Genomic DNA, 72,089 nt, shown 5'->3' with positions numbered 1-72,089 from the left:
GTCAAACAATACTTCAAAATTGGCACCATAATGACGCCACTTTTCAAGAGCATGCACAATTGCAGATAGTTCTTTTTCATAAGTTGAATAGTTATTTTGAGCTTTGTCCAAATTTTTACTTTCAAATGCAATTGGCCTTCCCTTGTAATAATATTGCTCCTATACAAAAATCACTAGCATCCATTTCCAATACAAATGGTTCATTTGGATCCACTATTTGCAAAATAGGAGCCATAGCTATTGCTACTTTCAATTTTTCAAAACTAGCTTATTGATAATGAGTCCAACTAAAGTGTTTTCCTTTTCCTTTAAAGTGATTCATCATTGGAACAACTATCTTAGAATAATTCCTTATAAAATTTTGATAGAACCCTACAAGTCCTAAAAAGGTTTGTAACTCATCTATATTAGATGGGGCTTTCCATCTCAGTATAGTTTTAACTTTATCAGGATCCATACAAATCCCTTCCTCGAACACTACTCTCTCTAAAATTGGGACATCCATGCATCTCGGGCGGGGTACTCGATCGTGATATTCCCTTCAATTAAAACACGACACGTGCCTCCCAAGCCTAAAGCGACATATCTCGAATGAGATACCAACTAATGCCACGCTAGTAGGTCCAGGTTTCCAGTCATCATCCATGTCACCAGTACAGGTCACCACCACCACACTATCTCGATCGAGATATTCATGCCACTCGGATCCACATCAATGCCACGGTGTATCCCCCTAGACACACCGCTCAAATGTACATTCAGCATATTTGACCAGCCCATCTCCACCGTCCACATATCTCGAACGAGATATTGAAATAAAATCTCGACCATTGAAATACCTCATTCGAGGTATAGAGATGCAATCTCATTCGTCCACATATCTCGTTCGAGGTATAGAGATGAAATCAAGACCGTTTAAAAACCTGGAACGAGGCTCATCTGCAAATTCCGACCCGTCCATTCACGCACATTTGAAGATGCGATCCTAGCCGTTTAAATATCTCGATCGAGGTATTAAATGAATCTCGACCGTCAAACATACCTCGATTGTGGTAATGACTTAAAATCTAAGCCGTCCATGTACCTTGAACGAGATACTGAATTCAAATCTCAACCACGTCGATCCTTCACCAATCCTAAAATTAAGTGCGTATCTTGGCCGTTTGTCTCACCAACCCTAAAATTCGGAGCGTACATCTTCAAACCCTAAAGTGCATGAGGCCACTGAACCTTGTTCGAGGTTATAAAATCGAAAAAGTTTTTTTTTTGCCTCATTTGTCAGGAGTCGTTTTCACTCTCCTTACTCTCTTGATCTGGATTAGCATTAGTGGGCCCATTAGCATTGTTTATAGCTTCATTAGTGCTACTTAGCACTAAGCATTGGACCTTTCACATTGGACCTTTCTGTTAGGCTTAGGTTTTAGCATGGAGTTACGCGAGGAGGGCCACTCGTCTATTGTGGACCTCATCACGGGAGATAGACCGCGACTTAGTGGGGCGATCCATAGGAGTGCTAGAGACACACCGTCTACATTACATATCATGTCAGACTTGGAGGCGATGCTATCGTCCCTTCATATAGCCTTCACGATATTGTTTATGTGGATAGCCCACCAATGCACTGCCCCTGTGTCACATGGCGGCCTGACATATCATCAGGTCTGTAGGGATGGAGCTTACTTATATCTATAGTCGATATGTTGCCGCATATGGGAGGATGCGGAACAACCACCAGATTCCCATATACTTCGCAAAGTAATTATATGCAGAGTTTGTCTTAGGAGAGGAGGTGGATTACACTAGCCATCGGCCTGGTGTGGTGGTGCTGGCCGAGGCCGTCTCCAGGACCAGGGTAGGCGGCCTCCACCAGCCCTTCGTGCAGCTCCTACAGATCCGTCGTTTGTGCCTATGTCGAGAGTCGAGGCTCTTGGCACCCAGGTTGGCATCGACATACGGAGTACCACACGGAGAGCATCCAGCACACGTGGTGCGCTTGTTCTCACGATCAATACTGACGAGACAGATGTCGAGGTATTTACACATTTATTACTTCTTAAGTTTTTTAGTCATTTATTTACATGTTTATATGTACTTTTCTATATTTTTACATGAGCGGCATGGTTGATTGTGTCTTGTAAGGTCCCACACCTACCACTGAGAGACTCACTCAGGAGTTGGTAGAGGCGACAGCAGAGATTGATTGCCTTAGAGTTGCATTGCAGATGGCAGAGGCAGCTACTGTAGAGGCACGGCATGCAAGAGATTCTGACATCATCCAGCAGCACAGCAGGTAGGTTTCTCTTGTACGTAAAAGAGTTATAATTAAGGTCCTAAGTTATAAATTTCTTTAAGTAATACCTAATGAGAGAGACTAATCAATTATTTTTATGCTTTACTTTTTGCATAGGCTCGGACTGAGGTAGAGAGTTCTAGAGCTGAGGCATAGTAGCACATGATTATGGAGCGGATTGCACAGCATAGGGCAGAGCAGTTGATGCTACATGTTTGGGAGTTTCGCAAATCCTCAGACGTGACAGTGCCCTACTTGCCTTTATATCCACGGCCTACTACAGAGGTTTTTCGATGACCTCTCCCTCAAGATGCACCACCATTCCTCCGTGATGCTTGTTGCGCTCTATGTATCGAGGACATTGACAGTACTGGTGGATATGCTCTGGGATGTGGACATTTTTTCCATTTGTCTTGCATCACCCAGGATCTAGTACGCTTCTCATCATGTCCCTCTTGCCGTGCACGCGTCGACCTAGCGACATACAGAGTTTTGGGCATTGACTATCTTTACCCAGGCTTCGCTCAAGTAGATACTAGGATTGGCAGGCCTCTTGATTTTACCTCAGCTCTACTGACTTGGGACTCGACGCCGCCCGGATGACAGAGATCAGGAGCCTGAGGTGCCTCCAGAGATTGAGTGGAGTGCACATGAGTTTGATGCATATACCAGAGTCCTTCACGAGAGCCAGATGCATATACCAGAGAGTCCTTCACGAGAGCCAGATCATAGCATACGAGCGTGTGGGTGGTGCTGGTCCTAGTGGCACCTCGGGTGATGGTGCTAGTAGTAGTAGTGCTGCTTCTCATGAGCAGCGTGTCCTTATAGCAGAGGAGCTTACACGTGCAGAGTGGCAGACACGTACCATTGCTGATTACAGATTTTGGGTTTACAGACAGAGACATCTTGCAGTAGCACGGTATAGAGAGAGGGAGAGGGCTATAGCAGCTTATGGGACTTGTGAGCTCTCGAGTACACTAGCACCAGCTCATGATCATGCCTTTGAGGCACACCTCCCCAAAGGGTATTCGACGATCCCCGCAGCCGGCACAGTCTCCTCGACGTGCACAGCGGCTCGACGCGCACGTCGACTAGTCAGAGATGACTATTTGGCTTGGGTTTCCGTTGATAGACTAAACTCAGTCTAGCTGGGTTAGCTCACTTACATTGTACTTAGATTTATGGGTAGTGACTAGGTAGGGTAGCTCATTTTCATTATGCCTTGATCTTTTGAGTTAGTGGCTAAACCTAGAGTAGCTAGGTTAGCTCACATTATGATGTACTTATTTGATGTTTATATCATTATGAGTTTTTTCATTATTGAGTATCATTACATTTTAGTTGATGTTCTTAATTTTTTTTATTTTTTTAACACTTTGGCTATCATATTGTTTGTTGAAAATCCCCATGCCATCGTATCCAAACATGCTTCGATGGGGACCAAACTTTGCAAGCATATGGGGGGGCCCACCCCCACATGTTTGCAAAGTTTGGTCATGATCGGAGCATGTTTGGGTTAGTAATTAGCACCCAATGCGGATTTTTCAAGTCTCTTGGTGCTTAAGAGGCCATGGAAAATCCGGGTCTTCCCCATTAGTAATTAGCGCCTAGTGCGGATTTTTCAAGTCTCTCAGTGCTTAAGAGGCCATGGAAAATCCGAGCCTTCCCCATATTATCGTACCCAAACATGCTCCGATGGGGACCAAACTTTGCAAGCTTGTGGGGGGGACCCACCCCCACATGCTTGCAAAGTTTGGTCCCCATCGGAGCATGTTTGGATTAGTAATTAGCTCCCAGTGTGGATTTTTCAAGTCTCTTGGTGCTTAAGAGGCCATGGAAAATCCAGGCTTTCCCCATACCATCGTACCAAAACATGCTCGGATGGGGACCAAACTTTGCAAGCATGTGGGGGGGACCCACCCCCACATGATTGCAAAGTTTGGTCATGATCGGAGCATTAGCGCCTAGTGCGAATTCTTCAAGTCTCTTGGTGCTTAAGAGGTCATGGAAAATCCGGGTCTTTCCCATACCATCGTACCCAAACATACTCCGATGGGGACCAAACTTTGCAAGCATGTGGAAGGGCCCACCCCCACATGCTTGCAAATTTTGGTCCCCATCGGAGCATGTTTGGGTTATTAATTAATGCCCAGTGTGGATTTTTCAAGTCTCTTGGTGCTTAAGAGGCGATGGAAAATCCGGGTCTTCCCCATACCATTGTACCCAAACATGCTCCGATGGGGACCAAACTTTGCAAGCATGTGGGGGGGGACCCACCTCCACATGCTTGCAAAGTTTGGTCATGATCGGAGCATGTTTGGGTCAGTAATTAGTGCCTAAGTCTCTTGGTGCTTAAGAGGCCATGGAAAATCCGGGCCTTCCCTATACCATCGTACCCAAACATGCTCCGATGGGACCAAACTTTGCAAGCATGTGGGGGGGGAGGCGCCCCCACATGCTTGCAAAGTTTGGTCATGATCGGAGCATGTTTAGGTTAGTAATTAGTGCCCAGTGCTTGCAAAGTTTGGTGATTTTCAACAAACAATATGGTGATGGTGATTTTCAACAAACAATATGATAGCCAAAGTGTTAAAAAATCAAAAAACCATGAACATCAACTAAAATGCAATGATTCTCAATAATGAGAAAACTCATAATGATATAAATATCAACTAAGTACATAAGAATGTGAGCTAACACAGCCACTTTGGTGAGTTTAGCCACTAACTCAAAAGATCAAGGTATAATGAAAATGAGCTACCCTAGCTATTCTAAGGTTAGTCACTCCCAAAAAATCTAAGTACAATGTAAGTGAGCTAACCTAGCTAGTCTGAGTTTAGTCACTATCAAGATAGAGATCTAGTCAGCAGCACCCTCTCTAGCTCTCAAACTGCTCTAGAATTCTCTCATGGTCATCCACTCGAAGCCAAAAACGAGGGCGAGAACTGTGTTTTCGGCTCTGTACTTGATCAAGAGTGAGCCTAGTAGCAACCACTAGATGAGAGAACTGAAATGCCTCTAACTCCCACTTCCACTACTGGAACTCAAGACTCCCCGATGATGAAGTCGAATCTGCTATGGTAGAACGAGCCTACCACAATCATGCTATGGGCGTCAAAAGAAAATCCATGATCATCCACTGTATCCTGGTCAAGGATGCACTTTGGTAGAACGAGCCTGCCACAATCATGCTATGGGCGTCAAAAGAAAATCCACGATCATCCACTGTATCCTGGTCAAGGATGCACTTTGGCCTAGTTAAACTCATCAAATAGTAGTCTACTCCCTTGCTATTGCCCTCACCGGCAATAACAGCAAATACGTCACCCTCCTGTAGCAAATCTGTCAAGTCATCATAGCTGGCCATGAACGCAGGACCTGTGTGCTCATCGGACAACACTAGATATGAAGGATGCTCGGGGGAGAGGAATGTCTGTATCCATGCATCTGCCCATCCTCTCAAGGCACAATGTGACCAATCGCCATCCATACATGCTTCATAGAAGCATGCAAACTATCGTGTGTAAATCGTGGGGGCCGCCATGCACGTGCTCTTGATGGAATGTAAGCCCAAGGTGCCAGGTACTGTGTCACAATCATGGGAGGCTATACGGTCAATCATGCCACCATCCACATGCCAAAAAAATCTCCTGACAATTGAACCACATGATGTGCAATTACTCTCCACATAAGGCATCCTATGGAACTGGGCATCCTCTGTGCGTGCACACAAAAGAGAGTGGATGAAATAACAAGGACTACGAGGCAACTCTCTATGCCCACTAAGAGAACGGAACACATCATAAAAAAGTTTGAACTCAACATGATGGTAGCGACAACAACATGTGTCACACTGACGTGAGTACCTCACAAACCAAGGCTTACACCCCTCAAATGACCTTTGCCCAATTATAAGCTCTGGATACGATGCCACAAACTAAGAATACAACTCTGTTTGGGTCATTTCAAGAAAGCAAGCACCGTGCTCAATGAACACTCCTCTTGTCACTCTCTTACGCAAAGCTTTCTTGAAAATTGGCGAGGCACGACAATTCTCCTCCCAAAAACTTTATATCAAGGCTCTAGTGGTTTCATCTAGTAGGCGATTATGCCTAGCTACACGACCACTACTCGCCCACAAAGTACCAACCTCATTGGCATCTAAACTTTGCTGTCTAATAGACCCAACTCTAAGTGCGTGTGGTGCTATGGAAAGGATGCGAGATGTGGCACTCTCCTTACCCTTCATTTGGGAGCTACTTATGGCTGCCACAATAGCCCGTAGAGTAGTCAAAGCGTTCGTAGAGTTCCTCTTCTTGTTAACTGTATAGGAACGACAAACACTTTGTAGCACCGTCGTGCCAGCTCTCCTCTCTCTTCGACCTCCAATGTCAGAAAGCGCCTTGCAGTTGGCCATGTTGGGCAGATCAATCAAAGCATCAAGCACGCATGCCTGTCATGAAGGTGTGAGGTCTTTGAAATAGGAATGGAAGATTGCATGGGCACGACGATGTGCCCTTGACTTTGATAGTTCTTTCCTATCCACACTATGAGCACCCAAAGGAGGGGGGTGGGTTCTTGTGGAAGAGAAGGGGGCTCAGGAAGGGCGGGTTCATGTGGATTATCTAAACTAAGGGGTAGTGGGGGGGAAGAGGGCAGAGGGAGAGGAAGTGGAAGAGGAGGAGCAAGGCTTGGATCATCGCCAAAACGGAAGATGTTGCTCGTTGACATGCTCTCCACTCTCTCTTTCTCTCACGAGCTACTCTTTTCCTCTCCTCCTCTTGAACTTGGTGGACAGGGGGAAGTCTAGTCCTATCACGTTTCCGACTCCTATGACATTGAGAACCCATTCTCAAGGAAGCTAAGAGAGTAAAAATTATGAAGGCTCAATGATGGGATAGTACTAGAGATAAGTATGGGATAGTACTAGAGATGTGTGATTATATATGAAAAATAGGTTATCCACTTCAAATCTCATTGGATTTCCTATCTAAGATTGATTGGATAATTAAGATAAACATAAAGATAATTAAAGATAAACTATTATCCACTTAAAAATTAATATTATTAATAATATTTATTAACAAGTCTAAATATTTATCATTACTACTAGATATATAAATATATCTTTAAATATATCTTTTATTTTTATAATTATATAACTGTATTTTCTTTTATAATGTATTTTTTTTAAAATTTTATTCAAAGGTTTATCCTACACAAAATATTTTCAAGAAATATTAAATTTAAAAAATTATTTTTTAAATTGAATAACATGAACTTTAAAAATAATATTATTGATCTAATTCCAAAATATAATCCTTTAAAATTAGTGATTTTAAATTCTTTTATATTAATAAGTTATATATATTTTATTATTTAAAATTCTATATTTTATTTCTCTAAATTACTAAATTAACTTTTTCAAAAATATGTTTTTAAAAAAAAATAGGGAGGTGGGAAGGAGGTGCCTGTTGCATGACGAATGAAGATCAATACAAGGATGCAACAAAAAAAGACACTTAGGGCTCTTGAAAAGAGTTCCAAGTTGTAGATGAATGTGGGAGAGGGCTTGACAATAATCCCACATGGGAACTTTTGGGAGTTCTAGAGTTTTTGTATAAAAGGTGGCCCATTTGAGAGCTAGAGAGGACTCTTTGGTCATTTGGTTGAGAGGCTCATAGAGAGAGCTTGCTCCATAGCTCCTTCTCATGTGCTCTCCCAAGGCTCTCCATCTCCATTCATGCTTCAATCTTGTACTCTCTATTCTCTACATTTTCAATGATATGAGGTTATGGTCTACACACTTGCTAATCTAGATTTCTTAATGATGTTTTGATGCTAAAATCTGATTTGTAGAGTGCATGTGATGAAGCTTGTGCATGAAATGATGTGTAGTTGAGGCTTGTGTGATAGCTCTTTGCATGTTAGGTTCTTTGCATAAGTTGCATTTTTGTGCTTAAGTGTAGCCTAATCTTGATGCTTTGATTATGTTAGATTGATTGCTTGAGTGTTGAAGAAGGATTGAGTAGGACTAGAAGTCATTAGTGTGTGGTTAACAAATCTTCTCCCATTCGGGATAGCCTCTATGCGCTAACCGGGTTGCATTCACGGATTGACAAAGTGTGTGGGTTGGAGTGTAGCCTCCGCTATGCTATGATGTCCCAAACAATGGCGCCGCTGCCGGGGAACGCACACCTAAGTTAGTGAAGGGTGTTAACCATTACTTCTTACTAAGTGCTCCATTGATTGCAAAATCGTGGATTAGGGTAGATTAGAGTAGAGTTTGCAAGGGCATTGAGTGTGTGATCTCAAGGGCGCCTTGCGTGTTTTCGATTTTTTGATTAGAAGCAAAAAAAAATAAATTAAAACCCCATTGCGGTAGAGAAATCCCGCCATTAATCAGATTTATGCACTTTCTGTTTTTGCATCTTTGACGGGGTTGGCGAGAGTTAGGTAGGAAGTAGTGGAAGCGGCCTTCTTTCTTTTATTGTGTTGTTTTGTTGTTTGGTGGGGAGGCGTCTACAGCAAAGATAAATATATATATATATATGAAACTGTAAGACGGCTGGAAGTGGTGTGAAGGTTGCATTGAGCGCTGCATCGAAGGTATATACTGACGTGGAAGTGGAAGCGAAGGAGTAGACGGCCTTGTGAAAGCGTTGGCTGCATCGAGCGGTGGAGGCGAAACTGTAAGGCGGCCAGTTGAAAACTCACGGGTGGCGTTGGAGTGCATCGAGCGTAGCTGTCGGCAGTGAAAGTGGGTGCAAGCGAGAAGAAGGAAGCGGCCGTAGAAGAAGTGGAAGAAGCGCTGGAGTGGAAGGAGCGTCGCTCTCGGCAGTGGAGGTGGTGAAGGCGCTGCGTGGAGTGGGGGGCCGTAGGCGAGCGGTAGCCAACGTGGCGTTGAAGTGTTGGCAGTTGGAAGCGAAGGCGTTGGAAGCGACTGTGGAAGCGAAAGAAGCAGAAGCGCACGCCTGCGCAGCAGCTGGGAAAGCGAAGAAGAAGCAGAAGCGGTGGTGAGCTGGCAGATAAGGTTGTCATCGGATCGAATCCGCAGCGCAGAATCCGGGAGGCGGCAAAGATAAGGTTGGTGCTTTGCAAATTTTTTTATTTTTTAATTAATTTTTCATGTTTTTTATATTTTTAAATAAAAATAAAAATAATAAATATTAAAAAAACAACAACAAAATTTTTTTTTAAAAAAAAAGAAGAGAAAAAAAAGAAAAATAATTTTTATTTTTGTATTTTGAATCCATTGTTCATTATTTAAATTTCTGTAAAATTTTGCATAATTAAAGTAGCTTGCATTTTTTATTTGTATTTTTTTTAGAATTTTGTAATTGCGTGCATAATTAGTAGATTTATATTTGGCATGAAATTTATTAGTTAAAAAAAAACAAACAAACAAACAAACAAACCAAAAAAAAACAACAAAAGGAGAAGAAAACAAAAGAAAATTTAAAAAAAAAAATCTATAAATTAAGTGTTTTTTAGGAGTCTACTTTTTTGCATATGTTGTAATTCTTTATTTTTTTAATTTTTTGCATAATTAGTGTAACCTGCATTTTTTTAATTTTTGTAACTTTGTGCATAATTAGTATTTTTTTAGTGTGATTCATAATTTTTGTGTAAATTTTTTTTTAAAAAAAAAGTAAAAACATAAAATCATAAAAAAATTCATTTAAAAATAATAATAATAATAAAAAAATAGGATAGATAGTTATGCAACACATACTCATTTTAGTTGCATTTAGTGATTAGGTAGGTTAAAATATATATATATATATATACATATATATATATATATATATATATATATATATATTTATAAAAAAAATAAAAAAAACAAAAACAAGAACAAAACAAAACAAAAACACATAAAAAACCAAAAAATAAAAATAAAAAATTTTGACCTTATGCACTTGCGGTCGGGACGTCTTATAGATTCTGCCATAGGGCCTAGGGCACCTTCTAGAGTACCTACGCAGGAAAGTGGGACCCAATCGGTAGGAAATTTGGCAGATATTGCTGAAACCCTTTCTGAATCCCAATCCGATACCCTTTCCTCCAGAACAACTAGTTCATTGTCCATGGACAATCTTGGGCCGTCAAATAGTCATCCCGTAGCCCCAAATAGAACACCCACAAGATCCTTTAATCCATTTGAAGCCGACACCATGGAGTTAACACTCAATGTGAGACTCCAATATGTCTACACAAATGCTCAAGGAGCTGAGATCTTTAGGGATCCACAACAACGGTATCTTGTTAAGATCGCAGACATTTTCTCAGAACTTGATAGAGCACCTCTAGTCAATGACTAGGGTAACATGTACATGGGTGGAGATGGTGTTCGCTACGAAGTCACCTACCATCCAGAAAATGTAAACAAATTAGGGGAGCTCTCTAAAACCGAGTTCTTAGACTTATCAAAACTTTCCAGAGCAAGGGAGTCTAGAGATGACTGGCTCATTGAGCCGGACATGCCTGGACCCTCCAATGCCCAGTCCTCAAAGCCATCCATAGATGATTTACTTCTTGTAGATCTAAATTTGGAAAGGGATAGGAAAGGCAAGTGTAAAATGGATCAGGGGGCTGAGAACCAATGGGAGTTTGTACGATAAATTCCAGTGACAAAGGTCTTACAGGATGACCCACTTCAAGTGGTCTATAAGGACTCGTTAGAGGGATATTATGCCACAACTAAATTGCCGGAGCTAGATCTTCCTCTAGCACTGGTGGTGGTAGTTGAGAAGCTTGCAGGACACATGAACAGAATAATTGATAAATGGGCCAATGAATACCGAACCTTAGATTGGAAAGAGATTCGGGAACTCACGTGGAAAGGACAACCATTATTCATGGAAGTGTTCTCAACAAATACAACCAAACCAGGAGAGACAGCCTTTCTTGGAGAAACTGTTGCTCCTCCCCTACGAGAGTTCACTAGAGAGGGACCCTCAACATCCAAGTGGGCCACTGCTAGTAGCCCAACTCTAGCACCAAGATATCGTCCTACACCAAATGTGCGACCACCGGTCACACCACAACAACATCTTTCTCACTATGACAATCGGAGGAGAGGGGAGCCAACTCGGCCTCCCATTAATGCACCTCCTGAAATGCGGGTGACAAGATCTTTGGAGGGGTTTGGTGAGGTTGGTAATAGGATACCCACACCAATTTTGGATACATGTGGACCATCTTACCAAAGAGAGGAACAATTATGCGAAGAAGCATACAAATTTCAATGAGTGTTGCCATGATGCTATGGATTTCACTGATAACTTCAAATTCCAAGATGGTTCTGGCCCAGAGGTGAAACCTAGAGATCAGTGGGGTGATGACCAAAGTTCAGGGTCTAGCGCGCTAGTAAATCCAGACCAGATAGCTAACCTAGTACTAAGGAGATTGGGACAGACCTATCGTCCACCCTTGCAGCCACAACAACAGCAGTAGAGAATGAGGAGTGTACTTCCTACAGGTCCTCATCTTTGTGGAGCATGTGGCGGTAACCATAAAACAGAGGATTGTATTACCTTTTCTCCTCTAGTCACAAACCAACCCACAAAAAAATGGTGCCAAGCCTGTGCTTGGAACTTTACCCATACCACACAGGAATGTACTCGCATTGCGAGAATGAGACAGGAACGTGAGCAGCCAAGGGGTGGAGTGGCTCCACAAATGTATCAACAGTATACTAATTTTGAACGTAAGCCACCGATGGCACAAGAGCAAGCACGACCTGTTCTTGGTGCTCAACCTCCTGCTCCTGGGACTGCTCCTATGAGGGTTGTTGACTACGACAATTCAAATATGTGTAGAGACTTGGTAAACCCAGGCTATGTGGAGGAGGAATATGCATCATATTCATCCAAAGAAAATATCTTTGAAAGCCCCGCATACCCAAACCAAGCACTGGAGACTCAACCAGGGGAACAAAACTCTTTAATGCTGCTAGGCGGCTACCAACCTAGGACTCCAGGCCCCTCAGGTCAATGGCAGCCAAGGAAAGTAGAGGCCAAACCAATGGGCCCCTGTTATGAGTGCGGAGAACCCCATTGGGCTCGTGATTCTCCACATCGCTTAAGGCAAGCATCTCGATCCAATACAACAGTACAACAGTTTCCACCAATTGAAAGATATTGTCTAGGGTGTTGTGTAGAACACTTTCCAAAAGATTGTCTGCTGAAACCACATGAGGAAGGCACCTCTCAACCAAAGGTCTCACTCAACCTTGTAGGGGCAGTTCCATCACCACCTTCATCTGAGAATGAGGATGTCGTGCCACTTAGAGTCTTGACTAGATCACAGACACGAAATGCCGAAATACAAACTGATGAGACCCCTCGAACTAGGGATGCAAAGACAAATCTAGTGGACAAGACCCTACAGTCCACTAGAAAAAAGACCACTAGGAGGAAAAAGAACCGAAACAAGCGAACTAAAAGTGCATCCACTAGTTCTCAAGAAGCCTCTAAACAAAACATGAGGGATAAAACTGTTACATCCCAAGAAGTGCATAAGGAACATCAACCTCAACCTGGGCCTAGTACTAAACAAAATGAGGCTAGTACGATTGAGGATAGTTCTGGGGGTTCTGTTTTTGTGGATAAAGTGAATGAGACTCTAGAGGCCATCATTGATGCTCATAGAAGTCGCATTGCAGCTTTATCTGAGCTACCCAAGAAGCTTCAAGAATACCCAAACCCTCGTGAGGAGAAGATCAATCTAGCTGTACATCGGCAACTCATTAGGGAAGCTCAGTCAATACTTGAGGGACCACCACCACCTATTCCTCGGGGCCCAACCTCTCTTAAGCCAACATTAGAAACCATACCAGAAGTGTCATCAAGTCGGGAAATGAAAAGTGAGCTCATTTCACAAGCTCATAGCGAAAGGTCTGCACCAATTGACACCCAATTGAAAGGAGGTAATCTGCCACCACCTATTGACACCCAATTGACAGGAGGTAATCTGCCACCACCTAGCCTTGTCTTCCCATGCAATGATGAAGTTATTGATGCTAATGAGGACATGGCAAATGAGATGTGGGCCGTAGTTCATGAGAAAGTTAATGAGAACATGTTCTCTATTAGTTTGCCTCCATTCTCTGAGGTGGATTTTACCAGGGGCACGGAAAACAACTTTAGACGCCCAAGCATCAAGGAGGAAGTTCAAACAATTGTTTCTCCTAGAAGTAAGCACACAATGAAAACCTTACCGTCATATCTGGGAGAATATGAGAACTGTTCTCAAACCTTGAGGATACCCTCCATGCATAAAAGGTTGACAAAGGAGAAGGATATGAGTATGGTGCAAGCTATTTTGTCAGCACCAGTGGCTTGTACCTTACCTTTGCTTGATTTGATAAAAATTCGACCGAGTTGTGGAATGATATTGCCACATGTTTGTCAGAGCAGGTATTGCTACAAAAGGGTCACCATGAGTGTACTATACACCCCAAGACAAAGCATGTAATGCCAGTTCCTATCAACAAAGTAGGAAAATTTTGTGAGGACGATCAGGGAAATGCTACCCTCCCATTAGAAGTGCGAAAAGTAGCTTCAACTGCAATACTTGATAGTGGTGCAGGAGTGGGCATTGTGACAAGGTCCATTTGGGAAAAGTGGGGCAAACCAGCTATTAGGAGTACCAGGATGCGCTTGCAGCTAGCAGATGGAAGCTTAGAACATCCCCTTGGGCTGCTTGAGAACATATTGGTCACCACATGTGGGATTGAATATGAGCACACCTTTGCAGTAGTGGATTTTGGAAAACATCCAAACTATGAAGTGATATTGGGTAGACCATTCATGCGACAATTTCAAATGATTCAAGATTGGAGATACAATTATTTGTACCTCCGACATGATTCTGTCATCACAAGGGTCAACCTAAGGAATCACTCATATCGTGATGTAACAAGGTCTCCAATAGATGAGTTTGATTCTGCTTCATCTGAGGGCTCAAGAGTTACATTGTCAGATGGGCGAGAAGATCTGTGGATGTGTGGAGCCTCATGTAGGGATTTCAACACTGAGAGACTTAAGGGTAATCGAAGTGTATCAGACGAGGCATACATTCCACAACCCTTCCCTGAGCATTTAATTGATCCATTAGAATGGAGTCATGTCCTTGCAACATTATCTACATGTGCTTTACCGAAGCCAATTCAATTTTGTGACTCAGATGGATATGATATTATTCCTATACGAATGGTACAACCACGTGCCCTTCTAGATGATTTGTACTATAGAGATACATCCACAATAGCTATGCATGTCAAGGAAGTCTCAATGGAGGATTTGACACTCGAATCTGCTAATGATGCTGATAAGGAAGATGGATGGGACTCTGATTTTAATAATGATGTGACAATCCCTGAGGATGAGATAGGAAAGGCACGTCTACTCTTGAGAGGAAGGGAGGTTCAAGTAGAGATCCCTCAAAGCCGACCTAAACGTAAATGTTGTAAGAGCCATAAGAGAATCAGTAGACAAGATGAGCGGGAACAACGTGAGAGACTACAAAAAGAAAAGGAGGAGTCTAAGAGTGAACACTCTCGAGCACCACCTCACTTCTCAGGAAAGAACGGATATCTATACTATGTCCAAGCACAAGATAGTATCAAAGACCAAGTAAAACGATCAGATGGATTCCAAGCAGGGGAAAAGCTAACAACTGTTAGCAAAAATCGTAAAAAAACGAAGAAACAAAAACCAAAACTCAAGTCTAAAACCGATTCAAAAGAGAGTGTCGGAAGTGCAAAGACAACGGTTGAACAAAAAAATCCGATGCAAGATGGCAAAGGAGAGCTCAAAACCGCATGGTCTTCAATGAGTGAAGACTCAAGTGGACAAGAACAAGGTCTCAATGTTCCTCCCAATTTCACACAGTACACTCTTCAAGATCGGAAGATTGTTCTTCAACAGCCCATGCGACAAAAACCAAGCATGCCAGGGATTTCATACGATGGTCCCGAAGATGCAAAAAAGATTGATATTGCTAAGCCAGGAGAAGAGCCTCGCTATGTGTGGATTGCCACAGACTTGTCCTTAGATGAGGAGAAATTATTAATTCAAACAATAAAGGAGTATCGCGATGTTTTTGCTTGGAGTTATAAAGACTCAAAGGAGTTGATCCAAGCATATGTCAGCATACAATTCCATTACGAGAGGATGCAAAACCCTCCAAGCAACGTCCTTATACTTACAATGAAAACTTCGCACGGAAGATAAAGGAAGAAATAGACAAGCTCTTAGAGGCAGAATTTATCTATGAGATTGAACACACTGAATGGGTCTCCCCTATTGTAGTGGTGCCCAAGAAAAATGGAAAACTTCGAGTATGTGTAAACCTCAAGAAGGTAAATGCAGCTACTGTGCGTGATCATTACCCACTTCCAATCACGGATCATGTTCTGGAATGAGTTGCAGGGAAAAAGGCATACAGTTTCTTGGATGGATTCTCCGGTTACAATCAAGTGTCAATTGATCCAAAGGATCAACACAAGACAGCCTTTGCTACTGAAGATGGCATCTTTGCCTATCGTGTTATGCCATTTGGTCTAACAAATGCACCAGCAACCTTTCAGCGGTTAATGAGTCATGTATTCAAGGAGTACCTTAGGCAATTTCTTGAGATCTTCATGGATGATTTATGTGTTCACTCACAAGAGCGTGATGATCATATAGAACACCTGAGACTTGTGTTTCAAAAGTGTCAACTTTATCGTATATGCTTGAATCCTGACAAGTGCAAATTCATGGTAAGACAAGGGAAAATTTTGGGCCATATTGTTTCTCGCAATGGGATTTTAACAGATATGGATAAAATTGATGTCATTGTCTCATTACCTCGGCCTATCAACCCTAAAGGGGTACAAACATTCATGGGACATTGTGGCTATTACCGTAGATTCATCTACATGTATGCTGTCCTAGCTAGACCATTATATGGTCTTCTTGTAAAGTTTAATTGGACTGATGAGTGTGAGGAATCCTTTGAAAAGTTGAAGCAAGCATTAGTGACTGCACCCATCTTACGGGCACCAGATTGGAACCAAATCTTTCATGTCCATATTGATGCTTCAAACTTTGCAATTGGATGTATTTTGGCTCAATCGGGTGAACATAATAAGGATTTCCCAATCTCATATGCTAGTCGACAGTTGAACAATGCTGAGAAGAATTACACCACAACAGAAAGAGAAGGATTGTCCATGATATATGCAGTGAAAAAGTTTCGCCATTACCTTTTGGCAAACAAATTCATATTTTTTGTGGACCATCAAGCATTGCTATATTTGGTGAATAAACCTTGTGCAACTGGAAGGATTGTGAGGTGGTTTATCATCCTTCTTGAGTTTGATTTTGAAGTGGCAGTTCGAAAAGGAACAACTCATCTAAGGGCAGATCATTTGTCTCGAATCACCTCTGGAGAAGCTCCTGTGGGTGTGGATGATGATATGTTAGATTCAACACTTTTCCTTGTAGAGACAGCTCCTAGATGGTCTGAATCCATTTTAGAAATTTTGACAAGTGGGCAGATACAACTAGCGGGTCCTAATGTGGACCTATGGCGACCGTTCAAGTTAATCTCAGGGAGATTATATCGTCAGGGTAATGATGGAGTGTTGCGGCTTATACCTAACCCCGACCAATATGAGGAAATCTTGGAATGGGCACATGCGGGTATCGATGGAATCCATGCATCAGCTACTACTTGTGTGCGACGTATATCTCAGGATGGACAATGGTGGCCTACCATGCATGCAGATGCTGAAACATTTATTCGTAACTGTGCTTCATGTAAAATTCAGAAGCCAATTCATAATGTCACATTATTCCAAATTTCAACTACACCAAGTTGGAGTAAGTATATTGTGGACTATCTTCAGCATGGTCATTTGGATCAAAAAATTCCTAAACATCGAAAGCATGCTATTAAAATTGAAGCGGCAAACTATATGCTGATAGAGGGCCAACTCTACAAGAGGGGCAAGGATGGCAACTTACGCATGTGTGTATGTGAAGCTGACTATTTGAAAATCTTAACTCATGCACATGCAGGTGTTGGGGGTGGACACTTTTCGGGCAATACCACAGCTAAGTTGATTAGGTGGTCTGGGCTTTGGTGGCCAACCTTACAAATGGATGCCGAAGAATATGTGAAACGTTGTGACGATTGTCAAAGGACCAAACCTCCCATCACAAAGGACAATATGCCATTGCGGCCTATGTTAAGCACACGTGCTTTTGCAAAATGGGGTATTGATTTTGTCGGTCCCATTAAACCTCCAGCTCGTCACACGCATGCAGAATATATTATAGTCGCAACCGACTATTTGACCAAATGGGTAGAGGCAAAGGCAACAGTAAAAAATGATGCCAGAACCACAGCCAAGTTCTTGTATGAGTACGTGTTTACACGCTATGGCTTACCTATTGAGATCGTTAGTGATCAAGGTGTGCACTTTGTAAATGAAGTCATAGAATTTTTGCTTCAAGAATTTATGGTAATTCATAAGCGTTCTGCACCCTATCATCCCCAGACCAATGGACAAGCTGAGAGTACTAACAAGATTCTCTGCACAGCACTCACAAAGATTGTTGAGGGACATAGGACTAATTGGGAGCAAAAGTTGCACTCAGTTCTTTGGGCATATAGGACAGCCTATAAAACATCTGTGGGCACAACCCCATTTGAACTTGCTTTTGGGCTAGATGCAATTCTTCCCATTGAATTTCTTGTACCTACTCTACGAGTAGCTAAACAATTGGATTGGACTGGTCATGAGCTTTCACAACGCGTTGACGAATTGGAAAAGCTTGATGAGACCCGCTTATTGGCGGTAATGGGGATGTATGCTGAGAAGAGGAGACAAAAGCAATGGTATGATAGAAATATAACAACTGGCCGATTCAAAAAAGGAGACCTGGTGCTCTTGTACACACTTAAGAAGCATAAGAGAAAGCTCAAGAAACGTGGCCTAGGACCGTTTGTGATTAATGAGCTTACTCCAAGTGGTGCAGTGCGTTTAGAGACACTAGAAGGTGAGCAAATGCCTAACTTCATTAATGGAAGTCGTCTCAAGAAATACAATGAACCATTAACTGAAGCCATGATTCAACAGATGCATGCTGCACAAACACGGAAAGAAGCACTTGACCTACTTAAACGTCAGGCTCAAGAGGAGGCTAAAGCTAGAGTTGCAAAAGCCAAGGAGCATCGCAAAGCTTCTATGTTGGCCATACAGTTGGCTACTGATGAACCATATGTCGATCCATTCAATATTCAAGTGTGCCTCCATCTTCATGTGACTACCTACTTTGTCTCAGCCTTAATTGACTCTGGTGCAGATTATAATGTTCTCTCGTTTGACACATGGATAGCCTTGGGTCAACCACCACTTGTGCAAATTCCTGTTGACTTACGAAGCTTCTCAGGAGAAGATAACCCTATAGAGGGAAAATGTGTCATTATGATGACCATTCAGGATCACCAGATGTCAGTGCCCTTTTATGTGGCACGTAAGTCCAAGGCAGTAGTAGAGGTTGTTCTTGGTAGATCGTGGTTAAGTGCTACCAATTGCTCATTAGATTGGAAGAATAGACAATACAAGTTGCAAATTGATTCTGATTGCATCTTGGGATCTGCTACTCCACGAGCTTTATCGTGTCAAAGGGGTAATGTTTCTACCTTACACAACCAACTCTCAAAATCTGCTCTTGAAGCTCCAAAACAAATGATGTGGATAATTGATGAGTACTCAAGTGAGGGCCATGGGCTGGCATGTTCCAACTACTCTAGTTGCTGCTCAAAGAAGGCCGGGCAAGAAGGAATTATCAATGTGGCTACCCAAAGATGCGTACAAACTTGTACCATCGAGTCCAGTTGCTAAGCCTCTTAAGAAGCACATCATTTCCAAGCCTAAACCTCGGATTGTTACTCGATGGGTCCCAAAACATGTTCTTAAAGCACAAGGCTATTATGAGGGTGCAACAGCAATTTGGCTTCCAAAATCCCATGCTTTACTAGGGGTAAAAGAGTGTTTCAGAAAGATTCCAAAAGCCACCCTTGATTTTCCATATCAGTGGGTGCAAAAGAAATCAACACAAACTCTTCAAGAAAGGAAACGTGGCTGTGATAGCACCTACAAATCTACTTGTGTTGATCTTCCTAAAACATGTAATGAAACACCGGTTGTCCCGATTTCTCCTTGTTACACAATTCAACCATCAACTTGTGTACCTAAGACAAGTCCAAATGAGTCTCATTTGAGCATAGATTCTAGCATTTCAATGCCTAAATCATCTTATCTTGCTCAAATTCCAAGACAATTGCTAAAGTTCCCACCTCTTAAAAAGGATATACCTAAAACCAAAGATAAGGCATTAACACTACAATTGAAGCTCTTTGGTAGATCAATGTTTGAATAATGTAGTTCCTTATGCTTTTAGAAGATGTGTACTTTTTGAGAAAATCTTATTGTAATGATGGATATGAGTGTTCTAAATTTCATTGTTCTATGTCCAGATAACTCCTGATGGATATTTGGCGAGATACATGTCCACCGTGCATTGACCCTGATAGTACTCGACCTGATCATCGCGGGGGTTATAGTGCTCCTCCGTTTCAAACACATTCTAGGTACTTCTATGCTCCCTTAGGTGAAAATTGCTGTGGGCATCACTTTGTCACGTTATTCTATCAACAGCATCACCCATTTCCACATTGTCAAGAGTGTGCACGGCTCGTATTAGGAGAAGCTTCACATATTTGTTGGATATGCCGCTCTTACTTTAGACGATATGGCACGGGCTTAATGAAGCAAATTGTGGGACTTACACCCCAATGCCATAATCTTCTTAATGTGAGAATACCAGAGAGAGGACCAAATCAACGTAGATTACCTGAGGAGGTTCAAGCACAACAATGGAGGGATACAAGCTTAAATGACTTGCAACCACCGATCTTGCAAGCCCTCCTTCCCCAAGCCTCAACATGTCAATATTGGATCAATATGAGTACCTATATTGCGCAGTTCCAAAATCGGAATTGTCTCCTTAACCTTCCCATAGAACCAATGCCATATTTTAGTGAGGAAGCACTCCTTCCTCTACCACCTTCTCCAGAGGCCGATTTTTGTGAGGGGTTGTCCTTGCATCCTGAGGAAATTGATACCATCTTTCCAGCAGACGAGGACACGGATCCACCACCAGCGCAAGGGTAAGCTCAACAACTCCACAATAAGATCGACAAGCCAGGGCACTTTTCTCCCACTGGGTTTTTTTCCCTTGGCTATATTCGGTGATTGGCACCAATGGCAAATTTTATTCTTTTCTTTTCTTTTCTTGTTTGTTAATAAAAATTTTGCAGAGATCTCCGCTAAAAAAAGAGCATCAAACACGCCCCAATAGTCCACCTACCGTGCACACAAATTAGGAAGGGGGGAGACATGCTACGCCTACAAAGATCAAGGAGGAGCAATCTGCACAAAATCAGCAATGCATCAATGCAAACGAACAACATCAACAGGGCACTACAACAGGTGTATTCAAATCTTAATCTTTATTTCTTTATGTGCTCTTATCTTTCGAATATATGGTTTGCATGTTTACACAATGTTGGCTGGTTTAAGTTTTTGATTAGTTGTTAAAATATGGTGAGTGAATTCTAGATTCTTAGAAGACTTAGTAAAAGATATTTCTATTTAAAGACAGTGTAGGATATATACCAATGGAATATGCCAAGTTCTTATGCTTTCAAGGTATATTAGTTATCCCTAGTGGTAGCTACCTCTTAAGTATGAGCTAGGTGCTAGGAGTTTAAAAAAAAATTTATACCCTAAAAAAATATATACAAAGTGAATTGAGACATGACGTGTCTACAGCCATGTGGAATGCTTGGTAGGACTTGGGGTTGTCTTAGCACCTTGGGGCCGATGCCTTGGTTTCCATGGGGTGAACACTGATGTCTAAAAGCTTCAGAAAAAGACCTTTGAGGAATCTATCGCCTTGATAGATGTTGGTAGGACTCTGGGGTACACTATGGGCCCTCGAGACCGATGCCCTCATCTTCATGGGGTACTCCTTAGGTCATAAAAGAAAGAAAAAGGGTCTGTCGCCCTTGAGATACTTAGCGGTCTTTAGATTCTCTTGGCGGAGGTCTCTTGGCCATTGCTTGGGTCTCATTGGGATGGAACCTTAATCTTTATCACCTTTAACACACATCAAAAAGAAAAAAGAAAAAAAAGAAGAGAGAGTTCCAATCACCTTTGCTCATATTTAGGAGTAGGTTTGTCACTTAGGAATACCTTAAATACTTGTAGGACATTGAGACTGAGATCATAACCGGCGGTGTACACGGCGGTGTACAAAGCACACTTGCCTTTGCATAGCACTATCTACCACTTAAGTCTCACTTTGACTAGTCTTTACTCACCTATTTTAGTACTCATTAAAACTTTAATCAGCCTTGCACTTGTATGCTCACGTGTGAAATTATCATTGCTGGTTTTTCTTTTCTTTTCTTTTCTTTTCTTTTTTTCAATAAAAGACTTTACTTGTATCCATTGTTTTTTTTGCAGCTCTTGCTACTCCCGCGCTCGAGGACGTGCGCAAAATAGGAAGGGGGGAGTGTTGCAATGAAGATCAATACAAGGATGCAACAAAAAAAGACACTTAGGGCTCTTGAAAAGAGTTCCAAGTTGTAGATGAATGTGGGAGAGGGCTTGACAATAATCCCACATGGGAACTTTTGGGAGTTCTAGAGTTTTTGTATAAAAGGTGGCCCATTTGAGAGCTAGAGAGGACTCTTTGGTCATTTGGTTGAGAGGCTCATAGAGAGAGCTTGCTCCATAGCTCCTTCTCATGTGCTCTCCCAAGGCTCTCCATCTCCATTCATGCTTCAATCTTGTACTCTCTATTCTCTACATTTTCAATGATATGAGGTTATGGTCTACACACTTGCTAATCTAGATTTCTTAATGATGTTTTGATGCTAAAATCTGATTTGTAGAGTGCATGTGATGAAGCTTGTGCATGAAATGATGTGTAGTTGAGGCTTGTGTGATAGCTCTTTGCATGTTAGGTTCTTTACATAAGTTGCATTTTTGTGCTTAAGTGTAGCCTAATCTTGATGCTGATTGTTGATGGAGAATCAAACACTGAGACATGTAGAGAAAAAAAAGAGAGACATGTAGAAATTAAACACTTACATGCCAATCGCATCCTTTTGTAAGCTCCTCCTCCTCCTCTGTTATAGTTAAACCAGCACGTTTGGCTTCTAAAATTGTAGCTTCTAGCCATCTACCTGTGGGAAAGTCCGGAAGAGCTTGCATACCTTCTGGATATGGGAGATTTCTTGTAGTGCGATTCCTTCTGAAACTTAAATGATCTTGTACTCGCTGTCGCTTGAGAGCTTCATATGTCTCAATCCACTTCTCCATTACATGAGAGTTCAAGATGCAAAATTTGTTGATTTTTTCCCTCAAATTGTTATCCATCTTTCTCTTTCCTCACCAATGACTTGCCTGTTAGACTCTTGAGACCATAGTCGAGGTATCTCTGGATCTGAGGAACTTAAATATCCATCTTTCTCTTAATGCCTTGGCCTTGAGGTTTCTCACCAATGACTCGCCTGTTAGACTCTTGAGACCATAGTCGAGGTATCTCTGGATCTAAGGAACTTAAATATTCAGTGATGTAAACAAGGGACTCTTGTATCAGCCACCCTTCTGACATACTACCCTCTGGGCGAGCCATTTGGTGAACAAATCCCTTTAATGTCTTCATAAACCTCTCCAAAAAGAACATCCATCTTGAATGGACTGTTCCAACAACTGCAACCTCATCTACAACATGAACTAGCAGATGCATCTGGATTGTTAATAAACTTGTAGGGAAAAACTTCTCTACCATGCAGACTGCCTCTATGGAGTTTAAACGCGCTGTCTCCAAAGTGTCTCTCTTTATCTCTTTTGAAGAAATCCAGCGCACCAATCTGCCAATCTTATAGATAGTAGCTCTAATGTCTTCAGTGAGGCAATCTTTTATTGCTATGGGTAGCACAAATTGTAGAAACTTGTGCCAATCATGACTCTTGAGGACACTAAGATCATCATCCTTTGTAAATGCACTTTTCAAGCAATGCATACAACCTGTAGGAGTCCGAAACTCTGAAATTGTCCTCTTGACTTGTTGTTCCTCCATCTTGCTAAAAACCCATGGGGCTCTTGGAAGTAGCACCTTTCCATTGGTGGGTCTAGTGCGAGCCCACAACTCTTGCATGCAACCAATCTCTTCCAAGTCATCCCTTTGGCCTTTAGTCTCCTTTTTTCCTGTCATGGTCTTCCACAAAATGTCAGCTACATTCTTGAAAATATGCATCGGGTCAAGCAAATGGTTTATAAGGAGATCACCCCAATAGGGGAGTTGGTGAAAGATAGAGAGCCTCTTTATCCCAGGACATGCCAAGTTGCCACATTCCTCCCATTTGATCTTCCAATCGCTTGCCTTCAATGCACTTGGAGGAGGTCTTCCTAGATTACCATCCCGCAATTCATGATTTTTTGGAAGATACCTAACGTGTCCTTGGTAGACATTCTTTCGTAATGCTTTTGAGTATCTTGAATCAAGTCGAGGACCACATACAGGACATGCATTGTAACCCGATATAGACAAACATGAGCATTCTCCATAGCCAGGCCAATCATGCATTGTCCACATGAGAATACCTTGCACAGTTGTAAGTCTTTGGCCACTCTGCTGCTTTGACATGTCCTTCACTTCAATTTCATTCCACAAGATGCGTAACTCATCAATAAGTGGTGCCAAATATACATCCATGTTCTTCACCTTGTACTTTCCCGGAACTATTAATGAGAGCAACAAATGACCTTTCTTTATTGCTAACCATGGTGGAAGATTATAATTCACAAGGCAAATAGGCCATGTGCTCCATGAAGAGCTCCTTAAACCAAAAGGGTTTACACCATCCATTGCTAGGCCAAGACGGAGGTTTCGAGGTTCTTCCTTAAAAGCCGGCCATTTCTCTTCAATGTGTCTCCATGCGGGTGAGTCAGCAGGCACACGCATCACTTCATCTGTGGATCGAGTTGTGGCATGCCATGTCATCAAGCGTACTATAGATTTGCACCTGAACATGCTTTTTATTCTTGGGATGATTGGAAAGTGCCTGAGAACCTTTATCGGGACAGCTTCCCCCTGAACATCTTCTCTATATCTGTTAGAGCCACAATGGGGACATTCTTGCAAATGCTCATATTCATGGCGGAAGAGGCAACAATCATTGCGACAAGCATGAATATTATTGTAATCCATGCCTATGGATTTCAATAACTTCTTGGCATCTGCACGAGATGGAGGCATCTCGTTGCCAGGGGGCAATATCTGGTCTTTCAAAAGCCTGCAAGTATGGCAATATCTAATCGTTACTATTAAGATTTTCTCAAATACAAGTTGATAATTTATCATTTCAACAGTAGGTGTAATCTCCAAAAAAAGTCCTTACTTGAATAGTTCAGTGACACTTGTATTAGACCATCCAAAAATTGACTGTAAATTTAGCATCGTAAGAGATGCACGCAATACAGATATGTTGGCACCATTGTATAATGGAAGGCGTGCAAGTTTACGCATGGCCTCTTCCTCTGGTTCATAATTTGACCGTTGAGAATGTCGTGGTTGATGATCTTCATGTTCATGCTCCTCGAAGAGAGCTTCTTGTTGCTCGATGAAGGCATCCAACATTTCTTCCATTGGACCTTCTTCCATTTCCTGACCTTCTTCCATTCCCTCGGGTGCTGTTAATTGAGCTCCATCTGTCACTCCCTCCTGCGATATCCTCATCCTTTGTTGGGGACGAGAATTCACAGGCGCAATGTTATCAAGATGCGGCTGCACACTTGCTTGGTTATACGATTGAAACCGTAAATTTTGCAAGCGCTCCATTGGAAATATGCCAGCGTCATGAACATGCTGGTTGCAAATCCTTCGTTTTCGAAAGATTTGGTACTTACATCGCATGCATGGACACGCTATTCTCTCTTCAAGATTGAGAGGCTCCATCTAGCAGGATAACATGTATATGCAGCTCATTAAACACAAATCATTATGCATTACACAAAGCACTATGTAAACCATAAAACAGGGCTTCTTTTTCCCAGCCGTGAGGGAGATTTTAAAAAATAACATTTAAAGCGTCAAACGGGCTTCTTTTCCCCAGCCGTTGAGGGAGACTTTAAAAATATTTAAAAAAGCGTCAAACGGGCTTCTTTTCCCCAGCCGTTGAGGGAGATTTTAAAAATAACTTATACATTAGCTTATCTTCTCTCCATACAAAATTAAGATGAATTTGAACAAGGATGGAGAGAGAAGCTATCTCTATTCATAAATAGCTATTTATAAAGGCCTTATGCAAAAATCTAAATGCATAGATTCTGTAAATAGAGCCTACACATTGAGCTCTATACGTAAGTCTTATGTAAGCTTTATGAATAAGGTTTATGCAATCGTATGCATAGTAAGGCTTGTAAGCCTTAAGTATAAGCTTGCATAATAAGGCTGCAAGACTTATGCATAAGCTCTATGCATAAGCCAACTGCATAAGTCTTATGCATAAGCTCTATGCATAAGCCATATGCATAAGTCTTATGCATAAGCTCTATGCATAAGCCTTATGCATATGCTCTATGCATAAGCCATATGCATAAGCTCTATGCATAAGTCTTATGCATATGCTCTATGCATAAGCCATATGCATACGCTCTATGCATAAGCCATATGCATAAGTCTTATGCATAAGCTCTATGCAAGACTTATGCATAAGCTCTATGCTATAAGCCTTATGCACTATGCTAACCCTTAATCCCATCACCCAATGGTGTAATAAACATGATCTTGTTTTACATGGATAAGAGATCTTACCTTGATAACATATATAAACTCTATGAATAAAGAGAATACCTTATGCATAGAAAAACAGAGCATAAGAAATATATGTTATATGTATAAGAGAGTATAAACATTCAAAAAGCTTATGCTTTCCATCCATGCAAGGCACTCTACATCAAAAAAAGCTTTATGCAAAAAAACATAATGCATGTGAAGCCTTATGCATAAAGCTCATCCATAAGATTTATACATAAAACATTATGTATTAAGCTTTATGCATAGATCTTAATTCATGCATTCAGCTAGATTCATATAGCTCTATGCATAAACTCTATGTATAGAGCTTGCATAAGCTTACAAGCCCTATGTATAGAGCTTTCATAATCTTACAACCTCTATGTATAAAGCCTATACATAGAGCATATGCATTGAGCTTTTACAAGAAGGCTATGCATAGAGCTTTCAACAAGAAGGCTATGCAAGCTCTATGTACAATGTCCATGCAAGCTTTCAAGAAACCTATGCATAGAGATTTTATAAGCTTGCAAACTCTATGCATAAAGCCTATGCATAGAGCTTATGCATAGAGATTTCACAAGCTCGCAAGCTCTATGAATAGAGCTTATGCATAAAGCTTGCAAGAAGGCTATGCATAGAGATTGCAAGCTTATGATAGGTTTTATGCATAGATATTGAATTAATCCTATGTATAAGCTTACAAGAACCCTAAACTAACCCTAAATCATAAAACAGGGATGCAATAATACATAGAAAAAAGCATAAAGAAGAAAAATCGAAAGAGGATCTACCTCTTTTCTGCGAAGCTGAAGGAGAGGATTGGTGAAAGATTGGTGAAAGAGCTGCAAAACAAAATATTAAACAAAATAATTAGTAAATTAAACACAAGAATAAGAACTAATACAAAACCCTAAAATCTCTATGCATGCATTAGGAGATCTATGCATACATACAGAGCTCTCAACATGCATAGAGAGCCAAAAAAACACAAAACCCTAAACGTCCTAATTCCTAAATTAAAAAGTAAAAGCAAGAACATATTAGGAGAAGGAGAAGAGGAGAAAAGAAGAAAGAAGGAGAAAAGAGGAGAGAGGAAAAAAGAGGAGATGGAGAGAAAGAGACGTTGCATACCTTCTCTGCAACGCTGCGAAAAAATCAGAAAATACCCTCTCGGTTGTAAAAAACTTACGAGCGTCGGTATATGCTCCGGAATATGCGTCGGTATATGCTTCGGAATATGCGTCGGTATATGCTTCGGAATAACCGTCGGTATGTGCTTCGGTATACGCGTCAGTAAACGAAAATTTGAAAATGCCCCGCCCGACTTGTCTCCTCCAACATTACGACGGGCATACCGACGTTCGACATTTGCGTCGGTATTTTAGCGTCGGTATGCCCTCAAGCTCTTGTAGTGACTTCACATCCACATATATTCATGTCACATCACATCTCTTTTCATCACATCACATTCTTTCGCATACACATCCACATCACATACATCCATTCTTTCACATACATCCACTCACATCTCATATCATTTATTTACATCTTGATTCACATGATATCATATCTCATCTATTCATTCACATCACATCTCATCACATATATTCACCTCACATCTCTTCACCCCTACCCACATCACATCCATCCATCCATTCATGCACATCTATCTCATTCACATCACACATCTCATCACATCTATTCACCTCACATCTCATCACCTCTATTCACATCACATCTATCCATCCCTTTATTCACATCTATCTGATTCACATCACACATCTCATCACCTCTATTCACATCACATCTATCCATCCCTTCATTCACATCTATCAGATTCACATCACACATCTCATCACATCTATTTACCTCACATCTCATCACCTCTATTCACATCACATCTATCCATCCCTTCATTCACATCTATCCATCCCTTCATTCACATCTATCTGATTCACATCATTTCATAGAATTTAAACATAGAATTTAGGAAAATTCTAATTTTGATATAAAAACATTTCATGCATCTATTTATACATAAAAATCAACTTTAATGAGAATAACACTTTTAAAATAAAAATAAATCCTTTAGGCATCTTTCTATGCATAAAATCAATTTTAATGAGAATAACACTTTTGAAATAAAAATAAATCCTTTAGGCATCTTTCTATGTATAAAATTAATTTTAATGAGAATAACACTTTTGAAATAAAAATAAATCCTTCATGTATCTTTCTATGCATAAAATCTATTTTAATGAGAATAACACTTTTGAAAGAAAAAATGAATCCTTTATGCATCTTTCTATGCATAAAAATTAAATTCAATGAAAATAACACTTTTATAATTAAAAAAAATTCCATTATGTATCTTTCTATGCATAGAAATTAAATTCAATGAAAACAACACTTTTATAATAAGAATATTTCCATTATGCATCTTTCTATGCATAGAAAGTAAATTCAATGAAAACAACACTTTTACAATAAGAATATTTCCATTATGTATCTTTCTATGCATAGAAATTAAATTCAATGAAAACAACACTTTTATAATAAGTATATTTCCATTATGCATCTTTCTATGCATAGAAATTAAATTCAATGAAAACAACACTTTTATAATAAAAATATTTCCATTATGCATCTTTCTATGCATAGAAATAAAATTCAATGAAAACAACACTTTTATAATAAAAATTTCCATTATGCATCTTTCTATGCATAGAAAATTAAATTCAATGAAAACAACACTTTTATAATAAAAATTTTCATTATGCATCTTTCTATGCATAGAAAATCAAATTCAATGAAAACAACACTTTTATAATAAGAATTTTCATTATGCATCTTTCTATGCATAGAAAATCAAATTCAATGAAAACAACACTTTTATAATAAAATTTTTCATTATGCATCTTTCTATGCATAGAAAATCAAATTCAATGAAAACAACACTTTTATAATAAAAATTTTCATTATGCATCTTTCTATGCATAGAAAATCAAATTCAATGAAAACAACACTTTTATAATAAGAATATTTTTACTATGCATAGAAATTAAATTCAATGAAAACAACACTTTTATAATAAAAATTTTCATTATGCATCTTTCTATGCATAGAAATTTAAATTCAATGAAAACAACACTTTTATAATAAGAATATTTTCATTATGCATCTTTCTATGCATAGAAATTAATTCAATGAAAACAACACTTTTATAATAAAAATATTTTCATTATGCAACTTTCTATGCATAGAAATTAATTTTAATAATTTAATATCAGTGTGATATCCATGCATATTCATAGGTGAATATGTACATGGAGTAAATTAGAATATTTCTTTTAGAATGCACAAACGGTGGGAATTACTCTTTTAGAATAACATAAAAATAAACTTTCTTTTTCACTAAATTCAAGAAAATTTTACCATAACCTTGACCATTTCTCAAATTTTTACATTCTATTTTCAATTTAAGTTAACTCCAATTAGGTATCAAGGACTCTAATCTCCACAATTTTCAATGTCCAAGAGAGTAAACAATAAGAAAAGTTTGATCAATCTATTTGTTAATCATTCCAGGATAAATAAAGACTGAGTTGTAAAGAAGAAGGAGATGGTCTTTTCATCAAGGCATAGCATCAGAATTTACTTTAATCAACTATAAAAAATAATAAAATCAAAAAACCATAGATTTGAAATTAAAAAGTAGAAATTAGCTTACATGAAGTTGTAAGCTTTCCTTTGGCTTGAGGGATTGAGGGTTCTACTCTTGTTTGAAGCAAGAGTGGCCACCTTTGGAGAGGATTAAGCCAAAAATAATTGAATTATTAAGAAAATTCAATGTAATTGGCTCTAGGTAGTAGGAGTAGAGTAACAGTGCATAAACACTATTAACCTTTTAGAAAGGGGGGGGCTTCTATTTATAGGAAAAAGTGAGCCTCTAACCAAGCAAAATGATTCTAGAATTTTCTAGATCAGTTTGGTCAATTTTTGACCATTTTTGTGTCAGTTTAGCTTACTTTTTGGATCTAGTTGAAACAGGAGAGATGAAAATATCTCATTATTTTTTATTTTAAAACTCCACACATGTGAAATAGGCACCTCCATCATGAGGGGAGATCCCCGCACTGAGGTGTCAAAAACGTATCATTTCCTCTAAATATCTCTTCTTTTTTAACTAATAAACCTTGTCCTTAGTCAACTCTTCATCTTATGTGAGCATTTACTCTTTTTTGGGAGATTTTCTTTTTATTCTTCAATTTATCTCCTCCCTACATTTGGATTAATCTTATTGGTCCATAGGAACCTTAATTGGAGCATAATTCAAACTTTTTTGAAAATCTGGACCCTTAGGCTAAGGTCCTTTATACCTATTTTTAATTAATTCCAATTGCACATTGGAAAGTTCTTTTTGAATTTCTGTTTTAGAAAAAATCATTTTAGACACTAGGAGGATTTTTATATCCAAAAATATCTCAATTTTGAATTACCTCCCTCTAGACATTTTCTCTCTCCAGGCCAAAATAGATAGAAACAAGATCTGTTATTATTCTGAAAAGGGGATTGATTACAGGGGGAGAAACTAGACATCCTGAGGGGCTGGGGAGGAATCTTACATTCTACCCCACTTAAAAAACGCGAGATGTCCTCATCTCGTAGGTGGAGTATGATCTCTTTCATCTTCTTCTTCTTCTTCTTAAATCACTTCCAGCATTACTGCCTTGGAAGTGGACGGCCGATTTGGGAACATCTCTCTTTGACTTCCCCTATTCTGAGGGCAGAGGTCTTGCATTACTTTGGATTGAGACTACGGGTTGGTTAGAGGGTCTACCTCTGGGATTTCCTTGATTTTGGTGGAAAGAAACTTGATTACTCTGGAAGGAAGGAGCTAGAGTCTGGAATCTTGATCCTTGATTTCCTTGCCCCAAAAACCTTGATCCAAAAGGAGTTGGGCAATCCATACTGTGATGTCCAAATCCTTGACAGTTATAGCATTTCACTCCCTTGTTCAAGGGTGGAACTTCTGAAGTTGAATTCCAGGGGATTGAGTTTCGGGAAAAGGACATTTCTTCCATTTTGGAACTTCCCATATCCTGGGCTTGACCCTGATATCTTTTAGGCGGCGGAAGGTTGGAATCACCTTCTAGAATTAAAAACCTTTTGAAAGGTCTTCGGCGGGACTTTGATATCAAAGGCCTTGGCGAAATCCTTCGCCATCCGCACTGCTTCAGCCATGGAAACTAGCTTGGCATTCTTCACCACCAGGATATTCAAAGGTTCGTTCAGTCCCTGAATGAACTTGGCCATCAGCTGTTCTTCATCCAACGGTGGCGAGTATTTGAGGAGGAGAGCGAACGCTTGGTGATATAATTCAATAGTTCTTCTCCCCCGGGTTAACTCTAAGAATTCGTTCATCTTTGTTTCCAAAAAGCCACAAGGGCAGAACCTTGTCCTTAGGTAAATTTTGACATCATTCCATGTCTGGGTATTCCGATCCAGACGGTTTGTCTCGCAGTGGTTTCTCCATGCCACTCTCGTTGTTTCTACTATCTTTAGCCTTGCAAGAGCCAGTTTGCTCTTCTCATTGTACACCCGGTGACATCCAAGTACTCTTCCATTACTTCGATCCACTTTTCCATAGCCTCACTCAAGTTTTCCCCTTCACCCTTGAAAGGTCCAGGCTGTGATCTATGAAGAGTTTTACGAACATCCAAGTTGAGCTCTTCCTCATCGAGTTAGGGGTTATCATTTCTACCACGACGACCTCGATCCATGCTCCTATCAATATGAAAATTCTTGTTAAGTCCCTTTATTTATGATTCAAATCCGATTTTAGATTCAACTGATTCTGGGCTGCTTTAATTTGGTCAGTTCCTCACACAATCATGGGATAAAGATATTTATATAGAACTCATTATCAGATAACAATTCATTCAGAACATATCATTCATATCTTTAACACAATAGTGGTCCATTAGACCGAAATTTCCATCTGAATAGTCCTCCATGGGAATTTTAATTATACAGATTTTTAATTTGTCATCCTTTAACTTGATCCACTGGGTCAAGTGTTAACAGTAGCAATTTGTCAACACAATCCACTAATATCACAGTGATTTGCTAAAGTGATTATCGTCATTCATGTTACGAACATCATCACACAGGGACTCATCCCATTCATCCTCATTGTGGTTTTGCTCAGTTTATCGCTTTTCAACCAAAATTCAGGAATCATCATTTTTCAATCAGAATCCAAATCAATTCATCAGTTCTCAACGAGAATTTTAAAATCATATCAACCACATTCGAATTCATCATCTAGATAGCATTTTGCTTATAATTTCAAGATCTTAGATTTACTCGTATATACTGCCAGTAAACAGTTGCAGTTATACCCTCGGTATATACGGGTAGTCACGGTCCTTGGAACTATAAGGTAAATACCATCATGTCTAGGCCTCAAGCAAGTCAGGGATTCCATATAATTGGGGTACTTCCATCTGAAGACCCAATTACTAAATTATGAATTTCAGTCTGAATATCAATTTGTATGAGTTTCATCACACATTTCTAACTTTTTACTGTTACTTCATAAATTTTTGACATTTTTGCTTCTCAATTGATCCACTTTAGCCAATTCGCTCTGATACCAGCTAAAAGATCCCTGTCCCCACCGCGCAACAAATTCAGGGGTCTAGCAACGAAAGTAGCACTTCTTACGTAGGGCAGGGTCCCTCACTCGGGGCCTCGGCCCCACGGATATCTAGATAAGAGACCAATCCATCGGTTCTTCCAAAATCAAACCCAAAAAAACTTCCCTAGCCCGGAAAGCACGGGCGATTCCTCTAGGATAAATTTTTCTCTAACGTAGTCAAAAGCCTTAACTAACTGAACTGATCTGACTGAACCCGTAAGTCCCATAGTCAGATTAGGGAAAAGATTGCACTTGGATCATAGAGACCAACACTTTTTTCCTGATTGAGAGGCACAGCCGGTGATTCTTTTCCATAGAACAATTTTTGTCCGGGATTTACTTCATCTATCGTACCATAACAGAATTGAGTCTTAATTTAGGGATCCATCAGTCCATCCTAACCCCATCCAATCCCATGGGTTAGCCAACTGCCCAACCACTGTAGTGATGGGATCCAATTAGGAATTTAGTCAGGTTTTATCCTGGGTACCAGGGAAAAGAGTTCCCAGGCCCCCTAGCCGGATATTCATGCAAACTTAAAACTAGTCACACCACTTACACACCCAATATGAAAATTGCCTTTTCATCACAAATTCAGCTGTCTTTAAAATCATAGTGTCACTGATCATAATCCTCCAAAATCTCCGGTTGAATCTTAATTTCCAAAATCATTCCTTCATCGGTGTACCTATGGCATCATTGGCAACTAGAACGCTCACCACTTTCGATGGTTCCTAGCTCATAGTACTCGGCAATATATTCACATATCAAAATGGAATCTCCGTTGAAGATCAGCAAGATCAACTAACAGATCCATATAAAAGAACCATAGACTCATCCGTTGAGGACCGCAAGGTCAATCAACCAGATCCATGCCCGAATTCAGAAAAATAACTCTTACTCCTTGTTCCAATATCTTCCACGACGCACGTGTGGGTATCTTCGGTGACCCGGAGCCCGAGCACCATATGGTCAGCACCCTCTAGGATCATTCGCGCAGGTGACTGTGCTTCACTCATAGGCTACTTCCTTGGTACCTCATCCACCGTACCGGAAGCGGCCTACGAGTGACTACGCTTCACTCATAGGCTCCTTGGTACCTCATCCACCGTACCGGAAGCTCACCATTTTAATTGAACCGAGGCTGGTCAAGACCTTAGCCGACCTTGCTACGTGAGACGTCCTCCATTGACTCTCCGTCAGCTGTTGCATCTTTAATCAAACTAGGTCTCCACGATCTCATTCACAGGACGGTCATTGACATAAAACAGTCATTTTAAAAAAAGGTCATAAATACAGTTTCTATAGCGAACTCTCGTCCTTCCACATTGTTCCACATCAATCCTCATTTATTTCATCTATATTCCTATTCTCATCACATCATAATCATTCACATCACATATCACATCTATCCCAATTTACATCACATCTCATTCATTCTCATCCCGATTCATATGACATCACATCTCATTCATTCACATCCTGATTCACATGACATCACATCAATTCACGTCCATCACATTCATTTACATCACATCCATTTACACCATCACATCACATTCATTCATATCCATCACATTCGTTCATTCATACCCACACATACATTCTCATAACCATCCCATCACATAGATGGATGTGATGTGAATAGGGGTGAAGAGATGTGAGGTGAATAGATGTGACGTGAATCAAATAAATGTGAATGAATAGATGAGATGTGATGTCATGTGAATCAGGATGTAAATGAATGATATGGGATGTGAGTGGATGTATGTGAAAGAATGGATGTGAATGTATGTGAAAGAATGTGTGTGGATGTGTATGCGAAAGAATGTGATGTGATGAAAAGAGATGTGATGTGACATGAGTATATGTGGATGTGAAGTGATAAATATGAATGTATGAATAGATGTGGGTAGTCGTATAGGTGAAGGATTGGATGGATGTGTACGAATGAGATATGATGTGGATAGAAGTCATGTAATATAATGTGGATAGAATGCATCCATTCATGCACATCTATCTGATTCACATCACACATCTCATCACCTCTATTAACCTCACATCTCATCACCTCTATTCACATCACATCTATCCATCCCTTCATTCACATCACATCTATCCATCCCTTCATTCACATCTATCAGATTCACATCACACATCTCATCATATCTATTTACATCACATCTATCCATCCCTTCATTCACATCTATCAGATTCACATCACACATCTCATCACATCTATTTACCTCACATCTATCCATCCCTTCATTCACATCTATCAGATTCACATCACACATCTCATCACCTCTATTCACATCACATCTATCCATCCCTTCATTCACATCTATCAGATTCACATCACACATCTCATCACATCTATTTACCTCACATCTCATCACCTCTATTCACATCACATCTATCCATCCCTTCATTCACATCTATATGATTCACATCACACCTATCCATCCCTTCATTCACATCTATATGATTCACATCACACATCTCATCACATAGGCTATTTACCTCACATCTCATGACCTCTATTCACATCACATCTATCCATCCCTTCATTCACATCTTTCAGATTCACATCACACTTCTCATCACAACTATTTACCTCACATCTCATCACCTCTATTCACATCACATCTATCCATCCCTTCATTCACATCTATCTGATTCACATTATTTCATAGAATTTAAGAGAATTCTAATTTTGATGTAAAAATTCTTTATGCATCTATTTATACATAAAAATCAACTTTAATGAGAATAACACTTTTGAAATAAAAATAAATCCTTTAGGCATCTTTCTATGCATAAAATTAATTTTAATGAGAATAACACTTTTGAAATAAAAATAAATCCTTTATGCATCTTTCTATGCATAAAATCAATTTTAATGAGAATAACACTTTTGAAATAAAAATAAATCCTTTATGCATAAAATCCATTGTAATGAGAATAACATTTTTGAAATAAAAAAAATCCTTTATGCATCTTTTTATGCATAAAAATGAAATTCAATGAAAATAACACTTTTATAATTAAAAAAAATTTCCATTATGCATCTTTCTATGCATAGAAATCAAATTGACTTTCTGCAAAGAATCTATCTCTCATACTATTCGCTTGATTAATCGTTGTGAATGATGATAGTATTGAGACATTGTAACTCCAAAAGCAATTGTATATATGAAAGGATTTTTTCTTTTACAAAACAATGTCAAGTCTCTTACAAAATTAATGTTAATATTACAAATGTAAATATAAGTCTAATGATGGTGATGCCAATTAGAAGAGTCAGGGGCACGGGAGTGACACCGTGATTGAGAGGTCTGTGCTTGGGACTGAGAGGGCCTTTGATTTTGCTCCCCTTGCAGCCTTTTCATTTCTTCCCACAGTGTTTCTTCTCTTTCCCTCTCCACCTGTAGCTCGACTTGCCTCTCCTGGATTCCACCCACTCATCCATCTCTCCTGCTTGTAGCCTGTCATACTCATTCAGGGCAGCCACATGTTCTTCAACTTGTCTTTGCCGCTCCTCGTCTCACTGACGTATTCTCTCTCTGCAACTTCCCTTGCAAATTCGTCTGCCCTCCTGATCTCTTCTTCTACACAATCATGGACAGCCAAAATAATTCTTTGTATAGATTTTATCCTGAATTGTTTTACGTGCAAGGGAGCATATTTGTTCAGATTTATTTCCTGTACACAGAGAAAAGCTTTGTTAGGGATATTATAGCTATGTTTGATTATGCAAGTCTACGCTACAAACATCACTTAAATCAGGAATATTACTTCACATCCCTTGACTACCCTTTTAAGGCCCAACCTTGTAGGTGAATGAGAGGTGGCCCTTCCTGATCCAAAACACAGGGTAGCTCACTTGTGTTTGCACCCAATCCTAGTCAAGGACCTTACCGAGAAGGAATTGTTGCTTGGAGCACATATTGGTTGCTTCTCATCTCTATGGAATAACATTAGTGCATAATATGTAACATACCCATCTTCACTAATAAAGAAATGTCCATGTAATTATGAGTTTTTATGGTATAAAAATCAATGATTTTATTATTTGAGTCATTTCTACTTAGAATCTTCAAATTCTGAGCCTAAATTTGGAATCTGCGCGCGATTTTACCCTAATATAAGATTTTACAGCATCCAAAACGGACACCGGATCAAGCCTATACGCAAATTTCAGTCATTTTAGTTAAAAACGGTGACCTTTAAACCTTAATAAATGCACGACCGGGCGTCCGATTGACGAACGGTCTGAACCCCTATGACCAAGAGAACCTCCCGGATAAAAAAATTTTTTGCCCCCTGGGGCAGTCTGGCACGCAAATCGAGACGAGCGCCCCAAATTTGGGTACCCGTCCCAAAATTTGGTCCGTACACACTAACTAGGGTGCCCGTACGATGGCCGCCCAAGAACCAAAGGACGGTCGCCCACTGTATGGTCCCCACGTACCCCTACGTGGACACCCATGCTGCCCAGACCAGATAAGGTACATGCGTACCACTCCTTTCCCGGACAACCGACACCGTACCTTTCCCCTAGACCCATGCAGGCCACTGATCCATAGCCTTTGAAGGTACACCGTCCTTTCGTCCTTGCTTTGTGCAGCGCCCGTACCCATATCCCTCAGCTATATAACCCTCGGGGTGTTCCACAGGCAGCACGCATTTCTGTGTAGCGTATGCCCTGTTGTACCGCCGTTCGTCCCTGTGTAGCGTACTTGCTGCAGTATAGCCGCCCTTGCAGCCACCCCTCTCACACCCCCTCATTTGCCTCTTTTCAGATAAGCCAATTTTCCTCCATTCCCCTCTTGCTAGGAGGCAGCGTCCTTAACTCTTCTCCCCCCCCGTGTGAATAGACTTACAGAAGCCCTCTCAGCCCTCCTCCACGTTTTTACCCTTAAGGACATCTCACAATTCCCCCCCCAAATATTTAAATGAGGAAAGTGTAATTCCTAGTGTGAAGGTATTAATGGAGATTTTTATTTAAATTTTAAGAGAAAATTTAGTTAAATTTATCTTTTTGCATAGATAAGTTTAAATGATGAAAGAGGGATTCCCACCATATTTGGAATTCAATCATTTGAATGAGAAAAGTGGAATTTCTAGCTTAAATGAATTAATGGATATTTTTATGTACTTTTTAAGAAGAATTTTAGATAGATTTAATTTATGGTAAAAGAGGAATTCCCATCTTGTCGAAGAGAGAAATGTCAATAGGGACTTACTCTCTAACGTGGCCATGATATTGCTGAACAGAGTTAGCAAAATAACATGTGTTTTGCTCAATATCGTACAAAAACAAACTCCAGTGTGTCAACTGAAAAAAACAAAGAGGACATAGGTGTTATTAAAGAAAACAAATATAGATTACCAAATATTTGATGTCAATTTAAAACTTAACATGAGACTCACTCTTCATGGTAAGCCGTGAAAACAAGTCTTGCCAAGTCGAGGTTCACTGGTTCAACAGGACATAAGGTTCAAAAATGATGAGCTATCATGTTGTAATGCCGCGGAAATGAGAGGATCCACAGATATGTACAGTTTTGGATCTCTTCCGGTAGTAGTAATATACAATACCTAAAGACAACAATGAAAAGAACAAAGAATTAGTCCACTAGTACTTACAGCTTAGTCATGTATCATACTATATACATCATGCATTGTATATACTATACATACCATAGTAAAATATTGACAATGTTCTTTGTGATTTCCATTGCGTCAATCCTCAAAACATTTAAATCATATCCATCCAGACGTCTGACAACTCTTTGGCCGCCCTGAAGTAAAATGCTGCTCTAACCGGCATAGTAGCCTCCAAAACTCTCAATTCTCTGATATTGTTTGCTTCAATCAAACTTACTTCCCTCTCTATCCTATCTGCATCTTCTTCTTCTACAACAATTTTAACTTCAGTGGAGGGCTGAGGCTGTGCTGCTGTAGTAGTCTCCGGTTGTGGTTGTGCCTCCGGTTCTAGTTGTTTGTGAGGTTCTGCTTGAGGGGCATCATCACTGGGGTGTTCAAGTCTTAACCTACTCTGAGAATGGGCATCCCTGTCATGAGGAGCATGGAAGCTCTTAGATGGCCTTGTATGAGGATGAAGGGGGGGAATTGTAAGGATACGCCACATTCAAGGATCGCTTACAGAAACAGGAACACGCATCTAGTCGTATCTATACCTCAATCGACAAAGGGTATCAAAATCCCTCAGCATTATTATCAGCCTGGGCATGAGCGGTGAGAAAGTAAGCATCTTCAAAAAACTCGATGATCCAGCCCTTAGTGATTTCTTAAAGACACAATAATGCAAATGATTGCCACCACAAGCCAATACTCCATTGCTCACAAATTTCACGCATAATCCTCTGGAAAGGGAGCCTGGATATTGCAGGCTGCATGTGTCACTCAATGCGACGAAGCTCCTGCAAAACTACCCTATCAACTTGATACCTCCTTGTTCTACCTTGCGCCTTACAGTGAATCGGTAGATCTTTTAAGCCTCCGAGCAGTTGTCTTGGTACGAGCCATCTAAACAAATAAACAAAGCGTTATGAGAAACGTATTTAAAAAAGTCAGTACCAAGCGATATAATAGAAATAGGATTCCAAAGTACATTGTATTGCTTGGTACTGACTCTCCATGACCCCATGACTCACAGTGGGGTTGGTACCAAGCGATATAAAGCACATAGGATTCCCGAGGCCTTTGTATCGCTTGGTAGTGACCCCATGACCAACGTTATCACATTGGGGTCGGTACCAAGTGATATAAAGCAAAGAAGATTCTGGAGGCCTTTGTATCGCTTGGTACTGACCCCATGACCAACGTTATCACATTGGGGTCAGTACCAAAAGCGATATAAAGCAGACAGGATTCAGGAGGCCTTTGAATCACTTGGTACTGAACCCATGACTCACAATGGGGTCGGTACCAAGCGATATAAAGCACACAAGATTTCGAAGGCCTTTGAATCGCTTGGTACTCTGGCCCCATGACCAATGTTATCACAGTGGAGCGATATAAAGCAGACACAATCCCGGAAGCCTTTGTTTTGCTTGGTACTGACCCCATGACTCACAGTGGGGTCGGCACCAAGTGATATAAAGCAGACAGGATATCGAAGGCCTTTGTTTCGCTTGGTAGTGACCCCATGACTCACACTGGGGTCAGCACCAAGCGATATAAAGTAGACAGGATCCCAGAAGCCTTTGTTTCACTTGGTATTGACCCCATGACTCACAGTGGGGTTAGTACCAAGCGATATAAAGCAGACAGGATCCCAGAGGCCTTTGTTTTGCTTGATATTGACCCCATGACTCACAGTGGGGTCGGCACCAAGCGATATAAAGTAGACAGGATCCTGGAGGCCTTTGTTTTGCTTGGTACTGACCCCATGACTCACGGTGGGGTCAATAACAAGCGATATAAAGCAAACAGGATCTCGAAGACCTTTGTTTCGCTTGGTACTGACCCCATGACTCATAGCGGGGTCAGCACCAAGCGATATAAAGCAGACAGGATCCCGGAGGCCTTTGTTTCGCTTGGTACTGACCCCATGACTCACAGTGGGGTCGGCACCAAGCGATATAAAGCAGACAGGATCTCAGAGGCCTTTGTTTCGCTTGGTACTGACCCCATGACTCACAATGGGGTCGGCACCAAGCGATATAAAGCAGACACGATCTCGGAGGCCTTTGTTTCGCTTGGTACTGACCCCATGACTCACAGTGGGGATGGTACCAAGCGATATAAAGCAAACAGGATCCCGAAGGCCTTTGTTTTGCTTGGTACTGACCCCATGACTCACTGTGGGGTCGGTACCAAACGATATTGTGAGATCCCTGTCCCCAACGAATTCAGGAGTGCTAGCAGCGGAAGCAGCACTTCTTGCACGGGGCAGGGTCGAGGCAGGGTCCCACACTCAGGGCCTCACCCACGGATATCCAGACAAGAGACTAATCCATTGGTTCTTCCAAAACCGAACTTGGAAAAACTTCCCTTGCCCGGAAAGCATGGGTGATTCCTCCAGGATAACTTTTCTCTAACATAGTCAAAAGCCTGAACTAACTGAACTGATCTGACCGAACCCGTAAGTCCCATAGTCAGATCAGGGAAAAGATTGTACTTGGATCATAGAGACCAACGCTTTTTCCTCATCGAGAGGCACAGCCGTTGATTCTTTTCCATAGAACAATTTTTGTCCGGGATTTACTTCATCTATCGTACTATACAGAAATCGAGTCTCGATTTAGGGATCCATTAGTCCAGCCTAACCCCATCCAGTCCCATGGGTTAGCCAACCGCCCAACCACTGTAGTGATGGGATCCAATTAGGAATTTTGGTTAGGTTTTGTCCTGGGTACCAGGGAAAAGAGTTCCCAGGCCCCCTAGCCGGATATTCATGCGAACATAAAACTAGTCACACCACTTACACACCCAATATGAACTTGCCTTTTTCACAGATTCAACAAATCTTTAAAACAATCATTTAATGAAACCATAGTGTTACTGATCATAATCCTCTAATTATCAGCTGAATCCCAATTTCCAATTCCTTCCTTCATCATCGGTGTACCTATGGCATCATTGGCAACCAGAACGCTCACCACCTGTTTACTTAGGGGCCTTTTCAATAGTTCCTAGATAATCACATAAAAATACCCATATGGAATCTCTGTTGAAGATTAGCAAGATCAACCAACAGATCCATATAAAAGAGCCATGGACTCATCCGTTGAGGACCAGCAAGGTCAATCAACCAGATCCATGCCCGAATTCAGAAAACAACTCTTACTTCTTGTTCCAATATCTTCCCCGACGTACTCGTGGGTATCTTCGGTGACCTAGAGCCCGAGCACCGTATGGTTAGCACCCTCTAAGATCCTTTGCAGGTCACCTAGTGCTTCACTCATAGGCCGCTTCCTTGGTCCCTCATCCACTGTACTGGAAGCTCACCATTTAATCAAACCGAGGTTGGTCAAGATCTCGGCCAACCTTGCTACGTGAGACATCCTTCGATGACTCTCTGTCTCAGCAGTTGCAACTTTAACAGATAGGTCCCCACGACCTCATTCACAAGACGGTCAAAATGCTTTCCCAGCATTCTTGACATAAAACAGTCATTTTCACAAGCAAATATAGTTCCAACAATATTTCTATCTTTTCTCATTACTCCGCATCCTTTCACATTAGACCCCATCTTTTTTTCATCTTACCACAATTTTATTTTCATCATCGATCCCTATCACATCACATCATTCCTACATCAAATCACATCCAATCGCATCATCCACACATCAAATCACATCCAATCGCATCATCCACACATCAATCCACATCATCCATACATCAATCCACACGTCAATCCACATCATCCATACATCAATCCACACATCAATCCACATCATTCAAACATCCATGCACATCAATCCACATTATCCACACATCAATCCACCTCATCCATACATCCATCCACATCCATCCACATCAATCCACATCATTCACTCATCATACACACACTAATCCACATCATCCACATCAATCCACATTATCCACACATCCATCCATATCTTCCATACATCCATCCACATCAATCCACACGTCAATCCACATTATTTCATAAGCATTCCCATTATCCTAATCACATCTTTTTCTATCTCATCACTTATTTCCTCATTTTTTCTCATCAGATCTCACCCACTTACATCTACCCATATATCTCATCACTTCACATACATTAACATCTATCCAGTTTACATCACATCTTATCACATTCATTTCACATCACATCTCATTCATTCACATCCTGATTCACATGCTAACACATTCATTCATGTCCCTTATCATTCATTCACATTCGGATTCACATCACATCACATCCATTCACATCCCTTATCATTTATTCACATCCCGATTCACATCACATCACATCCATTCACATCCCTTATCATTCATTCACATCCTATATCATTCATTCACATCTCAATTCACATCACATCACATCCATTCACATCCCTTATCATTCATTCACATCCTATATCATTCATTCACATCCCGATTCATATGCTATCACATTCATTCACATCCTATATCAATCATTCACATCCCTTATCATTCATATCTATCCAATTTACTTCACATCTCATCGCTTCAATTCTCGTTCATATCCATCACATTTACATCCACATATATTCTCCCACATACATCCATATCCATACTTATCACATACTCATCCACATCTATCCTTTCACATGCATCCACATCCATTCTTTAACATACATCCACTTCTATCCATACATCCACATCCATACTTATCACATACACATCCACATCTATCCTTTCACATACATCCACATCCATACTTATCACATACACATCCACATCTATCCTTTCACATACATCCACATCCATATTTATCACATACACATCCACATCTATCCTTTCACATACACTCATCTACATCCATTCTTTAACATACATCCACTTCTATTCTTCACATACATCCACATCCATACTTATCACATACACATCCACATCTATCCTTTCACATACATCCGCATCCATACTTATCACATACACATCCACATCTATCCTTTCACATACATCTATCCTTTCACATACATCCACATCCATATTTATCACATACACATCCACATCTATCCTTTCACATACACTCATCCACATCCATTCTTTAGCATACATCCACTTCTATTCTTCACATACATCCTCATCCATCCATCCATTCATTCCCATCTATCTGATTCGCATCCCATCTCATCACATCTATTTACCTCTCATTCTCATCACATCTATTCTCATCACATCTATCCATCCTTTCATTCTCATCTATTTGATTCATATCACATATCATCACATCTATCTACCTCTCATTCTCATTACTCCAATTTTCATCACATCTATTCTCTATTCATTCTCATCTATCTGATTCACATCCTTTCTTAGAATGCGAGAGAATCCTTATTTTTTTAATATAAAGATTCTTTACACATCTATTTATGCATAATTTCAATTTTAAGGAGAATAACATTTTCGAAATAAAAATAACTCTTTTATGTATCTTTCTATGCATAAATTCAATTTTAATGAGAATAACTCTTTTGAAATAAAAATAAATTTCTTTATGCATCATTTTATGCATAAAATCAAAATTGATGAGAATAACTCTTTTGAAATAAAAATAAATTTCTTTATGCATCTTTCTATAAAATGAAAATTGATGAAAATAACTCTTTTGAAATAAAAAAAATTCTTTATGCATCTTTCTATGCATAAAATGAAAATTGATGAGAATAACTCTTTTGAAATAAAAATAAATTTCTTTATGCATCTTTCTATGCATAAAATAAAAATTGATGAGAATAACTCTTTTGAAATAAAAATAAATTTCTTTATGCATCTTCTATGCATAAAATGAAAATTGATGAAAATAACTGTTTTGAAATAAAAATAATTTCTTTATGCATCTTTCTATATAATGAAAATTGATGAAAATAACTCTTTTGAAATAAAAATAAATTTCTTTATGCATCTTTCTATGCATAAAATGAAAATTGATGAAAATAACTCTTTTGAAATAAAAATAATTTTCTTTATGCACCTTTCTATGCATAGAATGAAAATTGATGAAAATAACTCTTTTTAAATAAAAATAAATTTCTTTATGCATCTTCTATGCATAAAATGAAAATTGATGAAAATAACTCTTTTGAAATAAAAATAATTTCTTTATGCATTTTTCTATAAAATGAAAATTGATGAAAATAACTCTTTTAAAATAAAAATAAATTTCTTTATGCATCTTTCTATGCATAAAATGAAAATTGATGAAAATAACTCTTTTGAAATAAAAATAATTTTCTTTATGCACCTTTCTATGCATAAAATGAAAATTGATAGAAATAACTCTTTTAAAATAAAAATAATTTTCTTTATGCATCTTTCTATGCATAAAATGAAAATTGATGAAAATAACTCTTTTGAAATAAAAATAAATTTCTTTATGCATCTTTCTATGCATAAAATGAAAATTGATGAAAATAACTCTTTCGAAATAAAAATAATTTTCTTTATGCACCTTTCTATGCATAAAATCAAAATTACACTTTTATGGTGGGGATTACTCTTTTTGGATGATAAAAGATAAAACTTATTTCACCAAATTTTAGAAAAATTTTACCATAACCTCCTTTGTATGGCTGATCATTTTTAAAATTTTTCTAACTTAAAATTACTTAAAAATTTTCTCCAATTAGTTTTAAGCACTCTAAACTAATCAAATTCACTTTTAAAAGAGAAACAATATGAAAAAATCAATTCCCACTATTAGATCACTTAACTAGGATAAAGAAGGGCTGATTTTAAGAATGAGAGAGGGGGAAAGCCTTTCCAGCAAGATATAGCATCAGAGTTTTCAATTTAAACAAAACAAGATTAGAAAAACCATTAAAAGAATAAAGAAAAGGCAAAATTACTAACTTATAAGAATTCCAGGAGCTTTCCTTTGGCTTGATGGTTTGAGGGATCTACTCTTGTTTGCAACAAGAGTGGCCACCAATTCTTTAGAAGAGGGAATGGTCAAAACTTAATGAATTATTAAGAAATTCATAGTTCTTGACTCTGGGGTGGAGTAGAGTAACAGTGCATAAAACACTATTAAGCTTCAACAAAGGGGGAGGCTTCTATTTGTAGGAAAAAGTGAGCTCCTAACCAAGCAAACTGATTCCAAAATTTTCCAAATCAGTTTGGTCAATTTTTGACCATTTTTAGGTCAGTTTAGCTTACTTTTTGGAACTCTGCTTGAATTAGGAGAGAGGAGAGATGAAATATCTCAATTTTTGATGACTTAAAACTCCATTCCACATGTGAAGTAGGCGCCTCATTCATGAGGGGGGGAATTCCCATTTTGAGGTGTCAAAATTTCATTTTTTTAGAATTCCTTTGGTCCTTAGTCCACTCTTCATCTTATGTGTACTCATTTTTTGGGGGGATTTTCTTTATTTCTTCTATTTATCTTCTCCACACATTTGGATGAATCTGATTGGCCCCTCAAAACCTTAATTTAAAATTTTTTAAAAATCTGGACCCCTAGGATGAGGCCTCTTGAACAGATTATACTTGATTTCTAATGCACCTTCTGAAAATCTTTTTGAACTTCTGTTTCGGGGGAACTTATTTTAATAAGAAGAGATATTTTTCCATCAAAAAATATCCAAAATTTGAATAACCTCTCTCTAGAATATTTTCTCTCTCTAGGCCAAAACAGGTAGAAACAAGATCTTTTATATTTCTGAAGAGGGATTTGATTATAGGGAAAGATGCTGGACATCTTGAGAGGCTGGGAAGGAATCTTACAGATATAAAGCACATAGGATCCTGGAGGCCTTTGTTTCGCTTGGTATTGACCCCATGACTCACAGTGGGATTGGTACCAAGCGATATAAAGCAAACAGGATTTTGGAGGCCTTTATTTCACTTGGTATTGACCCCATGACTCACAGTGGGGTCGGCACCAAGCGATATAAAGCAGACAGGATCCCAGAGACCTTTGTTTCGCTTGGTACTGATCCCATGACTCACAGTGGGGTTGGGACCAAGCGATATAAAGCAGACAGGATCCTGGAGGCCTTTGTTTTGCTTGGTACTGACCCCATGACTCATAGTGGGGTCGGTACCAAGTGATATAAAGTAGACAGGATCCCAGGGGCCTTTGTTTCGCTTGGTACTACTGACCCCATGACTCATAGTGGGGTCGGTACCAAGCGATATAAAGCAGATAGGATTCCGGAGGCCTTTGTATCGCTTGGTACTGACCCCATGACCAACGTTATCATAGTGGGGTTTGTACCAACAAGCGATATGAAACAAATAGGAGTCCGAGAGTCGAGAGGTACCAATATCGCTTGGTACTAGGCTCGTGGGCAATGTGAGCCAAGGGGGTCAATGTTAAGCGATATGGAACCAGATGGACCCCATGAAACCCTGAGCACTTTGTACAGACACTATTAACAACATTCACAAAATAGACAGCAAAACATTAATAGAGGGTCTGAAAGAACTCTGAAATACGTGTAATGGATGTAGAGGCTGATGGCGTTTGCTCAGTTTGGGGGGCGTTGAGGAAGCTGATGCAGTCAGAGACTCAGGGGACGATTGATGCAGTCAAAGACTTAGAGGATGATGGATGTAGCAGCGATGGTGTTTGGCTCTTCCTATTTTGTCAGAGACTCAGAGGTGAAAAAAATGAACACATGCAAGAAAGTCGATGAGTGAGCACATAGTACATACCATATTCACGCGTCGTTAATGCGTCCGACCTTTTAAATGTCCGCACGAGTGGTATGAGTCGATAACGTTCCAAAACTCCTCGTATGGTACTAGATTTTTAAGTCCCAAATCTCCCTTGGGAGCAGTGTTCGGGGAGGATTTTTTTGAGAAACGTACCCAAATTCCCATTGGACTCCTCTCAGACCAGAAAATCAAGAAATTTGGGACATACATTTTTAGAAATTTACACTATTTCATAAATTTTCTTTGCATGCTAAAATCCTTCTAGGTTTAAGTCTAATATGAAATGCTCAAAGCTAACCGCTTTTGTGATAAACTGAGACACCCATTTGCATTGAGTTACCTACATTGCCATCCCTCTGCATCGCCAATGCCATCGCCAAAGCTTTCACCGCCAAAGCTTTCAATATTTTTTGCAGGTATGCCCATCTCTCCCTCCCTCCCTCCCTCCCTCCCTCTACTACCATGGAAACTAAGGTTTCAATTGAAATCAAATTTTCTAGAGTAGTAGTGGGTTGCAAATGTGTAAACATGAAGGCCAAGTAAGTTTATAGGCCTTCAAGTCGAAGCTTAGGGCAAGCCTTAAATTTTCAAGTCTGGAAGACAAACAATTTCAGCTTACAAAATACAACTAAAATGCAAAATATGCCGCTTGTATGTTTTTTATTTAATATATATAAAGGCTTCATCTTTAAAATAATAATAAAATTTATTGACCCCTTTAAGTCTCTTTAAATTTAGGGGTCAGTACTACCAAGCGATGATGGGCTCGTGAATTTCGCGTGAGCCCTCTACCGCTTGGTACTGATCCCTTCTTTGGTGCTAGTACCAAGCGACAGGGGGCTTGCATGTGTATATCCAAATCTCCTTATCGCCAGGTACTGACCCCATGTATAATAAGCGTGCATGTTCTAATTGACTGAAATGTTTTTTTAGGCATGTCTTCGAAAGAGTTGAAAATTGCCTACGAATTGGATGACGAGGCAGAAGAGTCTTGTGCAGAAAAGATGTTTATGTTCTTGTACAATGCAAAAGCCCACAAGCGTTTGCATGAGTTGTTTTCAATGTTCAACAAGGAACTTTCTCTTGAGAACGTCATTAATTCTTGTAGGATTGTTCTCGGCGGTGACCGTGAGCAGGAGTATGAAGACATTGTTTCTACCAATATCGTTATGTCCGCCGATGGTGAACGATATGTTCATCCATCTGATTTTGCAACAGACAAAGTCATGAAAGAGGAGGCTTAGCCGTTGTCTTGAAAAGATTCCCAGCTCCAGTAATAGAGTGGAGGAGAAATGCCCAATACACTCAAAGAAGTGTCGCCTGCTCCAATTTAGTTATGGTTTTCTTTGTTTTCTGCATCTTCTTACTGAGGACTCAGAGCCCGAGAGAGTGACTTTGGCAAGCACTCAAGTGCCAATCGAGGATGATGGGGTTGAGGAAGAGGTGGCTATAGACCCAGCAAAGGAGAGGACAGAGGCCGAAAAGGAAGCCTTTGAGGCTAATGCATCCCTTATCCCCTTCGATGTAACACCTTCTGATGAGAATGAACAGGGGGAGTTGTCACTACCTTCCCTGCCCAGCTTTACTATGGTAGCCCAAGCTGATTATGTATTATTAACAGACATTATGCAACATTTTAATATTCATGAAGACTATTGCTTGGCTGCCTTAGCAAATTTTAGTGAGGGAGACATGGGCTGGATAGAGGAAGGAGTTGATAATTATCTACTAGCTGATTCTACAGTCCAGGACTCCGAGTAGTTACCTGGCAACAAGGAGATATTAAAGAAGATGTTCGATGAAGCTAGGACATATGAAACCCAATTGCCTTCCGAGCAGGAGGCTGCAGCAATTGCTGACCGTCTTGGTTTGGCAGATATGGGAAAATTTTTGGCACCTACTGTGCATGAAGATAGTAAGCCCACGATCCCTTGTGGACAAGGTCCATGCTTGAGGGTGATGAAAATCAACAAGTAATAGAGCCAAAGATTTTTCAAACTATAAGAATTTGATTTACGTAGACTTTGTTGATTGTGTCAATTAAACATATAACATTGGTACCAGGTTTTTGTATATGATGATGATTTCCTGAAGAGAGCAGGAGGCTCAAGATCATCCAGAGCTTCCATTTCAAAGTCAATAGGTCATTGAAAGGATGTTTCTCTCGCTCAATATATAAGACATTTTAAGACACTTGCTTAAAATTGACAACAGCAACAAGCAGTGGGATGAGTCATGATGATTACAATTTTAATACGCAGATCATTATATTTCACAAGGAGTTCTCAAAAGACAATGCAAAATTTCCTTTATTTGCATTCAAAGTACTATCCAAGTTTTGTGGTGGACGCGAAGTGCCTTTAAATGCTGAGAAGGTGGTGCTTGTCGAGAAACAGTTTACGTTGCGGGTGTTTGGTCAAGGGTATGGCTGCCAAGCACTAAGATGCCCCTACTACCTGTCATATACAGCGCATGCTATTGTAGCAGGAATTATAGACCCAGACACATTGCATCCATATGGAAAAAGATATCTAATAAGGACAAGAAAAAGTCGGTCGGAACTGTTGCCTCCAACAGTGCAGATGCCAAAAATAGATCTCCCAGCAGATGAAGAGGAAGAAGAGGAAAAGGAAGATGAAGAAGGAAGACCACTGAAGAAGATCAAGCCCACCTCATCTAGACCACCTTCTCCCACCTCATCTAGACCACCTTCTCCCAACCACCTTGACTCTTAAGCGATGCCACAACTGATGGCGCTCTCTTGCAGTTGACTAATTCCAAGCGCATTGTCACTTTTCTTTATTAATCAATTGTATTGCACGTGTCAATGATGAGGACTTAAATGTGTCTTTTTGTTTTGCTTTGTGAATCGATTTCCTGTAAGTCCATTGATGTAACTCTAAAAGACTATTGGCTCGATTCTTGCCTCCACCATGTCTAGTGTGCTTAGAGTAACCTGTTCTTGCCATGTAATGTGACTTCTCCACCATGCCTTGAGTTGACCATATTGATAATGAACCATATGTCTTTGCGAAATATGGTGTATGATTATATAGTATATAATGCAATCAATGACAACAGAAAAAAATCAGATGTATGTATTAGTTGGTCTCACAATATTGAGATTGCAGCAGTTTTTAAAGTTCTTACCATGTAATGAGTTACATGTTGATCACTCCATCCTACAATGAATGCCTTCCTCCAAGTCTCTAATATGTTTTCAAATAATTTTATCTCACTATTTCTCCAGCTCTTTTTCTCCATGAATGCAAAGATCTTGTCAAGTGAAATCCACACATCTGCCTTCCGATTTTGGATTGAACCTTCATTTCCAATGTCCTTAACTGCATTATGTAGTTCTTTTCATCGATTAAACATCTTTTGCTTGTTTTTATCTTGACTGTCTTTGAGGCAGTATGACAAAAATATTTTAGCTTTCACACCACCTATTGATGGTTTTCTTGGTACTTTGTTGCCCCCTTGTGCCGGCTTGTCGTCCTCCTCAATTTTAACATGCCCTCCATGCAAGCCAATGTTTGATAGCACTTTTTCTATTGGTTTGATTGCTTTTAGAGATTATTTTTTAGGCTTTAACGTCCATGCAAAGCATATGTACAAATACACAAGCTTCTCTACAATTCTACATAGTGTATGCAATGTGCATATGTGCACTCTGGATAGAGGAATATCAAGCACTGCTTTGAAATCTTTATTTTTTAAATGCCTATCAGGAGCTTTGTTCCATAGTGCACGATATAAAGTCTTGGCACTTGACATGCAATATAGAAATGGACTCTTTGCATTTGCACCTTTGCTTATGTTATACATGCATTTTAGAGTCTTCAAATCACCTGCCATGTGCCATTCCACTTTATAGTCACCGAACCCAGGCACATGAAGGGCCCTTCCATTTCTTTGCTCACTAATCAATGATGGAATTGGTTTGATGAAACATCCAATGGAAATTTTCAAAGTCTTATTTATCCACCTGTGTCATTATTTAGGAAGAAGCTCATGTTTAAGACAAGCTCATGTTTAAGACAAGTTTCGTGTTTAAATTATTTCAACGTAATACACAGTCATATTCAATGATAAAGAAGATACCTCAAAAGATCCAAGCAGCAATATGTTATTCTCCGATTGAACACTGAAATATCTTGCATCATCTTTTGTAATAGATGTGTCTAAGGCCCTATTCATTAGAGTGATAGTAACCCTCTCCATTTTTCTATTCTTTAAAATCTCACACTCATCTAGTTTCAAAACAAATTTTAGAACTCCTTCACATTCTTCTTGACTAATCTCAAAGAACTGAACTCCGTACCTAAGCAAAGCTTCAAGATCAAAGAAAATATTGTTGTGCTGGTTAAAGAGTGTCTCTCTGTCTTTAGCAACGAATGTTGCTTCAATATGTACTGGTGAATCGAGCTTCTCAAACACCTCTAGTTCATATGTTGGCGTGCACACTTTACTTGCATTGGTTTTGGAAGTAACAAACCTTTATGCTTCTTACTTTGACATTTCTCTACTAGTGCATTAAATAGTATACTATATGCTTTCTGAGAGATGCCAGTCTCATCCAGCATTGCTTGAGTTGCATCGAGCTGGTTCTTGTTCATAAAAGAAGACACATGCTTCTCATTGATTTTTTGAAACTTCTTTTGATACAGCATCTCTTCCACTATTCCTTTTTGGTACCAAATGACTGTAATGCACTCCAACTTTGGAATGTACCTTGGACTTTGGATGAAGTAAAGATCTAAAAATAGAATAACATCAAATCTGATTACTTATGTCTAGTTTCAAACAAAGAACCTAATCTTAAAAGAGAAATATATATGAAACAAGAGTTAACATTACCTTACAGCATGTACTCGCTTCTTCATCCCTCCACTTCCAACTTTCATTTTCTCTATGTTGCAAAGTTGCCTTCTTCTTTTACGTGGCCCTAGTGCTGTGTCCTTTCTCCTTAAAGCATCAATCTTTTTCTCCAAGTCTTGAATTGTTTCTTTGTTTGTTGCCATAAGCTTCTTTGCATATACAACCCATTTAGTTTTTTTATTTATGTGTTCTCTATCTATAGAAAATCCCTCTGCTGTTCTGCCAACCATCGCTTTTGTTTCCAAGTGTTGGGCATAACCCAGCAAACCTTGTCTACCATCACCAGTGAAATGTAGTAGGTTTGTAATGTTGTAAAATGGAGGTGGTGCATTTGTAAATGGATACATTGGGATACATTTGTAAATGGATACTTGGGATACATTGACCCATCAGTCCACAAGTCCAAATGATGCTCTCCATTATTCCTCCTTTGCTCTTTTTGCTCATAACATTAAAAAAAAACTCTTATTTCGTTTCTTCAAAGGCTGGAACTCAGATTGTATGCCCACATGAGGACGGTAGGTATCATATGTTCTTTTGCATACACCATTTCTACTACTGTTATTGAGAATTTGAGTGTCTCCATGTGTTGTTGAAGGTGGATTAATTAAAATCCCCAAATTTGGATTAATGTTCTCATTTGCAAAGCTAGTATTTTCTGTCATCATAAAACATATTAAAGAATTGAAACAAGAACTAACTTGATTAGTAAGGACATTTTTTTTAAAGTTTCAGTAGGAAAACCCCCACGGTTGAGATGATGATTAAAGCTTTCCTTGAATCTATTAAATGCATAACTACCTCAAATCTGTGAAATTTTGGTTCTGACAAGTTTTACGGCAGCCAATAAAGAATGTCGCCTCATGATGAAACCTCATTGAAAGAATATGCATATTTTAATATATTTAAACCTACTATTATAATAGTAAAAAATGAGCCGAATTGTAAATTGGATATGTTTTAAACCTTTTTTATTTTCTCTCTCTAAGCTGAGTTGGTACTTCTTACAGGGCCCAAAAATTGAGTCCACATTTCTCTTAATGATACTTGTGCAATTTTTTTAATGGCTAATGTTTATGGTTATATAATCGAGCTACCTAGATATCAATGCACTTCTTGCTCTCCCTCTTCCTCTTCTCTCTCACTCTCTCACACTGACATGCTTGAATGTGTTGAATTTAACTCAGAGGTTAAAAATATATAGAGCTCAAAGCATCATGTAATCACCAATGCGAGCTATATTTTGTAGTTTTGTAGCAAAACCATGTTGTGTGGCTAGACCCAAACCTTGATGATTTGGCAACAATAGCCTCCTAACAATGCCCAAAGCTCAAAATCTCGAAGCTCGAAGCTCGCTTAATTGACACACCCCTCAATATCTATTATAAGCTAGATTATATGAGCATACAACCTTTCGTCTCAACAATTTTACAAACAACCATCAAAGCTCCCTTCATAGGAGCACACAGGTTTTTGGCTTAGCCATCTTTTGTCTCACTTGAGTATACATTAATGTTCTCGAGCTCTATTGCTGCACATTTTGAGTTTAAGTTGTGTATTGTGAAAGATCGAGAGGATTGCTTATTAGTGCAATGCACATTGTATCCTCTTACATCCCCTCCACCCTTCAAGATTCTCTTAGCCCCCAATTATGTAGGCCTTGGTCAAGTTTATAGCATTTATAACACGAAGAATCTAATGTTACTCACATTCTAGGTCCGTTGCAATCATATAAGGGGACATGAATTCCCATGGTCTAGTTAATCGAGTTTATAGCATTTATCGAAGGGAATCTTTTGGTGTTCACACCCTAACTTTGAACAAGGTTTCACAGCTATGCCATGTTGGCATTAGTAGCCTTGGTACGACCAAGTTATTTGACACAAGCTTGGCCAAGGTAACTTGGGTGTGGGAACCCATGCAATTCTCCATCCTAATGCTAATATGGGTCCTGAATCTTTTTTTTACATTAATTAATTAGTGCTATTAGTAAGGTGTTGCACATGTAGAAAAGGATGAGTGTGATCTCTTTGGTAGATGCGGTAAAACAATGAAAATGATTATTATTAGAAGCGAGAGAGAGAGAGAGAGAGAGAGAGAGAGAGAGAGAGAGAGAGAGGGAGGGGGGCGTATCAAAGTTTACAGAGGTGATCCATTTAATGCATGTTGGTTATTTGGTAGGTGATTATTTGTGATCTAACGTGTCTGAATGGGTCGTAGACTCTAGTTTAATGATTATTTGAGTAGGACCATGGAGAAAGGTGATAAAGAAATATTATATTTTTATTATTAGAAGCGAGAGAGAGAGAGAGAGAGAGAGAGAGAGAGAGAGAGAGAGAGAGAGAGAGAGATTATTATTATTAGAAGCGAGCGAGAGAGAGAGAGAGAGAGAGAGAGAGAGAGAGGGGGGCCGTGTCAAAGTTTACAGAGGTGATCCATTTAATGCATGTTGGTTATTTGTAGGTGAGGATTTGTGATCTAACGTGTCTGAATGGGTCATAGACTCTAGTTTAATGATTATTTGAGTAGGACCATGGAGAAAGGTGATAAAGAAATATTATATTTTTATTATTAGAAGAGAGAGAGAGAGAGAGAGAGAGAGAGAGAGGGGGGGGGGGGGGGGCCGTGTCAAAGTTTATAGAGGTGATCCATTTAATGCATGTTGGTTATTTGTAGGTGAGGATTTCTATGCATGTTGGTTATTTGTAGGTGAGAATTTGTGATCTAACGTGTCTGAATGAGTTTAATGATTATTTGAGTAGGACCATGGAGAAAGGTGATAAAGAAATATTATTATTATTTTAATTTAAAGAAAACGATTGAAGCGACAGTTCGCCAATTCGGACCAAGTTTGTTTGTGTCCGCGGTCAAAGGCAGAATGTGTGTCGTCATGCAGTGAGGTATAAAACCATCAGACAGATCATTGCTAGTGATCTCACTAGTTAGCACTGTTCTTGGGCGCATTCTCCTGCTCGCTCTCTCCCTCTCTCTCTCTCTCTGTGCTACATTGCGATGGCCAAATTACTGAAGAAGCTTCTGAGCGCAGCACATGCAGCTTCTACTTCCCTCACTAATATTCAGCAGCTCCTCGGTCGCCGCCATAGCTGCGTGCAGTCCAGCAGCAGCAATCGATCATACCAGAGGTTGCAGCCTGGAGCAGCTGCTGCCTGCAATAACTGCAGCAGCAAGGTGCCCAAGGGGTCTCTGCCTGTCCTTGGTGGTGATAAAACATACGTGATCAAGGCCTCCCGCCTCAACCATCCTCTTCTCGCTCACTTGCTTCAACAATCTGCTGAGGAGTTCGGCTACTCGCAGTACAGCGGCCCACTCAGACTCGCATCCGACCCTGCTTCTCTCGAGCAACTCTTACGGCTTCTTATCCACCACTGACCGCTTTCATTGTAAAATAACTGCATGCGCATGGCAGCACCTCCTGCCACCATGGAGAACATAGCTCATGCCATGGCACATCTCATGCCAGGGTGTACATAGCTCATCCATCCCATATTACCACCCTTTTTTTTTGGGGGGGGTGTTTGTGGCCCTCCCATATTACCTTATCCTTTTTAGTCCGGTATTACCACCCGTGACCCCAACCAAAGTCTTTGTGGCCCTCCTCCCGCATTACGTTCCTCCACCAAATGCATCACAACATTTGGGTAAAAGCCTAAGCACCTTTGTAAACATTGTACGTTTTAGTGTTTGCCGCCCTCCTCCGGTATTACCACCCTAACCTACATATAGCTCATCCTTATCCTTTTTAGTGTTTGTGGCCCTCCAATATTACCACCCCAACCGGTCAATGATATGGTTATAGGAGGTTGGCTACTCTGAGATCAATGTATGAATCGAGACTTTCATCTAACCGTGCTTCTTTTGATCAACTCTTGTAGCTAATCCACTAAATGTTTTCTGTATGATATGATAACGTAACATCTCATACCATGGAGTACATAGATCATCCTCATTCTTTTTAAGTGTTTGGGAGCCCTCACATCATCACACACCTAGCTAGTTATAATCACCTATGTAAAATCTTATTGTGATTAATTAATTTTATGCCTTACCCATGGACACATGATATAGTGATCCCATACCATGGACACATAGCCATATCATTTATTCAAGATTATTTGGGCTCATCGAAAGCTAAAGTGAGTTGATCATGTTATGATTGATTAGTTTTATGCCTTACCATGGACACATGATATATTGACTCCATACCATGGACACATAGCACATCATTTGTTTCAAGCTCATTTAGGCTCATCGAAAGCTAAAGCGAGTTGATGATGCTTAATACTATAGTCTGTTCTAATCATGGATGATGGGACTAATGTCATTTGATGGGAAATCTTTATATGGATGCTCTAAATTTTCACTGATATTTGCACCAAGGTTGCCACTAGTAGATCGGCTTGGATTACTCAACTCAACCTAAGTGAGCATTTTACTAGAGATAGGTCAATGAAGATCTTCCATAGCAGCACTTCTTCTCCTTCATCATCATTCTTATTATAAGCCTTGAGACCAGCCCTTCTCTCCTTTCTTTGCAAATGCTATGACTAGCTTTGTCGAGGCATCGGAACTAAAATGACTAGCTCTCACAATAAACATAATTTACCAAGGTACTAAGGCAACAAAGTATATGCTTAGGACTTAGCCCCTCACTTAGAGGGTTCACCTAAAAATATGTAAGCATAGTACATGAGTTCAAATGAAGGGATTTTTTAATTCAAAATTTTAAGATAAATTTATAGAAATACATTTATAGAAGGGGTTTTTTTAATCGATTTTGAAAAAAAACTTGTAAGTCTATAAAGAAAAAGGGATCATTTTATTCATGAAAAATTCACAGAAAATACCCCTTGAATGCACATGATACATAGGGTTTCTTAGTAGTGGACCCCCTCCCCCCCTGAGGCCCCTCATCAAGAAACGTGCAAATTGCTCTCTCAAAACCAAGAAAAAACTATCCACTCACTCACAAGAACTTGGGCATATAGAAAATGTCATCTTATTTAACCATCCTAGCTATCTCCCTCTTTCATAGTAGCTGCAAGAATAAGAAACACCAAGGAAGAGGAGAGTAAGAGTTGTACCAACCAAGTGAGAGAAGAAAGTGGAAAGAGGGATGCACATAAGGAGTCGTGCACTCTCAACCAAATTTTCGACCAACTCCTCTTCTTTTCTTGATAATAGAAAAAATGAGTATTTCCTTTGCCTAAGGTCTTAAAACCCTACAAAGTGGCCTCTAGAACTTCCTGATTCATCATTAGGGAAAATTTGGACTCACTTTTGGGCCTTTTAAGCTCTTTGAGATTTTAGGGAATATTCCATAAGGACCAATGAGGGTGAGGCTTCCGTTACGGAACTTTTGAGGTTACTTTTTGGTGGGGAGGCAATAACTTGAGCATAAAAACTCAAAATTTGTCGGAGGTTGGTGCGTTACAATCCTCTCATCAAGATCTTTCCAATGATATATTACATGATATAGTTTTGAGGTATTATGGATAGAATTATCCACGATCCCCCTTTTTGTAATAGAATGATGACTTGGCATTTCTTAGAGGGCCCAAAAACGAGTCCACATTTTTCCTAATGTCACCAAAATGATACTCATATAAAATACTCCTTGGAAACCTCGTAGGGTTGCCTATTGTCACTTTTTCAACTACTTGAATCAACCCCTTACCTTGACAAGGTCGACCTCATGGCCTTCTATAAACTAATCACCATGGGGCTCAGATCTTCCTCTCACCTTAGACTACATTGAGTTCTACCACAACAAAGATAATTTAAGGGAGGTTGAGATGTGGATGGGTCATATCGTCATATTCCTCCCATCCACACTACATCAAAACTCCATAGTAGAAAGAGATCCATGACCAAGGTTCTGTGCACCTAATCACCCAAGAAGGTTTCAATTTTAATGGGGTTAAATTTCATGACATTTGACATGACATTATATTCCTCAATTGGGTGACCCCAATTCGTGTTCTCACTTTCCTCACTCATAACCCAATTCGTATTCTCACTCCCCAATTTGGTGCCCCTAGCTTGTGTTCTCGCCACTTTCCTCACTTACAATTGGTGTGCTCACTGTTCTCATGATGCATGTCCTCACTTTTCTCTCATGACCCATGCCCTCACTTTCCTCACTTACAAGAAGGCTAGTGACCGGCATAATAGGGTGCCCCTCTTAGCTAAGCTACTATTCAGCCAATTAAAAAATTGGGCCAAAGCCTTTACCAGTGAGCTTTTACCAAAAGTCATGAAAGAACCTAGAAGGAAAGGTACATTGCTTACAAATATCTTTTGTTGTGCCATTGGCAAGGAGCTTCCTATACCTCGCCTCACCCTTTTCTAGCTTATGATGTAACATCTCTTTGATAATCCCAAGCCCCAACCTCCCATGAAGAGGCAAAGGTGGGAGACATCCGAAAAGCCATCACTCTCCTCATCTTTGAAAACCATAGAGGAATCCTTCAACCACCCCCATGCATCTAGCACAAGCCCAACCTCACCTTGCTGCATCTAGAAGCCGAAATCTCCATTCCCAAAATGTGGTAAAAACACATGACTGTACCCAGAGATGTCTACATCAACCCCAAGTACATGTAAATAACTTCCCATACATTGATGCCCCTCCCACACACCACTCACCACCCTCATGGTGCAATAAAGACAGAGACCTTGGCTAGTAAAGGTTGAAAAACTACAATGCAATGACCAACTCAAGGATAATGAAGGTAGGAGACATAGTACTTATATAGAGTGTCAAGAACACTAAATGAAATACCAAGGTCCCTACTAGTTACATAAATTTCTCCTGGGACGGTAGATAGGGTTGACATGGGATATTTCAATGGTAGAGCAAGCCGAAAGATATTTTAATGGTAAGCTGAAGTGCTAGTGTGCACCTCTCACCAAGGACATGCTCTATCACATTCACACCATTTTTTTTTTTTAAAAAAAAGGAGAAGAAGCAAGGTGCACGCCTTGAAGCGAACACTCAATAAAAGAGGCTGACAATAACAAGTAGAGGGCACGCCTTGAAGCGAACACTCTATAAAAGAAGAACCGCCATCCAAGTAGCATGAAGATCTCTGTACATGAGCCGACCTTTAAAAATTTACCCCCTCATCACACCCCCCCAAAAAAAAAAAAAACCACATCACGTCGTCCCCCCACCCTAACTCTCAGGCCCTGCCTCACTGACCTGCCCAGTAGATTGACGCGACATGAACAACATTGCGATAGCTGGAGCGGGAACGCAGAAGGCGCTCAAGAGAGCCAGGAAGCTCGTGAGGGTGGGAACCTGTAGAGCTCGTGAGGGAGTGGGCCAGAACTTACAAAGCTCACATGGGCAGAAGCGAGAGCCAAGAGAAGGTGCTCACAGCAACAACAACTCATGAGAAAGACAGAGAGCTAAAAAGCTCGTGAGACAAGAAAAAACACCCACAGGTGAGAGCAGCAGGATCAAGCATAAAAAACAGAGTGACTAGAGTGAGATGAAGGTCACGAGAGCCAAACAAGGCTGTGAGAGAGAATGCGCCGCACACAAGAAGAAGCATCGAGAGCTCACCATGCAGAGCGAGAGCAAGAGCGAGAGACGAGAAGGAGCCATGAAGCATGAAGGTGCGAGTCTTGAAATTAACCCTAAATCTAGCAAGATTTGCCAGAAATAGAATCTAGGTTAAGCTTAGAAACGGGTTATTTAATGCTCAAATTCGGCAATACCCCGTTGAGCATAGGAGCACATACGTCCATAAAACCCCTTAGGATATTAAGACAAGATTATGCACCCTAGGATATGTAGCATTTTTTTTCTTTGGTAAATAAGACTAGGAGAAAATGTCCATAAACCTTTAAAAAAAAAGCCTAACGATTCTAGAGAGAGAATGTCTATCATTTATGGGGATTGGATTAAAGGAAGACTTAAAGAAAGCGTAGAAATGTACATGGAAGCAACTAAATTTAGAGGAGAATGGTTTTATGGACGAACTTTAAATCCCCAGTAGGAATCTAGGGAAAGAAAATGTGGACCTAGAGAGAGAAGCAACTAAATTTAGAGGAGAATGGTTTTATGGACGAACTTTAAATCCCCAGTAGGAATCTAGGGAAAGAAAATGTGGACCTAGAGAGAGAACGTCAAGTGTTGCTAATTGATGATCCCATAGAATTAAGTTTAAGGAAAGCTTAGGCTCAAAAGGAAATTGTATAAATCAAAACCGTTATGGAAAGGATAGAAGCCTAACCCAATGCCCACTAAAGGCCTAAAGAGTGTTAAAATGCTCTATAAATTTCATATAGAAATTGACCCAAATATTGGTGTTGAGTTCATCTTAAGGTTAGACACACTATTCTAAGGTTAAGAATAACCTTATGTAAGGGAAAGACTGCTAGGAGATAGAAAAAGGCCTTGAGAAGTTTGAGACTACCTCGGTGAATCTTAGGAGCCCAAACTTTACCTAGTTAGAAGCTTTGTCATCAAGAATATAATTATGACCTTGGATCAAGACCTTAGGATAGGACTAGAATATGATCTTTTAAATAAGCCTTAGGACCTAGCTATAATAATCTTGAGAAACAAACAAATTGAAAATACATCTAGAAGATCTATGGCTTTAGAGGAAATGTCTTAGGATTGCTTAAGGGCTAGAGTTAAAAATCACCCTTAGAGACGTAGTGCCTATGCCTTAAGGGAAAAATGAATTTAGAAGAATTAAACAAGGAAAGACAATATTAGGGAGTTTGGAAAATTACCAATTCCCACTTTTCAAAGATTCACAAATGGGGAGCATGGCTAGCCCTATCAATCTTTTGTCAAAACCCCCCTCATGTGACATATCGTTGAAAGTTCTTGATGTGTAGGCTCTAATCATACAAGCTTCAACAAATTTAGAGTTGGTGTGTCCAAGATACTCTGATAAGTATATTCAAAAGTGCCACCATTTGGAATTCCCAAAGTAGGGGGATTTTTCCCAACTCCCTAATATGGTCTTAGGACTTGTCAATTCAGGAAACACATTCGGAGATTCAATGGAGGATTGAGATTATCTCATCGGAGCTTGCAATGGTTTACAGTGTTTCTAGATGCATGCACGATGCATAGTTGCTTGATCATGTTTGATACTTATTTGGGTATTGTTTATTAAAATATTATTGTTTGTGGAGCTTGTGAAGGTACTACACAAGCTCGTGTGATGCTGGGCAGAAGTCATCCAAGTGGTGAATCCTAGACAATCGTTCGAGACTTTGACCCATCTCGATAGGGACGTAGGTGTGCTCGTGATATGCCTCGTGTGAGGATAGAGGCATTCTTGAGTGTAATTGGGCCACGCATGTTGTGGGCTAGACGTACGTGTCAGGCTAGACTCTAGTGCAATCGTGACCTAGAGCATTTGTGCCTTCGAAATGGTATGGCCATTATAAGTAGCTCATGTGCCAATCTAGGATGCAAGACATAGGGCCTCACTGGGCAGTAGCATAAGTTAGAGTGTTTGGAATTAGTGGTGCATATCTTCCTAGTTTGAGGAGTACAGACATGATGCCAAGAGATATGTTGGATATATGTGATAATATTTTAACCGATAGCTAGATAGTATTCTAGAGTTTCATTATGATTTTCAGTATTATTACACACTACACCATCTGTCTCCTACTAGTGCAATGGAAAATGCCCAACTTAACTTATCGTGGTGTGGAACTTTTCCTCCAAGGTCGTATCTCAATAGACTCCAAACTTTGCTAGTGGTAGTGTTAGTATACACTCAATGCCCGCCTCTCAGCATGTATCTCACTTTGATGTATAATGCACATTTATTAGACCCCCATTATGAGGAGTAGCCATGGTGCATATGTCTTTAGTGTGGGAACCCCGACTCAGACGCGGATGGGGTCATTATTGTGACCATTGATGATAGTTAGAAGATGGTCAAGGGTACAAGTGTTAGCTGGGGCCCAGGGCATCACCTCGGCTGGGGGGTCCCAAGGGGGCTAGCAGCCCCCCTTGGTGGGGGTTCGGGAGTGGAATCCCCCGAGGCGATGATATGAGCAATATTTCCTAGAATATTCTTTCAGATACTAGGTCCATCATTAGTGGACGGTGGTCGGTGATCGGTGGGCCGAGTTCTTAATACGCGAGCGGTGACCGTGTCTATGTAGTGTAACAGCCCTCGTTGTATACGCGTCTACCACACCACCTATAGGACTATATATGGACATGGTTGCCATGAGCTAAGGCATCCAATGCTTGTGAGTATCCACCCCCTTCTACACTTCATACATCTTCCATCCATAGTCTATCTAGATCGCCATCTAAGCTCTATTTGAGAGCGCACGAGTGGACATTACCATTACTTGTACCTCTTTGGTACAATCAGAATTTTAAATTCCATTGTGTATCTATTGCATTGTCTATTGTGCTTTGTCTTGCTATCTCTTTCCGCTGTGTCATATTCTTATAGGTAGCACCACTCTCTTGTCTCCTCCTTAAGCTGTCACCCCCATGAGGTTGCCATTCTCCATACAAGGACATTCACTCCTCTCTATTCTCACACTAAAGAATACAAGAATGAAAGGAACATGCACCAAGAATTTATCCCTCTCTCCTCTCAACTCTCTCTCTCACACACCCTAGATAAGCAAGAGAGCAAGGAGATAAGACTAGACTCAATTGGCACAAAAGGGGGATTGTGTCTTGTATTATGAGAATAATGTTATTTATATAAATGGCCCTTATTCACACTTGGGTGCCCAAAACAAACTGAAAGATGAATGAGTTGCTTACATGGTTTTGTGGCTTAGCTAGCTATTCTCATAATTACAACATTTATAGTGTCGTTTCATGACATTTATTGTGTATCTCTCGTATATATAATGGAGAAATGCTAAGTTTATCCCAAAATGTATTATGCTATCTCTCATATTTGATGGAGAGATGCTAAATTAATCCCAAAATGGGGATAACATCCCCCCTACCTAATCTAGATTTTGTCCTCAAAATCTACTATCGCTTGTAGGGATTGCTGGCTCAAATATTCTTTGTAGCAGCTTTTCCTTATCTGGAGGACACACAATGTGCATCATAGGAAGTACAAGGATGTCCTGAAATTGGTGTTGCTCATGTTCTCAAAGGTAGTATGCATGTATGAGGAAAGGCAACGAAGGCGATGATAATAATACATAATGCCACTATTGGAGGGTCCTTTGTTGAGATCAAAACGCATCCCTTCCCTGTTGTAGCTCTGGACAAAATCAGAATGTCAATGAGAAGCATGATGAACTTGAAAAATCTAACAATTGTGATAGTGGCAGGATCTGGAATTATCTGCCATATATTGACAGTGGTAAGCATAAACTATTGATGTTGGTTCAATGAATCAAAAGAGCTATACTCAAAGTAAGGAAAATTGTAAATAAAGTGTGAGTCTCGAGCACGCCTAATTACATGGAAATCCATGGTGGCTGTGAATCTTTGTTTTTTATGGGCATGTATAGGGGGTCCACACGCAAATGCCTTGATGCATGTATATATCTGCATATTCTTTGATGGTGGCGAGGAAAGGCAATCTCCAAGCTGGCTAGATACCAAAGTTTGCAATTACAACTTGGCCACATCAGTATCCATTTGTATCTCCTCGTAGCCACCTTGTGACTCGACAGTATGCTCATACCTCCACCACTTCTATGCATGGGTGATCATGAAAGTGACTGCGTATTTTGAGCAAGTTGGCAAGCCTTGAGCCTTTAGCTACATTGGACCATAAGGTCTCTTGCTGCTCCATGTGCCCCAATTCTCTGTTATTTGTCTTGTCACCCCCATTAAAGGGTATGGTACATTGGATGGTTATATCCCTTTTGCATTATGCTGCGAAATTTCGAGTGCTGTTGCAGCAGGTTTCACTGGTGCAGCAGCCAGCCCAGGAGGCTTTGAATGACTATTTCTTGAAAGGGTTAGCAAAGGATTTGCGCACGGCCCTGGCCACTGTGGACAAAGTGAATACGCCGCTGGTGGCGGATGTCATTGCTCAGTCTATTCTTGCAGGGGAATCGTTGGAGGATAACGATTCCACCACTATGAAGTGATCCAAGAAGAAATCTAGCAGCAGCACGTCACGGGGACGCCGTCGACATAGTTCGGAGGAGGATTCGGACACACAGAGCTCGGACAGTGAATCGGAGGATAGTAGCAGTACAAATTCTGATGAGGCACCAGTGCGGGAGACCAAGAAATCTCACAAAAGTGGGAAGGTCAGCACGGTTCTCGCAGGGGAGACTTCGGTTGCTAATGCTAAGTCCACGAAGGCAGTCTGGTGTTCTCGTTGCCATAATCCTGGCCATCCAGCAACAACGGAATGTGCGACAAACGACAAGTGGTGTGCTATGTGTATCAGCAATTCCCATAACACATCGGAGTGTTACTACAACGGGAGGGGGCACAAGGCTCGCCCGCCAGAACTCTCCGTCGCATGGGTGCAGGTTGGGAGCACTTCTAAGCAACCCTATAGCAACAACAGTGGCGGTAGGGGTGGTAGTCCTAGTCGTGGTCATGGAGGCCGGGCCATAGATCGTCCAAAAATTTATCTTTTCTGCACAGAGGAAGGACATTGGCGCCAAGATTGCCCAGAAGCACAGGAGTATGATCGGAAGAAAGCTGAAAAACATGCAAAAGCTGCAGGAAAACAACCGGCGCAGTGGGCTATGGTTCAGATTGAGTCGATGGAGGAGACTATGGATCTGGAGGTACGTGTGGTCACACGTTCTGGTCACAAATTGAAGCCCCCCAGTAGGCGCACAGCGCAACCACTTTTGGACTGGCCAGCATAGGAAGCTGTTCGCCAGCAAGTTACTTCCTGGGTGGACAAGCAAACCCCGGAATGCGTTCCAGTGCCAGGGCCTAGTAAAGTGCCAAGTAAAGTGTAGTTTCAGGATGCTGTGACTCTCATCGACGACATACCTCAGTCGGGGCAGCCTCTACCGCAAGTTCAGAAGGATCTTTCGGAACAACCGTCCCAATGACCAGTTCGGACGAGAGTGAAGAATGGGATGGATTGCTAGACGCCCCTCTACAAATCAAATTGGGTCAGCTTCTTAAATTAGTTCTGAATTTTCATAAAGCACTGCTTTCGACGGAGAAGATGGGCAAGGCGATCACACCAGCTGCAGTGTTATCCATGCAAGCAGCACACTTGGAGCCCGTGGCGACAGTACCCGTTGGCTGATATAAGAATTCCTGAAATTTTCTTAGGCTGGAGCTCGTGGCGGCAGTACTCGTGGCTGATATAAGAATTCCTGTAATTTCCGTAGGCTGGAGCCTGTGGCGGCAGTACTCGTGGCTAATATAAGAATTCCTGAAATTTTCGTAGGCTTCCGAGGCCTTACGATTGATCAAGTGCTGATCCATGGTGGGGTTGGTGTCAATATTGCAACGGAGTCCACCTGTAATAAGCGCATGGGTTGGCAAGCATGGGATCCTGCACCATTGATCAAGTGTTGATCGTCGATGGTGGGGCTGGTGTCAATATTGCAACGGAGTCCACCTGTAAGCGCATGGGTTGGCAAGCATGGGATCCTGCACCATTGATCAAGTGCTGATCGATGGTGGGGCTGGTGTCAATATTGCAACGGAGTCCACCTGTAAAGCGCATGGGTTGGCAAGCATGGAATCCTACACCATTTCTGGTACGCATGGCTGATCAGGGGAGATTCCGACCCTTGGGCATCTTGAAGGGTGTGGTGATTGAGGTGGCTGGCATATCCTTTGTCATGTCCTTTGTAGTGCTGAGCATGGAGGATTCTGCTGAGGAGTACAATTTATTGTTGGGTCATCCTTGGTTGCGCCAGGCAAAGGTCCGGCATAATTGGGAGCATAATTTGATGACCATCCGCCGCATGGGTCACAGGAAGATTAAATTCGCTTTGAGGGAATGTCGTCAACTGAGCAATTCAGTTTGGCCTGTCATTGCGGAAACAGTGAATATGGCAGATGGATTAGATGAAGATGAAGAGGAAAAATTCTTGAGGACTTGATTCCATTCTTCTTAGTGGATGTGGCGTGTATTGCTGCGGAATATCTCAGGCCTGTGCCTACGGTGTGTTCAATCACTATGGACAAGGGGAAACTCTTTGGGGAAAATTTGTTGGGTACTGATGAGTATGCACCCAAAGATAACATGAAAGACATTCTGGAAAAGGAGCGCGCTTTTGAGGCACAAATGAGCTGCATTACCCGTGTCAAAGAAGATGTCTTGGAGACCATTTTCTTAGGAGACGACAAAGAGACTAAGCTCGTGAAACTTAGTACCTTGCTGGAACCCTCATTCAAAACTGATCTGGTGAAACTTTTGCGAGAATTTCGGGATGTGTTTGCCTGGGATTATGCTGACATGAAAGTTCTGGACCCGAAGTTTTACCAACACCGCATTTACCTGAAGCCAGATGCGATACCCTCCAGGCAGCAGCATTATCGCATAAACCCGCATGTAGCCAAGCAGGTCAAGGAAGAGCTGGACTGCTTGCTAAGGGTGGGATTCATCACACCTATCAAAAACCCGGACTGGATTTCTCCTATAGTCATTGTCCCGAAGAAGAACAAAAAATTACACATCTGTGTGGATTACAGAAAGCTTAATGCGGCCACAATTCCGGATCCTTTTCCCTTGCCCTACATGGATTCCATTCTGGATGATGTAGCAGGGCATGAGATGTACTCGTTTCGTGATGGATTCAGTGGCTATAATCAAATTCGGATGGCACCAGAGGATCAAGCCAAAACCGCATTCATCACCGCATGGGCGGTGTTTGTGTGCACAGTAATGTGGTTCGGATTGCACAATGCACCTTCCACTTTCCAGCGCGACATGTATGAGATATTTGGGCCCTTTCTCACCGATTTCATGTGCGCATTTTTTTGGATGATCTGAGTGTCTTTGGCACTTGTGTGTTGCATTTGGAGCACTTGCGGCTCTGTTTTCAGCGCTATCGAGAGGTGTCCTTCAGTCTTAATCCGCTCAAGTGTGTTTTTGCGGTGCGAAGTGGCAAACTGCTGGGTCACATCATTTCCCAGGATGGCATTGCGGTAGATCCAGATAAAGTGGCGGCTATTATGCAGGCACCTGCACCTGTGGATCCAAAAAGGCTATATGCGATTTCTAGGCCAAATTCGGCGGCATGGTCGTCATTTGCAGTTTTTGGCTTATTTGGCAATTCCTTTAAATGTAGCTGCTCATTCTGACCGCAAGGAATTTTGATGGTCTGAAGACTGTGATTTGGCTTACTGTCGGCTCAAGATTCAACTTTCTAAAGCACCAGTGATGATTCCTCCTGATTGGGGGGTGGATTTTCATGTATTTATGGATGCTTTGGATGTGGCAATTGGCAGTGTTTTGATGCAGGAGCAGACTGCGGGGTGGTTTCGCCCAATTTATTATGCCAGTCGCGCCGGTTGTCTTCTGCTGAAAAGAATTATTCGGTTGAGAAGGCCTTGGAATGGTGTACTCTGTGCGGAAGTTTCGGCACTATCTTTTGGGCCGACGATTTTTCTTTCATGTGGATCATTCTACTCTTCTTTACTTGGTGCAACAACAAAATTTGACAGAGGCAGATTGGCTCGATGGGTTCTACTGTTACAGGAATTTGATTTTGAAGTCATTCATCGCCCTGGTGCTCCAGCATGTGGTGGCAGATTACCTTTCTCAATTGGATTCGGGAGAGCCAGCAGTTGGCATGGATGATAAATTTTCGGATGCTTCACTGTTTACGGTCCATCCAAATGCGGGGGGGTACCGTCTGAAGAGGAAGGAGCAACTCTCCCGAGCATCCCATGGACCTGGTATGAGGTGGAGTTGGTCAGTGATCGGGGCGGTCATTTTATTAATAAAGTCATCAAACGAATGACGGGGTTTTACTTTGTGCTGCATCACAAATCGTCCCCGTATTACCCTCAGGCCAATGGGCAGGTTGAATCTTCCAATAAGCAGATAATTCACATTCTGACTAAAGTGGTCAGTCTTCATCGGACAGATTGGGACGTGAAGCTCCCAACCACACTTTGGGCTTACCGCATAGTGTTTAAAGTCGCAACTGGGTTGACACCATTACTTGCTTTTGGCATGGAGGCCATCACACCTGTCAAATTTGTGGTTCCTAGTTTGCGCCTTGCAGTTACGGACAGATTGCTGCTGCCAGAGGATTCATTGGCATACAGACTGGATGTCATCTAGGAATTAGATGAAGAGAGGATGAAAAGCTTTTATTGGGCGCAGGAAATTCAAAGTTGCAGAAAGGGGCAAGTGGATCAGCATTTGAAGAAGAAACTTTTCCAAAGAGGGCAATTGGTGCTGGTGTTTTCTTCGCGTATGTTTAAGAAACCCGCAAAACTGAAAGTGCGGTGGACCGGGCCGTTTTGGGTATATGCTTCTTGCAGTCCCACCTCTTATTTCCTCGCAAATCTTCATGGGGAAGTCCTTTCTTCTCCGGTCAATGGGTTTCAGATGCGTCATTATTTTACGGTGGTTCCTCTTCAATGCCCTTTTTCGGTTTCTGAGAAGAATACATTTTATCTCATGATGGTTTCAGTCATTCCAAATCAAGGGCGGATTTTGTCATTTTATTTTTCTTGGCTTTTTCCAGGTGTCATCTCCCCTCTCATTTTCCCGCCTGCCTTCTGTTTTTCTTGCGCTCCTTTCTTCTAAAGCAGATGGCAGCCTCTCTTGCGCAGTTCTTGCCTATAACGCCAATCGTTCACCTAGAGCGGCCTGCTAAGTGTCCGCATTTATTCCAATTTTCATTGGGAGCGTGTGCAGGTACACCCACAGACATTGCCTTGTTAAGGCAATTAGCTGTCGAAGATGTGGTGGACATACAGGATGCCACGGTGGTGCTCACCATGGAATTTATTCAACAAAAGCTGCACTTGCGCGCAGATGGAGCTATTGCTGCTAGCAAAATGGTGGCGGTTCTTGCAGCAGAGATGGAGTCAAAATTTGGTCCTAAAATTAGTGGGGAATATAAACTCTCTGGCTGCACAGATTTGGCAGCGAAGGAATGTTACAGATGGTTTTTAGAAGCTATTTGGCTCCAGGTAAAAACTCCACAATGTCAGTGAAAGTGAAACAGTTGATCAAAACCTCTGAGTTTGGACCTGTTTCGTGGGCTCGCATTTTAAAAGACAGATTTAGATTTGAGGCTCAGAGGGTGTGTTCGCAGATGCAGAAAGGGCAAGTAGTGCACTCTAAGGTGGGGCAGATACTACGGATTCTGTTCCCTTTGTCTGCCAATTTTATGGTTTCTCTTTGGCCTGTGCCTGCCATTTTTTGGCACCATTCTCTACAAGTGCTTCAGTGACTATTATTGTTGGAGTGCCGGTTGCAAGTAGCAGTTCTAGAGGCCAAAAGCGCTCTCATGCAGAAGTGGCCACCAGTGATGCTGAAAGAGTTGATGGAACTGTTTCTGTAAGTGTCACTGCGGTTGTGCCAGTGGGGTATTCCTGTGCGCCCTACGATCGCAATGTCACCGCAAGGGGTTTCTGTTGCTCTGCATAGGTGGCACCAACAGATTCAAGATCGGTCACTGGTAAGCACGGCACCGGTAGTTGCGTCGAGTCCTACTCTTCCAGTACTGATGCCTGCGGGGATTGAGCAGTTTTCAGCACCTGCGGTTTCAGCTTCTGGGGTGGGGACCGCAGTCTTAATTGATGCGGTAGTTACCACGATTCTCCCTTTTCCTTGGGAAACCCCACAGTATGAGGTTCAGCCACCTGGATAGTGTTGTGCGGTTGCTCTAGTGCATCACAGATTTTTGCAGAAATGTTCCTCAAGCTAATGCCCAAACTACTCAAATAACTGCTCTTGAAGCACACGTGGCGCAGCTTCAGTCTCAAAATGATATTTTGTTGCGTGAAGCTAATAGGATTCCAGGACTTCAAAATAGAATTTCTGCTCTTGAGTAGCGGTAGCTGAGAGCAGTGAGGAGGCAACAAGAGAAAATCATGAAGTATTTTGCAGAGCTGTCAATGAAGAACTTGCCAGACACCACACTAATGAGGCATTAGCTAATTATTTGTAGCAGTATCCAGGGGATGTCTTGATTAATATGGAGGATTTAGAGTCATTAGCCGGTTTTGAAGTTGCTCATCATCAGTGTGGGAAGAACAAATTGCCCTTTGGAAGGCTAGTGTTTCACAACAACAGTCATCAATGGTAGCATCACAATTTTCAAATGTCAGTACTGTCTCTGTGCCCATTTCACAGAATGATTGGGGTAAGGCTCCTATGGAAGAGGGTTCTGCTTCACAGCCTGTTCTTCCGGCTGCTTCTTTGTTGTCAGATGCGGATATTGCCAAGCTTGTCCGGGAACGTGACGACGCAGTCCGATCTTTGGCAGAGCAAACTGCTAAAAGGCGCAGAGCCTCTTCATTAGTGAATAGGCAGAAGGAACAAATTTAGCGCCTCTGTTTCTGGTTGGAACAGATGGGTCATTCCTTTGCCCTAGCACTACCCCCTCAACCACCTTATTGGATTAAAGCTGATTCATTTCTTAGCCGGCATTATGAGTGCCATGTGTCTTTTGGTCACCTTCAAGTTCCTCGTGTGCTGAAAGGGAACCTACACCTAAAGAAATTAGGGAACCTACACCTGAAGAAAGAAGGGTTGGCAGGCATGATTATGTGCAGCAATGGATCCCTCGCACGCAGTGGCCTGCGACACGACCAGTAGTGACAAAAAGATACACGGATCTGGTTTGGGAAATTGATGAATTGCATAGAGCCAGAGTTCCACAATCTACGGGAGAGCAAATTGTGGTTTCTTTTGCTGCGGTGGATGCAACTATTTCCGGTTTTGCAGGTGAACAGATTAAAAATGTAGATTCGGCGGATGATGAAGCTTAAAGAGGGATGCAGATGCAGGTGGATATATAAGGCACTTGAATTCTATCAAGGACATCTTTTTTTTACCATATTTTGGGTTCGAGCAAGTCCATCATGTGTGCCAAGTGTTGCGGCATTAACTGCACACCGCAACCGCATTCTTGTAATCGCATCGAGTAAATTGTAATGCGCAATAGTCAGTTAGGGATTCCAAGGGATGTCATAGGAAGATATGTCTATTCAGATCACAGGATACTATTCCTATATATGGATGTAACTGTATGCACGAATCAATCAATCAATCAAATCTACTGTGATGTTCTATGCAAATTTTCCATACTTGTCTTAAATCTGTCATGCTGTTATCTTAATCTTTGTCAATTTGTAAGATAAGTATGCTGTGTATAAAGGTAACCAGTCCCGTAATCGCTTACTGTCTGCACAAGAAGTAAATGCAATTACATAGTGCTTGAGCTATTTTTGTAAAAAGTGGAAAAGCAAGCCCAATTTTGAATGCACAACTATTAATAGCTCATTGGGCTATTTATTGAATAAGAATTCTCAAAATAATCATGTCGTGGAAGTGGAGCTACACGTATGAGGGGGACGATTGCACCCAATCTTGTCTTGATGGTGATGTTGTTCTATTTCTCTTGTTTTATGCTATGCTATGCTCTTTCATATCAATTTGATTCAAGTCTATGCTTTAATCTTTGATGTATTTGTGAGTTTTTAATTATTTCTTCAAGAAGTACAAAAGGTCCCATGTGACAACTCCAGCAGCATGGCTTAGAATCCGCGTCAACACAAGTATGGGTTTACTACCTTGTTTCCGTTCTTGGAGACATAGTGGTGGGTGAAGTCGCGGTGGAGCATGCTGGCCCAATCATCTTGTTCACCCCGGTGCATTTTCTAGCTTTAGATTCCTAAGAGCTTTGAACTCTGCTCCATTGTTGTTTACCTTGGTTGATGGGCAAATATCTGAAAAATCCAGCTTTTTGGAAAAGAGGATTAGGCCTTGGTCCCAGCCTTGGTCCAACAGGCATCCCGAATTGGTTTCTTTGTAAT

The 72,089-nt window shown here is 40.7% G+C and overlaps 1 protein-coding gene across 1 annotated transcript; it reads left to right on the top strand.

Moving 5' to 3' along the window:
* The first annotated feature begins 55,159 nt into the window (after nucleotides 1-55,159).
* Nucleotides 55,160-55,537, top strand: LOC147629022 (auxin-induced protein X10A-like). The gene has a single exon (XM_086812852.1). It carries the CDS (start codon nucleotides 55,160-55,162, stop codon nucleotides 55,535-55,537), a length of 378 nt encoding a protein of 125 aa, XP_086668978.1.
* The last annotated feature ends 16,552 nt before the right edge of the window (nucleotides 55,538-72,089 follow it).

The sequence above is a fragment of the Cibotium barometz genome, chromosome 18 (genome assembly GCF_041138505.1).
Source record: "Cibotium barometz isolate CiBa-2024 chromosome 18, ASM4113850v1, whole genome shotgun sequence".
Taxonomy (NCBI): domain Eukaryota; kingdom Viridiplantae; phylum Streptophyta; class Polypodiopsida; order Cyatheales; family Cibotiaceae; genus Cibotium; species Cibotium barometz.
The sequence above is the reverse complement of the archived record's forward strand: the minus strand, read 5'-3'. Positions and strand labels throughout refer to the sequence as shown.

Excerpts from the sequence above, each read along its gene's own strand:
- LOC147629022 (XM_086812852.1), top strand. The coding sequence starts at position 55,160 with ATGGCCAAATTACTGAAGAAGCTTCTGAGCGCAGCACATGCAGCTTCT.